The sequence below is a fragment of the Phalangium opilio genome, unplaced genomic scaffold, assembly GCF_054372755.1.
Source record: "Phalangium opilio isolate 3A_F unplaced genomic scaffold, DU_Popi_V2 ptg000002l_1, whole genome shotgun sequence".
Taxonomy (NCBI): domain Eukaryota; kingdom Metazoa; phylum Arthropoda; class Arachnida; order Opiliones; family Phalangiidae; genus Phalangium; species Phalangium opilio.
In genome coordinates this window covers 14,545,470-14,617,558 of record NW_028324144.1, presented here as the reverse complement: position 1 = coordinate 14,617,558, position 72,089 = coordinate 14,545,470, and the positions used below count along the sequence as shown (strand labels likewise).

The window sequence follows — 72,089 nt, the reverse complement described above, 5'->3', positions numbered from 1 at the left end:
TTGATACTAGGTTTTAGTTCAAATACTCCAATTTTTATATTTTATAATTGGAAATATTGCCAAGCAGAAAATTACAAAGGCCGTTTGACTGTGATGTAGTTATTAATGTTCAAAATATATTTTGGGACCAATACATCACGTTAATTTTGATACTTTTAAAACTTTCAAAATAACGACTACGATTTTCACACAGGTTTTTTTCAACCATTTTCTGAATATTTTATTCTCCTTATAGGACCGAATACTCAAAACTCATTGTAAATTTTTGGTATAAAACAAGTTGGGAAAACCAAAATATTACCTCTCCGAGTCTAGAGGAGGACTACTTACAAACTTATTTTCCCAGATATGGAAGTTAAAATTTATGAAATATTAAAGCAGTATACAAAGCATAGCAAATATACTGTAAATCAGACGACATTTTACATCCAATAAGGATATACTTGTACACATTAAAATCATCCGATGGGGGAAAAACGGGAAATGAAAAGATAAAACTTTGGAGGGATATTACCTTTACGTGTTTGTAAAGGCCAAATTTTCTACTCCTCAACTGTATACCCTCTATGTTCAAAGCCATATTCACAACAGGGTTGCCATGTAAACACTATGCTCTCGTTTCACCTCAACGATTTTCTTACTTTGTCAACATGACTTTTAACGTTACATAACACCAAAGCTAATTTGTGGCTACACACACTGAAGGTAAATGCGCACCATAAAAAGCATAAAAACACGAAGCTATAATCCGATTACGATCAGACCTTTCTCTGATCTGGGCTGCGTTCAGCAGAGCTCACCAAAAAAGACAGCGGATTTTGGAAAACGTTTACCTGTGAGCTCTGTCGTCATAGCTTTTCTCCGGTCATTGGTGTTTTAAGAATAACGCTAGCGCAATAAAGCGTGCAAGGTACCAAGGCTTAACAAAAATTGTATGATAACATATTTTAAGAGATAGATAACAACAACTTTTATAATTAAAATTAGAAACTAACATGTCTCTTAAACTTCTCGCGTGATCAACTTGTTTCATGCCAATTAAATAGCTATAGTCCCATCAGAATCAGCAAGAGCTATTTGTATTAATTCCTCCATGCTTTTTTCGCCAAGCTGAGAACTACGCGTTTTACGTCACGTTATCCAAAAACCCGACTATTTTCCTTGAAGTACGCGCTGGCTCAGCGCTGAGCACCGTGACGTCAAAATTCAATAACAAAATCCCGTTCTGTAGGTCACTGCTAACAGCGCTGCCTGTTGACAAACAAAAATTCATTTGACCAATATAGTTGCGTTCTTCTTGAAATCACTTTAGAAAGAATTATGCTATAAACAGATGTAGTATAGCTTAAGTAATATATAAACATCGATTTCAAATAATAATAATTAAAAATATTCTTGGGATATCAAAATGAAACAGAGCTTTATAGCTACAAAATCACTAAAGGCATCGAAATTACGAAAAATATTTCCAAATATTAATTACACATTATGAGAAAACCAAATTTTAAGGTTTTGTAGGATTTATTTCCACAAAACAAAGCGAACTGCTAACGCGGTGCACTAACGGACGGACACACACAGACTAAAACATAGGCTGCTTTTTAACTCTTTACGTTTTAATTTTGAGTTGAGAAACTAGATTATCTTAAATATTAAAATAAATATAATTAATATTAAATATTTTCTTCGTTAGTTGTTCGCCTTATTGAGCGTTCCATCGCGTTTATAAAGAACAATTAGACATTCTTGAGAGACTTGACTAATATTGGCGTTTGAAATGAAGCATACGCCGGTTGCATTACCTTACTCAAATAGGTAGTATATAAGGGTGTCGAACTACAGCTAAAAGCAAGAACAACCGCAATTGCGAAAACCTTTGGTAGACAACCCACCCTAGGGAGGCTAGACGTTTCTCGTAACCCTAGCTGATCGCCGCGAATGTCTTAAACCCAACGATGACGATGGAGTAGAAGCCAGGTGTACAGACTGGTGTCCAAGTGGAATGGACGAAGACCAGAAGATGGTGGTGATTAGAAGCCAGTATGTACAGACTGGTGTCCATGTGGGATGGACGAAGACCAAAAGATGGTGGTGATTAGAAGCCAGTATGTACAGACTGGTGTCCATGTGGGATGGACGAAGACCAAAAGATGGTGGTGATTAGAAGCCAGTATGTACAGACTGGTGTCCAAGTGGAATGGACGAAGACCAGAAGATGGTGGTGATTAGAAGCCAATGAATACAGACTGGTGTCCATGTGGGATGGACGAAGATCAAAAGATGGTGGTGATTAGAAGCCAGTAAGTACAGACTGGTGTCCAAGTGGGATGGACAAAGACGAGAAGATGGTGGTGTGAGAACTCAAGTAAAGGAGCCATTTCCGTGACTGTGAAAGCAGTTCGGAAATGGCGAACACGTTTGCTCCGATTTGGAAACTGCAAACGCGGTCACGTGGGTGTAACAACAGACACACACACACAGACACACCCCCACACCCACACCCCCACACACAGACACGGCCGTTACAGAACCTTTCCTGGACTACGTCACACGGAGAGGTAATAAAAGTCTTTTGAAGCCGTTTTCTTAATTTCCCTGCCTGACCTTGATTTAACATTTTCCTCCCCTATCCTATTTCTTGACATGGCATATGATAAAGGGGGCTTAAGGGCTTCTAGCGAGTGTACTACTACAATCTATGTCCTTCGTCTCGATTTAAAAATGTTTTTATGGGATTCATTTCTTTTGCTGTCTTTCAGCTTGTTTTTGGATTTTTGGACTACTTTTTTATCAGTTTTTTATTAGATTTTGGAACCCCGTAAAGCATGTAACGTAGATTTTGTCCACCCAGACCTCTTTTTCCCCTCTTCTCATTTCTTCCCCGAGTTGCTCCTCTAATCAAATCCGCCATTTTAGCGTGAACGAGTTTCCTCTGAAAAAAATCCTAAATTCGTCGAGCTGACTTAAGGTGAACATCTTTTCTATAGCTTCTGGAATTTCATTCATTGACAATTTTGTGAAACCGCGTTTTTAAATATTCCTCTTCTCTTATATATTTTGCTGTCTCTTTTGTGACAAAAAGATTGTTTATCATTATTCATAAACAAATGAAGACCTATTAACTTAAAGCATTTACATTAAAATAGTAATAATCATTTTTCTGGGGTAGGGTCATTTGACCAAAATCTCCATTGTTGCACAACCATTTCAATTATTCGCGAGACAATTGTGATTAAAGTTAAATGAGCAAGCCATTATTCATGGCGATTAATCATATTTATCACCGCTGGGAGGTCTTCAACTCATTTTTGACAATTTCTAATAGTGCTATTTTGTAACGCATGTGCTTTTCCGTTGTTTTTTGGTGAGTGGCTTTTTCTCTGCCTTTATCTTAAACAGTGCTCGCATACCTTTGAAATTTCCCCGCCAAATCTCTCCCATCACCGCACCTACAATTCGGTTTATGTTGTATAATCGATCAATTTTTTAGTGACGAAATTTAACCTTTTGGGCTTTATTTCTAATTTCTCGCTCGTACGGCGTTCTGCTCGCCAAAAATCTGTCCGCTTTATTTTGCTCATTCTTTACCAATTGGTCGATAGGGACCGTCCATAAACTACGTCACACTATTATGGGGGATGGGGTTTGTTAGTTTGTGACGGTCCGTGACAAGAGGGGAGGGAGGGGTTCATTTGATGCGTGACGTCACATTTAACGTTAATTTTATTACGAGACAAATTGGCTCTCTTTTGTTATTGGAGGAAAAGAACGTAAGTACACCCTCGGAACGATTTCTACAATAATTTAACCAAATATATTTCATCATCGCTTAAATAGTAGAAACTTTAAAGCAATGATATACTACTTACGTGTACGTGTAGCCAATTTAAAAAGCGCACTTAAAATAAACAGACCAGTACATTTCAGAACTAGTTTACACGTACAAGTAAGGACTGCTAAATACGCGTAGTGTCACCTTAAACTCCCTAATGCCACTTTTAAGTCACCACTAGCATAACCGAGGATGAATCGGATCCTCCTTCCGATTGAAATGGTTTCGCTTGTTTCGCACATTTTTAAAATCTGAATCCCAAGCTCGATTAGCCAAAGGTTTTCGTGTAACAATGTCGAAAACTATGAAATCTGCCCGTTATGGAAATATTTTGGAAGATTATAAAAAAGCACATCCAGACATTAAAGTTCTAAAGCCCAATCAGAGGCTAACGATATTTGCAAAAGCATAAAACGGGAAGTGAACTTTGAATTTCAAGCAGAGAGAAATATTTCTGAGTGGAACCCATATCACTCGAGAAGAAAGGGTCTCTTTTCAAATTAAATTTATAAATTAAGACAAATCGTAGTGCGTTTGGGGGGGCTAACAAATGTGAGTTGGTTTTTAGGGGAGGGGTCTGAGAAAACGTGACGAAGCGTGATCTGGGGGGACGGAAGGGTCAGAAAATGGCTTTTTTGCAGGACGTAGTTTATGGATTTTCCGGGATAGACTAATCTGCTGAATGTCTGAACGTCTGAACTGCTGAAAATAGTAGAATTCCTACTATAAAATTCTCCCATCCTACCAAACCGTAAACTGTCTGAACCTTTTTGACTATTTTGCTGAAATGCCGAATTCTGAACAGTGAACATTGAAATTAAAGTAAAAGAGATCGTCTGAACCTTTTTGACTATTTTGCTGAAATGCTGAATTCTGAACCGTGAATTTTAAAAATGGAGTAAAATTTAGACCGTCTGAACTTTTTTGACTATTTTGCTGAAATGCTGAATTCTGAACCGTGAATTTTGAAATTAATGTAAGATAGAGACCGTCTGAACTTTTTTGACTATTTTGCTGAAATGCCGAAATCTGAACCGAAATTAATGTAAGATAGAGACCGTCTGAACTTTTTTGACTATTTTGCTGAAATGCTGAATTCTGAACCGTGAATTTTGAAAATGAAGTAGAATGTAGACCGTCTGAACTTTTTTGACTATTTTACTGTAATGCCGAATTCTGAACCGAAATTAATGTAAGATAGAGACCGTCTGAACTTTTTTGACTATTTTGCTGAATAGCTGAATTCTGAACCGTGAATTTTGAAAATGAAGTAGAATGGAGACCGTCTGAACTTTTTTGACTATTTTGCTGAAATGCCGAATTCTGAACCATGAATTTTGAAAATGAAGTAGAATGGAGACCGTCTGAAATTTTTTGACTATTTTGCTGAAATGGTGAATTCTGAACCGTGAATTTTGAAAATGAAGTAGAATGGAGACCGTCTGAACTTTTTTGACTATTTTGCTGAAATGCCGAATTCTGAACCGAAATTAATGTAAGATAGAGACCGTCTGAACTTTTTTGACTATTTTGCTGAAATGCTGAATTCTGAACCGTGAATTTTGAAAATGAAGTAGAATGGAGACCGTCTGAACTTTTTTGACTATTTTGCTGAAATGCCGAATTCTGAACCGAAATTAATGTAAGATAGAGACCGTCTGAACGTTTTTGACTATTTTGCTGAAATGCCGAATTCTGAATCGAAATTAATGTAAGATAGAGACCGTCTGAACTTTTTTGACTATTTTGATGAAATGCCGAATTCTGAACCGAAATTAATGTAAGATAGAGACCGTCTGAACTTTTTTGACAATTTTGCTGAATAGCTGAATTCTGAACCGTGAATTTTGAAAATGAAGTAGAATATGTAGACCGTCTGAACTTTTTTGACTATTTTACTGAAATGCCGAATTCTGAACCGAAATTAATGTAAGATAGAGACCGTCTGAACGTTTTTGACTATTTTGCTGAAATGCTGAATTCTGAACCGTGAATTTTGAAAATGAAGTAGAATGGAGACCGTCTGAACTTTTTTGACTATTTTGCTGAAATGCCGAATTCTGAACCGAAATTAATGTAAGATAGAGACCGTCTGAACGTTTTTGACTATTTTGCTGAAATGCCGAATTCTGAATCGAAATTAATGTAAGATAGAGACCGTCTGAACTTTTTTGACTATTTTGCTGAAATGCCGAATTCTGAATCGAAATTAATGTAAGATAGAGACCGTCTGAACTTTTTTGACTATTTTGCTGAAATACCGAATTCTGAACCGAAATTAATGTAAGATAGAGACCGTCTGAACTTTTTTGACTATTTTGCTGAAATGCTGAATTCTGAACCGTGAACTTTGAAATTAATGTAAGATAGAGACCGTCTGAACTTTTTTTGACTATTTTGTTGAAATGCCGAATTCTGAACCGTGAATTTTGAAACTAATGTAAGACAGAGACCGTCTGAACTTTTTTGACTATTTTGCTGAAATGCTGAATTCTGAACCGTGAACTTTGAAATTAATGTAAGATAGAGACCGTCTGAACTTTTTTGACTATTTTGCTGAAATACCGAATTCTGAACCGTGAATTTAAAATTAATGTAAGATAGAGACCGTCTGAACGTTTTTGACTATTTTGCTGAAATGCTGAATTCTGAACCGTGAATTTTGAAAATGAAAGGTTATTTTATTTCGGAAGTAGATAATTCTAAACAGTATTTTTTTGGAAAAGGCATATTATAATTCGAGAAAGGTTATTTTGTAAACAGTAATTTTTTGGAAAAGGCAAATTATAATTCGAGAAAGGTTATTTTATTTTGGAAGTAGATATGTGTAAACAGTAAACAAACAATATTATTTTTTGGGAAGTCAATAAAGATAAACAACAATATTTTAGAAAAGGCGTAACATTGTTACACTATTTTCATGTTATTTTGTAAACAGTAATTTTTTGGAAAAGGCATATTATAATTCGAGAAAGGTTATTTTGTAAACAGTAATTTTTTGGAAAAGGCATATTATAATTCGAGAAAGGTTATTTTATTTTGGAAGTAGATATGTGTTAACAGTAAACAAACAATATTATTTTTTGGGAAGTCAATGAAGATAAACAACAATATTTTAGAAAAGGCGTAACATTGTTACACTATTTTCATTTTCATTTTCAAAATTCACGGTTCAGAATTCAGCATTTCAGCAAAATAGTCAAAGTTCAGACGGTCTCTATCTTACATTAATTTCGGTTCAGAATTTGGCATTTCAGCAAAATAGTCAAAAAAGTTCAGAGGGTCTCTATCTTACATTATTTTCGGTTCAGAATTCGGCATTTCAGCAAAATAGTCAAAAAAGTTCAGACGGTCTCTATCTTACATAATTTTCGGTTCAGAATTCGGCATTTCTGCAAAATAGTCAAAAAAGTTCAGACGGTCTCTATCTTACATTAATTTCAAAATTCACGGTTCAGAATTCCGCATTTCAGCAAAATAGTCAAAAAAGTTCAGACGGTCTCTATCTTACATTAGTTTCAAAATTCACGGTTCAGAATTCGGCATTTCAGCAAAATAGTCAAAAAAGTTCAGAGGTCTCTGTCTTACATTAGTTTCAAAATTCACGGTTCAGAATTCGGCATTTCGGCAAAATAGTCAAAAAAGTTCAGACGGTCTCTATCTTACATTAGTTTCAAAATTCACGGTTCAGAATTCGGCATTTCAGCAAAATAGTCAAAAAAGTTCAGACGGTCTCTGTCTTACATTAGTTTCAAAATTCACGGTTCAGAATTCGGCATTTCGGCAAAATAGTCAAAAAAGTTCAGACGGTCTCTATATTACATTAATTTCAAAATTCACGGTTCAGAATTCGGCATTTCAGCAAAATAGTCAAAAAAGTTCAGAGGTCTCTGTCTTACATTAGTTTCAAAATTCACGGTTCAGAATTCGGCATTTCGGCAAAATAGTCAAAAAAGTTCAGACGGTCTCTATCTTACATTAGTTTCAAAATTCACGGTTCAGAATTCGGCATTTCAGCAAAATAGTCAAAAAAGTTCAGACGGTCTCTATCTTACATAATTTTCGGTTCAGAATTCGGCATTTCTGCAAAATAGTCAAAAAAGTTCAGACGGTCTCTATCTTACATTAATTTCAAAATTCACGGTTCAGAATTCCGCATTTCAGCAAAATAGTCAAAAAAGTTCAGACGGTCTCTATCTTACATTAGTTTCAAAATTCACGGTTCAGAATTCGGCATTTCAGCAAAATAGTCAAAAAAGTTCAGAGGTCTCTGTCTTACATTAGTTTCAAAATTCACGGTTCAGAATTCGGCATTTCGGCAAAATAGTCAAAAAAGTTCAGACGGTCTCTATCTTACATTAGTTTCAAAATTCACGGTTCAGAATTCGGCATTTCAGCAAAATAGTCAAAAAAGTTCAGAGGTCTCTGTCTTACATTAGTTTCAAAATTCACGGTTCAGAATTCGGCATTTCGGCAAAATAGTCAAAAAAGTTCAGACGGTCTCTATATTACATTAATTTCAAAATTCACGGTTCAGAATTCGGCATTTCAGCAAAATAGTCAAAAAAGTTCAGACGGTCTCTATCTTACATTAATTTCAAAGTTCACGGTTCAGAATTCAGCATTTCAGCAAAATAGTCAAAAAAGTTCAGACGGTCTCTATCTTACATTAGTTTCAAAATTCACGGTTCAGAGTTCGGCATTTCAGCAAAATAGTCAAAAAGGTTCAGAGGTCTCTGTCTTACATTAGTTTCAAAATTCACGGTTCAGAATTCGGCATTTCGGCAAAATAGTCTAAAAAGTTCAGACAGTCTCTATCTTACATTAATTTTAAATTCACGGTTCAGAATTCGGCATTTCGGCAAAATAGTCAAAAAAGTTCAGACGGTCTCTATCTTACATTAATTTTAAATTCACGGTTCAGAATTCGGCATTTCAGCGAAATAGTCAAAAAAAGTTCAGACGGTTTCTATCTTACATTAATTTCAAAGTTCACGGTTCAGAATTCAGCATTTCAGCAAAATAGTCAAAAAAGTTCAGACGGTCTCTATCTTACATTAATTTTAAATTCACGGTTCAGAATTCGGCATTTCGGCAAAATAGTCAAAAAAGTTCAGACGGTTTCTATCTTACATTAATTTCAAAGTTCACGGTTCAGAATTCAGCATTTCAGCAAAATAGTCAAAAACGTTCAGACGGTCTCTATCTTACATTAATTTTAAATTCACGGTTCAGAATTCGGTATTTCAGCAAAATGGTCAAAAACGTTCAGACGGTCTCTATCTTACATTAATTTCAAAATTCACGGTTCAGAATTCGGCATTTCAGCAAAATAGTCAAAAACGTTCAGACGGTCTCTATCTTACATTAATTTCGGTTCAGAATTCAGCATTTCAGCAAAATAGTCAAAAACGTTCAGACGGTGTCTATCTTACATTAATTTCGGTTCAGAATTCGGCATTTCAGCGAAATAGTCAAAAAAGTTCAGACGGTTTCTATCTTACATTAATTTCAAAGTTCACGGTTCAGAATTCAGCATTTCAGCAAAATAGTCAAAAAAGTTCAGACGGTCTCTATCTTACATTAATTTTAAATTCACGGTTCAGAATTCGGCATTTCGGCAAAATAGTCAAAAAAGTTCAGACGGTCTCTATCTTACATTAATTTTAAATTCACGGTTCAGAATTCGGCATTTCAGCGAAATAGTCAAAAAAGTTCAGACGGTTTCTATCTTACATTAATTTCAAAGTTCACGGTTCAGAATTCAGCATTTCAGCAAAATAGTCAAAAAAGTTCAGACGGTCTCTATCTTACATTAATTTTAAATTCACGGTTCAGAATTCGGCATTTCGGCAAAATAGTCAAAAAAGTTCAGACGGTCTCTATCTTACATTAATTTTAAATTCACGGTTCAGAATTCGGCATTTCGGCAAAATAGTCAAAAAAGTTCAGACGGTCGTTATCTTACATTAATTTTAAATTCACGGTTCAGAATTCGGCATTTCAGCAAAATAGTCAAAAAAGTTCAGACGGTCTCTATCTTACATTAATTTCAAAATTCACGGTTCAGAATTCGGCATTTCAGCAAAATAGTCAAAAAAGTTCAGACGGTCTCTATCTTACATTAATTTCAAAGTTCACGGTTCAGAATTCAGCATTTCGGCAAAATAGTCTAAAAAGTTCAGACGGTCTCTATCTTACATTAATTTTAAATTCACGGTTCAGAATTCGGCATTTCGGCAAAATAGTCAAAAAAGTTCAGAGGTCTCTGTCTTACATTAGTTTCAAAATTCACGGTTCAGAATTCGGCATTTCGGCAAAATAGTCAAAAAAGTTCAGACGGTCTCTATCTTACATTAATTTTAAATTCACGGTTCAGAATTCGGCATTTCAGCGAAATAGTCAAAAAAAGTTCAGACGGTTTCTATCTTACATTAATTTCAAAGTTCACGGTTCAGAATTCAGCATTTCAGCAAAATAGTCAAAAAAGTTCAGACGGTCTCTATCTTACATTAATTTTAAATTCACGGTTCAGAATTCGGCATTTCGGCAAAATAGTCAAAAAAGTTCAGACGGTTTCTATCTTACATTAATTTCAAAGTTCACGGTTCAGAATTCAGCATTTCAGCAAAATAGTCAAAAACGTTCAGACGGTCTCTATCTTACATTAATTTTAAATTCACGGTTCAGAATTCGGTATTTCAGCAAAATGGTCAAAAACGTTCAGACGGTCTCTATCTTACATTAATTTCAAAATTCACGGTTCAGAATTCGGCATTTCAGCAAAATAGTCAAAAACGTTCAGACGGTCTCTATCTTACATTAATTTCGGTTCAGAATTCAGCATTTCAGCAAAATAGTCAAAAACGTTCAGACGGTGTCTATCTTACATTAATTTCGGTTCAGAATTCGGCATTTCAGCGAAATAGTCAAAAAAGTTCAGACGGTTTCTATCTTACATTAATTTCAAAGTTCACGGTTCAGAATTCAGCATTTCAGCAAAATAGTCAAAAAAGTTCAGACGGTCTCTATCTTACATTAATTTTAAATTCACGGTTCAGAATTCGGCATTTCGGCAAAATAGTCAAAAAAGTTCAGACGGTCTCTATCTTACATTAATTTTAAATTCACGGTTCAGAATTCGGCATTTCAGCGAAATAGTCAAAAAAGTTCAGACGGTTTCTATCTTACATTAATTTCAAAGTTCACGGTTCAGAATTCAGCATTTCAGCAAAATAGTCAAAAAAGTTCAGACGGTCTCTATCTTACATTAATTTTAAATTCACGGTTCAGAATTCGGCATTTCGGCAAAATAGTCAAAAAAGTTCAGACGGTCTCTATCTTACATTAATTTTAAATTCACGGTTCAGAATTCGGCATTTCGGCAAAATAGTCAAAAAAGTTCAGACGGTCGTTATCTTACATTAATTTTAAATTCACGGTTCAGAATTCGGCATTTCAGCAAAATAGTCAAAAAAGTTCAGACGGTCTCTATCTTACATTAATTTCAAAATTCACGGTTCAGAATTCGGCATTTCAGCAAAATAGTCAAAAAAGTTCAGACGGTCTCTATCTTACATTAATTTCAAAGTTCACGGTTCAGAATTCAGCATTTCGGCAAAATAGTCTAAAAAGTTCAGACGGTCTCTATCTTACATTAATTTTAAATTCACGGTTCAGAATTCGGCATTTCGGCAAAATAGTCAAAAAAGTTCAGAGGTCTCTGTCTTACATTAGTTTCAAAATTCACGGTTCAGAATTCGGCATTTCGGCAAAATAGTCAAAAAAGTTCAGACGGTCTCTATCTTACATTAATTTTAAATTCACGGTTCAGAATTCGGCATTTCAGCAAAATAGTCAAAAACGTTCAGACGGTCTCTATCTTACATTAATTTTAAATTCACGGTTCAGAATTCGGTATTTCAGCAAAATGGTCAAAAACGTTCAGACGGTCTCTATCTTAGATTAATTTTAAATTCACGGTTCAGAATTCGGTATTTCAGCAAAATAGTCAAAAAAGTTCAGACGGTCTCTATCTTACATTAATTTCAAAATTCACGGTTCAGAATTTGGCATTTCAGCAAAATAGTCAAAAACGTTCAGACGGTCTCTATCTTACATTAATTTCGGTTCAGAATTCAGCATTTCAGCAAAATAGTCAAAAACGTTCAGACGGTGTCTATCTTACATTAATTTCGGTTCAGAATTCGGCATTTCAGCGAAATAGTCAAAAAAGATCAGACGGTTTCTATCTTACATTAATTTCAAAGTTCACGGTTCAGAATTCAGCATTTCAGCAAAATAGTCAAAAAAGTTCAGACGGTCTCTATCTTACATTAATTTCAAAGTTCACGGTTCAGAATTCAGCATTTCAGCAAAATAGTCAAAAAAGTTCAGACAGTCTCTGTCTTACATTAGTTTCAAAATTCACGGTTCAGAATTCGGCATTTCAACAAAATAGTCAAAAAAGTTCAGACGGTCTCTATCTTACATTAATTTCAAAGTTCACGGTTCAGAATTCAGCATTTCAGCAAAATAGTCAAAAAATTTCAGACGGTTTCTATCGTACATTAATTTCAAAGTTCACGGTTCAGAATTCAGCATTTCAGCAAAATAGTCAAAAAAGTTCAGACGGTTTCTATCGTACATTAATTTCAAAGTTCACGGTTCAGAATTCGGCATTTCAGCAAAATAGTCAAAAAAGTTAAGAGGGTCTCTATCTTACATTAATTTCAAATTTCACGGTTCAGAATTCAGCATTTCAGCAAAATAGTCAAAAAAGTTCAGACAGTTTACGGTTTGGTAGGATGGGAGAATTTTATAGTAGGAATTCTACTATTTTCAGCAGTTCAGACGTTCAGACATTCAGCAGATTAGTCGATCCCGGATTTTCCTATATGCTTTTCTTTTGCCTTTATATCTATTAATCTCCAACCAAGCCACTGAAGCACGTTGAGACGTTCATTCCTGTATTCCTCTGTACACTTCATAACAGAATCCGGTCCGTTCACGCCATAAACTAATTCGTGAACCCATTTGTTCCATGAGAATAAAAAGGCCGAGTAACCTCCTCGGGCATCGTGTTCGTGTTTCGAAAACAGCAGATTATATTACGTAGCCATATCTTCAATTGTTTCTTTTAAACTTTCATTTAACTTCATAATATCACTTACAAACGCTACTTGGTGTAAATTTCCAACAACTGACCTATCATTAATAATTTAGCTCTCGTCACATATCTCATCTTCATAAAAAAGTCCCAGGCTGTAGACATCTATTGGATTTCCAAAATGTGTGGGAAACGTTTCAACCAGAAAATTGATATTTCCAACCTTAAATCCCGGAAACCTAAGACTTTTAGATATGATGACCTATATTACGAGTTTTACGACGCCATTAAACCGCGAGAAACAAACCGGATGTTTACAATAATTTCAAACTTAGAATTTTCTCAGCGCTTAACAGCGCACACAAACTAGGAAGAAATTCATCACTGATGACGTATAAGCTACATATTTCTTAAAGCCACCTCCTACTTTTTGTTATGGGCTATAGGGAGCTAGGTTTTCTTAGAGCAACGCCTGACACTTGTGCTATGGTGGCGGATGTTGGAAGTTTTTCACCAAAACCTAGTAAAATTCGTGCCATTTTTTTGCGAAGTTGAGCTCTCCAGTCACCGATTTGGGGAGAAAAATCTAAGTTATAAAAGTGAGTTGAATTTCTTTAGTTATTTATTTTAGTATCTCGTTAAAGATTCGTAAGCAGAGATGTGGGTCGGTAATTAACGTCCGGTAATATTAGTCTAGGTATAGCTATGGTCCCGTCGGCACTTCAATGTCCCTTCAGTTTCTCTTTTGGGTTTTTAAAAAGACCAACAGGGCTTGTAAAAAACATTGGTCACATGACCCAATTCAGGTAGGTAAGTCGGCCATCTTGGAAAATGGCCGCCAAATTGAAATATTTCATAATTCGTAAACTTATGAATCGATTTTAACGAACGAGGTGTCATTGTCATCTTTGGAATGATATTTATCTACATAAATTCTTAAAACTTAATTATTTGTTATAGGTCAAAGTTCAAAAGGAAAATTCCGCTACATCCCTTTAAAAAATCCCTCATATTTGTAATTTTCGCATATGTGATATATAATTGGAATTATCGGATGAATATGTTTGTGTTGCCCTTTTACTCAGCTGTAAAATTGAATTTAAAAAGTAGGAAACGCTTTACATGAACTGCAGATATTTATCTTTTCGTATGACCCCCAAATAAGAACAGGATGAAAAGCTTAAGATATGTAAACTTGAAATTATTATATTTTTTGCTGGAGCCTAGGTGGCATCGTGATCGAGATACGCTGAGCTAAGAATATCGTTTTATGGGCTAGAGGTTCTTTTACACAGAACAAACTGCAAGCACAAGCACCAGATGTTTTCATCTTGTGTCAGGTCTCAATGCGCTTGAACCCCATTTACTTCTTACGACAAAAACAGTAATGGTTATTTCAGCCATTTTATTTTCAAAATGGAGGAAGCTGTAAAATTAGTTTGTTCACCAGATAAAAGAAAACATGTTAGTTTGCGTGTAATATGACAAATTAGTAAAAACGTTAGTTGATTTGTGTCACTGAATTTGGCCGAGAGAAAATTAGAAATATCTCCAGAATCTTAAAGTACGGTGCTTATAACGAAACTGACTCTGAGACATCGGATAATAGCAACGTAAAATATCACATGTCATGCTACAGACGATATACATTGAAGACCACCTGAGCTTCCGAACATTTATCCGCAGATGCCTCAAGTACATCCGCAGATGATAAAAACCAAATCAGAGCTACTAAAACAACTAGAAGTTAAAGTACAGTGCGGGCTTTCTGTGCTTAATTTGAGACAAAAATCAAGCAAAAACAGACCCATACTGTATAGAATATCTGCAGTCACTACTTAAAGCAGCAAGACATTTTCAAGACGCCGTTTTTGATAAAATCAGTACTTTAGAAGATGCTTATAAATCTTTGCAACCGTGTGTCACAAGGGATGTATCAATGGCTACATAAAATAATATGAAAGAAGTGTAGAAATGGGAGAAGGTCCAACGAGGTAAATTGACCATACCGATGAGAAAAAACTGGAGTACTTCTTGTTAACAGTTAAAATGGTTATATTCTTTCCGATTTAAGAACAACTTTCAACATGATATACCTAAAGGACCATGGCGTGACAAACAAGCAACTCAAGCATATGTTAATTCAAAGCTTTGGTGAGAGTATTTCATTTGCATATATGGAGGGGAAAAAACCTTTCCCAGACAGTGTTTTCTTCTAAAATACAATTAGAGTGAACCGTTAGCATAATTGCATCAGTTAACCAAGTCCAGGAGTGCGCAAAAATGCTGAAAAAAGAATGTGAGGATTATGACTTCAAGCTTGAAGGGAAATTCTATCATAAGCAAGATTTTCTTGAAGCCACTGAAGAATATTAGAAAAACCGTCCAAGGCAATGGACCTGTTTCTTCCGAACGTTATTCCCATCATATAACAACTCACAATCAATTCAGAGAAAATGCGATATGATGTTCCAGTGCTTCTACAACCTAATACATAACGGCCAGAAGAAGACTCCATTGCACATTAGTAACGCTGAGATGATACATGAAACCTGCAGGTCAAAGATTTTGATTTTTCCCTTCAATCGACTTGGCCTGTGTACTAGTTATGACGATGTTCTCAGGGAAGACCAAGCGCTGGCTAATAGATCCATTCTACGAAGTTCATCGAGTTCCAATAACACCCGCTATTCTCCCTGGCCAATTTATTAGAGGTGCAATGGATAACTTTGACCACGAAGAGGTGATGCTATCGGGAATTGGTGGATCTCATGATATATTTTTAGTGCTCATTTAAGATAGATTAGCCGGTCCAATTAATGAGCCTCGTGCTTCAGAAAACATTGATAGCTACAACATCAATCCTAAACGAAGAAGTAAGTATACCGGGTCATGATATTGTTCCATGTAGGAAGTCATCTAAAAGAGGCTAAATACCAGAACATCAAGTTGGTGTCTTGGATCAACGATTGGAAGTAGATAGTGATGATGATTTAATTTGGCTCATGTGTCGTTTTCAATCTCGAAAAGAAGGAAACAGCCATATGCCCTCTTGGAGTGCATTTAATAGCTTAATTGTTCCAAAAAGTTGTCGAAAGACTCTTTCTGGCTTTACTCCTATTATACCGCATCCGGACACTGACTTTGATACAACAAATGCAGCAATTATTACCTCTCCGAGTGACGTATGTCTGCCTCTCTGTCAGACCCCACGTGACCGCGTCCGCAGTTTACAAATCGGAGCAAACAAATACCCGATTTCCGGAACGCGTTCGCGGTTCACGGAAATTTGGTCATTCATCTACCAACACCAGTCTTTACTAACTGGCTTCTAAGGACCACAATCTGCTAGTCTTTGTCCATCCCACATGGACACTAGTCTGTACTTGCTCGCTTCCAAGCACAACCATCTTCTGTTCCTCGTCAATTTCACCTTGACACCAGCTTCTATGCACCACCATCTTCTGTTCTTCGTCAATTCCACATTGACACCAGCTTCTATGCACCACCATCTTAGGGTCTTTGTCCATTCCACATGGACGCCAGTCAGTCCATTCTGGCTTCTTTTCCTTCGTCATCGTTTGGTTTCAAGATATACGCGGCGATCGGCTAGGGTTACGAGAAACGTCTAGCCTCCCAATGGCAGGGCTTCCACCATCGGTTCAAGCGAATGCGTTTTTATCTATTATTGGTTTCAAGATATACGTGGCGATCGGCTAGGGTTACGAGAAACGTCTAGCCTCCCAATGGCAGTGCTTCCACCATCGGTTCACGCGAATGCGTTTTTATCTATTATTATAATGGGATAGTCAGGCGGCATAGCCCAAAAAATTTAATTAATTGTGCGTTTTGTGATTAGAGTGTCACACTTTTAGAGGAGCTTGCACACATGAGGAGGATAAATTTTTTTATAGGAGGCTTTTTAAATTGTTGTTGTGAAGGCCGCCATCTTGAAAAAATGGCGGTAGACTGAATGATAGTTTTAAATGGCTATATCTCTGCAAGTTACCGTTAGATCATTTTCATTCTTGCAGAAAACGATTGCTTAAAATATAGGCATTATTGAAATGTTGGTTTTTCCATTATAATATTAATTAATCTTTAAATGATTACTAGTCAAATAATTATAGTTTTGCCAAAAAAAGGCAAGCTATTAATTTTCTCTAAAGGAAATTACCATGTTCATGTTCATTTTCTTTTTCAAGTTTTAAACTACATGATAAGTCAAAAACGCTTGGTAACAATGGATATTCCCTTTTTTAAACATAGGCGCGAAAACGTTTTGATTTCACTTAATAAAGGATTATTTCGACTGGTGTTGGATTTTTCGTAAACTGTAACTAAAAGCTATCTGTTTCTCTTTTTGAAAAAGAGACGAATAAAATAGAGTTCGCGTTGCACCGCGTGCGTTGGATTTGGTTTCACTGGCCTATATTAAAGGATTATTTCGACTGGTGTTCGATTTTTCGTAAACTGTAACTAAAAGCTATCTGTTTCTCTTTTTGAAAAAGAGACGCATAAAATAGAGTTCGCGTTCAACCGCGGATTATGAATTATGACAGGTTTTGTTTGAATATCAATAATATCAAGTTCTACTAAATGGTTTGCGAATAAAATATATGAAATTCATATTATGAATTTTATTTAACTTAGCCTATATATTCATTTTAAGCAATATGGCGGCACATTCATCTTGCAAAATAAATTGGGAACTATGTGTTCTCTGTCAATCCAATATTGTCAGCGAGAATTTAGTATGTCCTGATAAAGGACGAACCAAAAGTGCAGGCATGGGATATTTGTCACTGGCTGAACATCTAATGGCTTTCCATAAAATAAATCAGTTGCCGAAAACAATTAATATTGAAAACTTAGATGAGGGTGAAGGGATTGAAACGACGCTTAAGATTCATAACGCGAAGTGGCACAAATCTTGCCGTTTAAAGTATAACAACAAATCTCTGGAAAGAGCTAAAAAACTACTGATCTCAAATCGGATAATATGCTTAGCACAAGATCGCGTAAATCACTTTCACATAAAATTGGCGAAGCTCTGTGTTTCTTCTGCGGTAAAGAAGCCGGTCATGGTAACCCATTACATAGCGTAACTACTATTGAAATGGAAAAGCGCGTTCGGGAGAGCGCAGAACGTTTGCAAGATACTAATCTTTTAGGGAAACTGAGTTCTGGTGACATGGTAGCACTTGAAGCTCGGTATCATTCAAAATGCTTAGTTCAACTACATAACCGAGCTAGAGCTACTAAATCGCAAGATACAGAAGCTAATATAGAAGATCAGAGGAACATTTCTGGAATTGCTTTTGCCGAACTAGTTAGCTACATCGAAGATGCAAGAATAGAAAGTAGTGGCCCACATATATTTAAGCTATCAAAGCTCGCTGAACTCTACGATTCCCGAATGATTCAATTGGGAGCGGAGAAAACCACGAAAGTTCACACAACTAGATTGAAAGATAGACTCTTAGCAAATATTCCGAACATAGAGGCAGTGAAAGAAGGAAGGGATATTCTTCTGACATTTAGAGACGTGATCGCTGAAACACTGAAAAATTCCTTAGCAGAAAATCTCGACAGTGACGCCCTTTGCATCGCTCGCACCGCAAAAATTATTCGGAGACATTTATTTTCAAATACACGGCCATTCAACGGGTCATTCGGACAAAACTGTGAAAAAGAAAGCGTTCCGGATGTTTTGATAGCGCTTGTTAATATGATTCTCCAAGGACCAAATATCAAAAAACAAGCTCAAACAACTGTAACCAAGGCTACATTAACCATTGCGCAGTTACTGAAGTTCAACAGCACCAAGTATGAACGAATGAAGGCTGATTCCTCTGTTACGAAACACAGCATTGGAAATGAAACCCCTCTTGCTTTATATATTGGGTTATTATTACATGCAACTACCAGAAAACGACAGCTAATAGACAAATTATCACATTTTGGAATCTGTATTTCTTACGATAGGGTTTTGCGTCTTTCATCTCAGCTTGGAAACAGTGTATTGCATCATTACGAAACTGAAGGCGTTGTTTGCCCTCCAAGTCTACGTTCAAATGTCTTTACATCTGCCGCTGTGGACAATATAGATCACAATCCTAGTTCAACAACGTCAAAGGATTCCTTTCACGGAACCGCTATTTCATTAATTCAACATACGTCACATGTTGAAGAAGGAATAATCAGGAACATTGAAATACTTGTGGCAGATAACGAACAAAAGTCCATTAAAAACCTTCCATACGATTACACTACCTTTCAACCAGTTAATGTTTCCCTACGAAGTTCCAAGGTTCCGCCAACCAAATCAATATTGCCAAATGAATCAAATTGCGACACATATAAGAAGAAAGAGAAAAAATGGCTGGACATGGTAAGAGACACCGTCGAAGAGCCACCTAGTAACATATACAAAAATATATCATGGGCGGCTTATCATGCGAGTTTGCAATCCAATATAGATAAACCTGCACAATCTATTGTCTTGTTGCCCTTCTTTCACGATGCTGCACATTCGGTGGCAATGATTAAACATGCAATGGACGTTATCCAAAAAGCTACTGATTATTTGAACGCTGGTCAAGCACCGGTTATTACGTTCGATCAGCCGCTATATGCAATTGCCAAGCAGATTCAGTGGCAATGGCCTGATCGTTATGGTGAAGACAAGTTTGTTATATTTTTTGGTGGATTGCATATTGAGATGGCAGGTTTGAAGACAGTTGGTGATTGGCTCAGAGGAAGCGGATGGACTCAAGCCCTGGTAAAAGCAAATATTGCCAATTCTGGTACCGCTGATTCGTTCCTTCGAGCCAGCCACATATCGCGTACAAGAAGAGCTCACCAAATTACAGCTGCCGCTTTGCATACGCTCTTACATAGAGGTTACAGAAATTACGTATCTAAAACTGAAAATACGAAAGTTCTTGATTTTGATACTTGGACTAAAGAAAGGATGAAACACTCGCCGCATTTTCATTATTGGTCCATTGTTTTGTCACTTGAGCTTAACATCTTGATATATGTTCGCTCAATTAGAGAATCGAACTTTTCTATGTATCTTGATTCTCTTACAGAACTGGCTCCGTGGTTTTTTGCACTCGATCACACCAACTATGCTCGTTGGATAACCATCCATCTTAGAGATATGTCAGATCTTTCAATAAACTATCCAGATGTGGCATTGGCTTTCAAGAATGGAAAGTTTACAGTAAAGAAATCAAAACGCTCATTTTCTACCATTTCAATTGACCATGCTCACGAACAGATGAATGCATGTATAAAAGGAGACGGTGGCGCTGTCGGCTTAACCGAAAACCCATCAGCACTACGCAGATGGATGATAGCTGGTCCCGAAATCTCTCGCTTGATAAACGAGTTTGAAGATTCTCAAGAAGCGTCGAGCACATTTCAAAATTTTAAACATCATGAACAAACTTTCAGCATTCAAGATTCATTTGAAACGGACGTAAGATCTCTAACTGACGCCTTTGAAGAATTCGGAAACCCATTTGAAGAAGACAGTAAAGATTTGCTTGTACTAGATACTAAAGTAATTGCACCGGATTCAGTAGCGGAAACCATTCGCAATGCTGAACGAATAGGACAAGAACAATTTAAATCTTTTATTAAAGATCGACTTGTTGATAGAGTCAAACCTACTGACGATGTTTTGCCTCGAAACAAGCTCACTCTGTTTTCGACCCCTATTGCTAAAGGTCAGGGAAAAGTCAAGTCAAAACTAGCATAGATCAAAAGTGATTTAGGACTATTCTCGCGATTATACGTTGCTTGCCAATCTCGACAAGGAGATATTGAAGAGTTCTTCGCCCACGAAAACCAATCATATCCACCGTCAATATCGGAAAACGGGAGCTTGCGGCATGGAACAAAGTCGGATCTTTTATTATGCATGGAGGACTACTATACTTCTGGAGCAGGTCGTCCATTAAGCACATGCTCAATATTAGACGGGCCAGTGATTGTTCAGATGCTTCAACCAGGCGCTGCAAAAACATTTAAAGAGTATGCTAATTCTGTTTTTATACCATACCTGAAAGAGCAAGTTCAGAATGCTTGTCGTTTGGATATTGTATTTGACATATATTTACCTAAAAGTCTAAAAGCTTCAACTAGAGGAAAACGTGGCTCTGGAGTAAGAGCACGAGTTGCAGATTCTTCCCCAATACCACGAAACTGGCAAACATTTCTTCGGGTTGATGAAAACAAATCAGAACTTTTTAAATATTTGTCTAATTCTGCTTTAGAAGCATTTAAAATGGATGATAAAGAATTTGTGGTTACCAATGGTTCAGACATCTTCTCTGTTCCTTTTAGAGAAGATAAACTCTCACTAGAGCCTTGCAACCACGAAGAGGCAGATACACGTGTTTTGATTCATGCAGCTGATGCTTGTGAAAAGGGTCATCTCAATATTCAAATCCGAACAGTTGATACTGATGTTGTAGTTCTCTCAATTATGGCATTCACAAAGCTAAAGCTAGACGAGCTATGGATTGCATTTGGAACTGGAAAGGGATTTCGATACCTTCCTGTCCACGAAATATCGATATCTATAGGACCGCAAAAGTCGTTGGCTTTGCCACTGTTTCACGCGTTGACTGGATGCGACACAGTCTCATCATTTGCAAATCATGGAAAGAAAACTGCGTGGAAAATCTGGCGTTCATTTCCAGAATTAACGGAAGCGCTATACTAATAAACATATCACCAACGAATACCAATATCACAGACTTGCAAATGTCAATAATAGAAAGGTTTGTTATCCTAATGTATGACAGAACGAGTACATGCACCAACATTAACGAAGCCAGAAGGGTAATATTTTCAAGGCACTGCAATTCACTAGAAAATATCCCACCTACGAAAGCGGCTTTGGAACAGCACGTCAAGAGAGCAATTTACCAGGGTGCTATTTGCTGGGGACAGACGCTCAACCCAATAATGGATCTGCCACGTCCGGAAGATTGGGGATGGCGATTACTTGATAGCTCATACGAACCTTATTGGACATCATTACCAGAAGCATCAAAAATCTGCCATGAATTAATTCACTGTGGCTGTAAAAAAGGATGTGGCACTCTCAGATGTAAGTGCAGAGCTTCTGACTTATCATGTACAGCCTTATGCGAGTGTGATGGAAAATGTGATGGAAATTAAAATTCATTTTGTAAAACACACTTTCCATTAATTAATTACTATCGAATTAAAGCTTAATTAACTGAAACAATTTTTGATCCAATTTCATTATCATAATTTTGTCTCTCAACGATTTCGAAGTGGGCCTGAGAATAGAATAAGGGAAAATAATACCCTATATTAAATTTTGATTTGCTAATTTTCATAATTTAAATTATCATTCGAAACCGAAGAAACCGAGCTTTCTAATGCCTCATAAGTACGTTTTATATCTTAAACGGTCATTGTAATAATTTAAATATCGGTGTAAAATTTAAAAAAATTAAATATATAAATTTGATTAAGTTGATATGGGTATATTAAGTTAGATTACATTAAATACTTTCGTTTGCTTTAAAAATGAAGAATATCTAACGATAACTTTCAGAGATATAGCCAATTTAAACTATACGCACATTCATCGCCATTTTTTCAAGATGGCCGCCGTCTTAACAACAATTTAAAACGCCTCCTTTAAAAAAATAAGCCTTCGCCATGTGTATAAGCTACCCTGAAAGTTTAATACTTTAATCATAAAACGCATGATTTTATTGCTATGCCGCCTAACTAGGAACGAATCGTATATATACCCTAAAATTTGAAGAAAGCGGGCAGGAGGGGCACCCTTCACTTTAAACGTCAATATTAGCAAAGTTTCGAAAGATAATAGGAACAACTTTATTTTAAACGATTTAACTATTTTTAAAGTTATTTACTGGCGATTAAAATAATTAATATCATTTATATTTAATTAATTATTTAAGATTAACTTATTTCTACGTACTGACACAAGTGAGAGTTAATATAGAACGAGTAATGAAGATTGCATCTGAATCGAAACACTACACGCATATCAAAGTTAATATAAAGCGAGTAGGATGAAAAGATCTCTTACAAAACGATAGCATTTTCTTTTTGCAGAATATTAAATGGAAATACTTAAATATTTTTCGGCATTACGATTCATTTAGTAGTTGTGTAGGTATAAAGCTCTGTTTCATCTCAATATTCCAAGAACATCTTTTGATATTAACATTTAAAATTTGGTGTTTACTTTTTAATTCATCTTTACTACATTTATATATAGTGTAAACGTAACTTTTAGCTTCATTAAATAATAAGGATGTTAATACTTCATCTCTCCATACGTGTTGAAACGACTGGATTTATGAGATAAGAATTGACCTTGTTTCATGTCCTCTTATAGGAGGTCTTAACGGTTCAGAGTGAGCCGAAAGTTAAATACACATTTAAGTGATAAATATTAGGTCCTCATTAGAATTATTGAGGATACGCAAGAAATTATTAAACGCTTTAGACTTTACAAATGATCATGGCAATATCTCGCCGATTAGAACTATGTATTTCCGGTTTGTCTCATTGGCTGGCGGATCTGTGTTTGGAAAGTAAATTCGTCTTGGCTCGGAGAGGTTTATTTTGGTTTCCCAACTTGTCAATTTTTAAGATGCTATGATCCAACTTGGTCAAAGTGAAGGCTCCTTGTGGAGTGATGAATTCATCTACAGGCTCACGAGAGAGGTTCAGTTTTTCTTTCCGGATCGTGTTTCTAATGTATTTCTTGGCCTTGGTAGTTTCATATGGAGAAAGTCGTTATTCCTTTCATTGAAAACTAGATAAAAGGAAGCGGCATAGAAGAAATTTATGGTGAAACTGAAACCATGGGACCTCGCGTTATTGAAAATGCTCTAGCTGGTAATCATTACTCTCGAGGACTTAGATCCTTGTCTATGTTTTACGAGATAATGAACTCGTTACTTTGGGCAGGTTGACGACGCCACATTAGAAGTTCTCACTTATAGAATGAGTCTTGCGCCGAAGACGACGAAGATCGAGCGAAAGATCTTTTACGCGAAGTTAGACAGCTACTGCTTTCTTTAAGGGAAAAAGTTTTCTAAATCTGTTGAAAGTAAGGAAAAACCAATCAACGGTTCAAATATTAGAGCTATTTCGTATTACACATTTACCCAATAATGAGAAATTTATTTTGAGCCGACAGATAACGTAATTGGAAATTACATGTGTCAGCAATACGCGCTACTTTACATCTTTTTTCGCGTTTTGATCGATTAAACTATTGCAGTTGGGGCTCCGTATATTACCAAGACTGCTTTAGCCTTCCAGAAAAATTTCCAAACATTTTCGATGAATTTAGCAGGGGGTTTTTCACCGTGAAACACACGAGTCGAAACTTCAGCTCCGTGGCAATCGACCAAGCCTTTGAATAAGTAGAAGGAAAGACTCAGTTGTGAAGTATGACGTCATGAAACATGAAAAGCTCGACTTCGCCCAGTTCCATCGAGAATTTTGTGGTCAAGATTACCAAGACAATTACTCTTTACACCATGAATACTCTGACTATCCAAGATCAGACTAGCATAAAATAATTGATTGAATTTGTCAAGTACCACTCTAATTCCTTTCAGTCTGATTCAAAGCAAAGCGTAGATAACCTCATCACTGGAAAGGAATAAGACGAAAACAATTTGTAGTTAAAAGTACGCTATTAAGAAATTGAGATGAGAGTTATAGAGAGTTTGTTCGTGAACCATTTCAAGAAAAGACAAAGTCTATCTTTGACCCAATAAAAAAGCTACAACAAAAACCAAAAGGTCCGAAAGCTTAACAAATCAGTGTCGAAAAGCAAAGCAATAACGCCCTAAGGTTTATTGATATTGCAAGAACTCGGGGATATTCTATTTAGAGTTTATTTTGATTTGAAGTAACGTCTACATCATTGTTTTTGACTAAAGATGGCCTTCTCCGAAAACCAGATAAATCGCAACTTGTACTGTACGTGACCTCGAAAATACAACAGCTGAAATCTTGTCTAAGTCCCAAAAAAACAACGCTTAAGACCGCTGTGATAATTGATTTCATGTCGCAAGCAAGAAAAGTCAAAGTAAAAACTTCAAATCTCAAGTCGTAGGGGATTTAGCGTAGCACCTTTGGAGTAAATTTCTGTCGATCGCTCCAGAATGCCAAAGAATAGACGTCGTCTTTGATATTTACAAGTAAAACATTGTCACAGAGGTGTCGCCAGTGATTTTGATTCCCAGGGCGGTTGCGGCTGTTAATGCCCCCCCCGATCCAACACCCCTGGGTAGTCGATCAAATGGTGAATGAATGACACAAATTTTGTTTCAAAAAATTATTTATTCTTTGTTTATAAACAATTGCTAGTGTTATAGTGGTACAAGCATAATACAAAAAGCAATATTATTCTGCGGAATTAATCAGCTAAGTGGCATTCATATACACATAATTACTTCGGACAATGCGTTTGCAATTTAAAATCTCTGTTTTCGCACTTTGATTTTGGCAAATGTTTCGATAACGTCATAAAAATCAATTCTGCTCGCAATGTCTCTCTCTATTGACAAAAGTGCGAAACTACTGAGTCGCAAATGGGTCATACTTGACCGAGGTAATATTTAATTAACTTTAGCTTGGAAAAACAACTTTCGGCATGAAGCAATAGAAACACAAATAGTTAAGTAGAATTTTAGGGATAAAAATTCATTAGGTAACGAGTCGGATAGTTCAAAATCAACGATGAACTGAAGATATTGCAGAGCCGTCCACTTCTCACTCTCTTCGGGGGACGTCTGAGCCGATGCTAAGTAACGCCTGAGACGTATAACTTCTTTAACCAAGTCGTCCTTGCTCAGTTCGTCAAAGTGTTCCGACAAATTAGAGGCTAGGGTGTTTAAAGTTTCACTTGTGGCATGTAATATGTTCTGGACTTCACAAATGGCAAATTTGGAAACAACAAATTCCATGGATGATAAGCGCCGAGTCAGTTCTACACAGAAATGGCTCACACACTCGAGCATAGCTCTCCGAAGTTCCTGAGGTAGCTTAAGTCCCGCGTCCCTGGCGGTCTCACCAGGCATCATTTTCTTCCTTTTTCGCCTTCCTCTGCGTTCCATTGAGATGCCAATCTCTTGACACAAATCTGTTTTTTTATTTTATGGAGTTGTCAACTAACTCATCTCGACTATTTTTAAGAAAAGATAGTAAATACCGCAGCTTCATGACAATCTTTTCCAAACTTATTCTGGAAATTTGCAGATATTTCTGAGTTTGCATTTACCTCCTCCAAAACGTGATACCAAAAATACAAGTAACATAAAAAGGAAAAATCACAAACATTTGATAGCAATATTTGAGCTGCTCCATTTGTATCGATATTTTCGGTGTGATCGGTCAGAGCCTTATTAGCCTCAATTACCTTACCAAACAGTTTCATCACTGGCTTCAAAGCATCATAATGAGCACTCCATCTTGTCTTGGTCACGCGTTTAACCGTAATTTCAACGTGTCCTTTAAGCACATCCCAACAATGTGGAGATCCAGAAAAAAAGTGTAAATGGTTTCCAAAGTTCGTAGAAAACGTGTGCACCCCACAAAGGTTCAAAGAGTGATTTGCGCACAACACAAAAATGCTTTTGGGTTAATCTCCTTAATTCTCGCTTGAATACCTGTATGAACGCCGGACATTGTTGCCGCATTATCGTAACCTTGACTACGACACATATGAATATCAAGATCTTCTTTCTCAAGACTCTGCAAAATGTCATTCGTTAAAGCACCCGCATCTTTCATTGCGAGGGGAACATATCGTAAAAAAGACTCTTGGACTTCAACTTTCCCACTTTCAATGTGAACGTATCTTATTATTACTCACATTTGATCTACATGAGATACATCTGGTGTACTGTCCAGGGCCGGATTAACAATTTTTTGGGCCCTAGGCAAGGCTTTAGTTCCGGGCCCCAGCTCCCCACAGACCACAGTTTCAGAGAATCTAAGAGACATACTATTTTTCATATCTTTAATTGATTTAACACTTAACTGCATATTTAAATTTCTTTTTGAACTCAATAGTTAAATTTCTTTCTAACTCAAAACATTTATCTCTTCATAGTCTATGAAGTCGTTTAGTAAATCATTTTCAATATATATCAAAGATAAAGATCTTAATTTATCCTGGGCTAATATAGTTCCTAAGTAGTTTTTCACCCTTTTTAAAGTTGAAAAGTATCTTTCGCCACTTGCATTGCAAACACAAGTAAATTCTCAAAATAATTTCTAAGTGTGGAAAAGTTGAAATTATATTATTGTTACGAATGAAGGAATGAAAGAATTCTGGGTTTCTGCTTTCTTCATTCTTCAAGAAATGCATGAAATGTTCTTTTTCAAGCTCTTCAAAATTTAAATCATTGCAATACATTTCTGCCAATTCTTGGAAAGGTCCAGAGAAAGATTCATCGGGGGCATTAATGTTTAAAATAGGTATAAACTTTTCATCAGTGTCCTTGTTAACTTCAGATTGTTTTTAGTATTTGTCATTAGATTGTCACGTAAACCCCTTTTGTTTTAAAAGCGTCCCGTCCACTCAGTGTGGTATCATCGTTTTTAGCCACATCGTATGATGTACATCTACGATCAGACTCTTAGTTTGGCCTGCCCTGTTGTATTCGTACTAGTACTAGTACCAATAGACGTGAAAGAGTAGCGCGTTTGGCAGTATAGAATTTTTCTTTCGTAATTTAAGGGAGAGTGAATGGGAGTGAGGTGATTTTTACGTTCGTGCATTTTAAGAGGATGGGGATTATAATAGTAACTTTAAGCATTGCATTTAATTGTACCAGTAAGGTTAAGCATTTTGAATTGTGTTTTACGATTGCTCGACATATTTAAAGCGAGATAGAGGATTATGGTGTTACCTTAATTAAAATGGAAGGTTTAATACTCCCTTTAAAATTCCTGTCACCCGTCGACAATAAGGGTTTCACACTTTCGATCCCGCTCCCTTATTTCAAAATCCAAAGAAATCGAGGTGAATTTTTTAAAAGCAAAAGAAAGTACATTCTGACGTTATATTTTGAATGGTCTTGAGGAGATGTTTGTTATTAGAAGTTACGTGTATTTCTCCTCTAATCGAGAAGAATTTTAAAAGAAAGTACTATCTTGTTGCCCTGGATATTACAATTATAACGTAAGTAAATTTATTGAAGTAAGGATTAAGGGTTATTATTTATGTTAGGGCATCTAGGGGTTATTCACTCTCATTTTCTGTACTTCTTTTAATGGGCATATACGGGTATTTCTGTTAAAGGATGCTCATAGTGGGGATACTCACGTTTTCCGTTCGTGTCACACTATTATAATTATAACAGGAGTTATATAAGTGGGGTGGCGTAGCGGTTAGCGCTTTCGCCTCGCAGCAAGAGGATCCCGGGTTCGATCCCGGACTGGGGCACCGGGTGAAAATCTGGGAACAAATCCTTCTGCGTAGAGTTTGCAAGTTCTCTCCCCGCTTGTTAAAAGGAGTTTTCCTCCGCGGTCTAACCCGGTTTCTCCTTTCCATCAAAACTTGCAGAGGTTAATGGTAATAGTTAGTATAGGGCGCTGTAGGTTAGCTGTGGCATAGGGGCTAGCCACCACCCCTCTATGCGATGTAAAGGGACCCACCTGTAAACAAGCCACAGGCTTAGAGTGGAAATCCCTTCATAGACAAAGCTTAGATTATTATTATTGATTAAAAAATGAAGTAATCATTTTAAAACAGTTAAGGTAACGCATCAAGGGCTATTTACTCAAATTTCCTGTAGGCCTGTCAAGTACGGTACGATGCGGCTACTATTACGAGCCCAACCCTTGGGTCGCCTTGTTCTTTCCTGCGCCTTCATCAAAGAACCGTTTATGTATTTTTCCCCTTTCTTCGTTACTTTTGTAAAATATCTATTTTGTAGCTGAGCAATTATTTAAAATATTTCAAATTATGACGAACACCCTGAATAAAGCTTATCAAGGAATCATACAATGCAACTCCAGTGTTTAATGACGGTCAGTAACAAAACGAATTCAAAATGATGTTTCTTTCTCCGAGGATTGCGACTTCTGAAAATACATTTCCATTGAATTTTTATGTTTCTTTTAGTCTTTTTCTTTCTTTCTTTATAAATTGCCATAATGTTTTTGGGTAACGGGTTTTTCAACATTAGGCTGCCGTTACATCTCACCTGGCTTTTCCATGGTGTCAGTGACGTTATGTTTTGGTAGAGAATGAGGGGGAAATATATTTTTGGGTTTTTCATTTTCTCAATTTTTGAAAACTAGCTGATTACGGGCCCCTCAGATATCCGGGCCCTAGGCAATTGCCTAACTTGCCTAGTGGTTAATACGGCCCTGGTACTGTCTAACAAAATACCAAAATACTTGGCCGCCTTAATATCAATGAGAATTTTTTGTTTTACTGTTTCCCCCAAGAGGGAAATAAACTCATTTTGTATCTGCGGTGAGAGGTATGTAGTATACGCCTTTCTTCGGAAGATGCTATAGTTGGTAAATGCTCCTTTAAAACAGAGTCGTAGTTTGAGATAGTGGTCGGCATTTCGAGTGGATTATTTTAAATAATAGACATAGGAATTGCAAAAAAATTATGTGTAATGAGGTAAACATAATGACTTTATTGAAAATATAACTAGGTTTTTAACACTTGAGTTTTTTTTAAATAAATTTGTACTGTTCAGCACTGAGTCACTGACTAAAAACATTTATGTTGCGGCTTTGTGCGAGTTATGACTGAGATCCAATGTTTATCACATGTTATAGGAACCTATATACCAATTTTTTTATCATAAATGATATTTATATCACAAAGTAGCTTAATGTTAATAAGTTAATTGTTTTTCGAAGAAATTCTTAACTAATACTTGAGTTTTGTTAATGTTATCTTTGAATTTTAACTAGTGCTGCCAATAAAAATAAAGTAGATCAATTAACTTAAATAATTCCACCTCAAAGTAATTAAGTGTAGTAAACTTATATACGCGATCTAGTAATACCTCTGGTAATACTAGAGCATAAAAAATCAGTTCATAATCTTTTTCATTTTTTTGGATTTTTTACGACTATCATCATCGAAACATTTATCAGTGATTTTTTTAGTAGAATTGTGATACTTTATTCGAATGAATATTCTCAGCTTAACAAATGACTTAATTATTTCCAGAGGGTAGTTAGTATTTTGTTGTAAAATTAAGTTGGCTATATTTTTAACTATGTTACATTCATTAGAAAGTGATAAGTTAGGTAGATAATTCGTAAAAGTTTGTTCAAAGGATTTCACTGAGTTATTGAATGAATGAGAGGGCACTGACAAACCACCAAAGGACAAAAGCTTCGCCCATGATGGTATCTGATAGCTATGGTCATTGGGTGTATTTTTATCAATTAAATCTAGTTCTGGAAATTTTTTGCAATATTTTTTTGCTATCCATCCTGCATAGAGATCCATTCCATTTTCCTCCATTTTTGAAAATTCATTTTCACCAATCCCATCTTTATTTTCAGTAGATTTTAAAATTGAATTACTGTGTTGTAATTCATCTAGGTTATTAACTGGTTTTGGTTCATTTAGTAAGTTAACCAAGTCATTTTCATCAGAGGTTGATACATCAGGTGTAATGCAAGCTTTCATGTAAATATTAGCTAACAAATATTCATTCTTGTTTTCTGAAATTGTTTCCATTGGCCCATATCTTTCGTTAAATGTTAGAAGGTCACAAGATAAATACTCAGCGTGAGTCATATCAGTTGTATTACTATTTGTATTTACTACGCCAGGATTTTTGCCTAAAATAATCATTCGTATCCGGAATAAAGCGTTAAGTGGAGTTGGATGGTCATCTAAACCACCTCGTGAACGAACTTGAGAAAAAACGTTCTCGAGACAATCAGTAGTAGGGACTACCTAGATATGCAGACATCCAAGATGGCCGCCACCCCAAGATGGCTGCCCTCTCCTCATCCACCAAACTTGCAAACAAAGATTAAGCTAAACTCCTACCTGACCAAACCTACCTTCCAGCATGCTATGACTCTTTAGAGGGGTTTTACCCATTTTTCCCCCCAAAACAAGCTGTAGTTCTTTTAATAAACCAGTCTAGTTATTTTGTAAGATTCTTGTTTGAATTTCCCGCCATAAAACCTTTAAAGTATGTCTGAGAAACAAAGATAAACATATAAATAAAGATTTTTTAATAACAAATACCAAATAATATATACAATAAAATAGAGAATAACAAGAATATAAATAGAGAATAACAAGAATATAAATATAAACAAAAATTAAATTAAAACCAGAAATATTTACCGCTACTTTTACCGCTAATGTCTTTAAATCGAAATTTTGAAGGTAGTTGTTTTTATCTTTGGCGTAAAAAGCATCTTGCTCAAAGTGACATTTTGATTTTCAAAACTTGATATTTTAGTCGAAATCTTAACTGAAAGCCGCTCTTTAAATCGTAATTAGCGCCGCGTTTTATTAACAATTTCACGACATCAACGTGGCATTCACTCTAGCGGGGCGTCGGCCACTAGCTTTGTTCAGGCACTCTGGTGGTACATGCCTCCATTGATTCAGGAAGATCTTGGGCATTTCGGCTGTGAATCGTATCCACGTTGATCGAGCGAACAGCTGTTAAGTTTGAGAAGGACATCGAAGTCAAGGCCTCACTGAAGAGAACGTGCTCCATTTGGTGCAGGGTACGCAGAACCTTATGCACTGGCACGGCTTGTCGGGTTGTACGGGCCGATAAAATTCTTCGTTGACCCTTTACCTCCCGAAGGAAGTTACATCCGAGCCACTGCGGGGCTTGAAGCGACTTCACACAAATTTTACACAACGTTTAAGAGACCATAATAGAAATTTCTTTTCCATCCCGATCTATAACCGGGATGGAAAAGGCGCCAAATTAAGTCCTGGCCCAAACTGGTTCGGGATGGAAAAGGAGCCAACCAGTTGTTTGGGCCAGGACTTCCCCTTCATCGCGGTAGTCAGTTGTGTGGATGCAAATGACACTGCAATGAAGGGTGATTCATGGGCTAGAATATATGTATCTTTGAAGGATTTATACGAAAGTTGCATAAATCTAGCCCATGAATTAAAGTTGGTCTCTTTTCAGGCAATGCCCGAAAAAGACAGTTGGAAAAAATTAAAGTTGGTCCCTTTTCCGTTGGAAAATTGAGTTTGGTCTTTTCTCACCCAACAAAAGCGGCACGAGTTAAAGCAAGACATCTTTAGTTGGACTTTTAAGAGCATAGCTGAGCAACTGATAACTTTCTCCGCGAAACACAGAGCTTATATACTTTCTCCGCGAAACACAGAGCTTATATACTAAATGACCGAGAGCAGATTTAATATTAAACAAGTTCTCTAGATAAAAAAATTTATTTTTTAAGGACCACACCCTGTCGACCACACCCTGAAACGTACTATTAAAGCCCAACGTCTTACATAATAACTGCATCAAACAAGTTGAAAACCGGCTCGAACTAGTCAGGGCGTTGTCTTTTTTATCGGAATCGGGTAAGGTCAATTACCTAGCTACGTAGATTTTTCAAGGGTAACGACTTTAAAAGTTTAAGAATTTTTTAAAGTTTTTTTTGATGAAGATAAACGGCGTGTATTTTAAGATCGTCCATAGCTCAGTGGTTAAAGGCAGGGTCTACTAATGTAATACCTAAAAAGGTGGCGAGTTCAAATCCCGGCCAGTCTACCGAGCTATGGCCGATCTTTTTATGAAATTTATGTATAAAATAAGGTTTGTTTAAGAAGTTGGGGTTAGTTGATAAACAGGCGTTAGTCATGAATGACGACTTCTTTTTAACTTTAGCGTCTAATACGTGTTTAGATATATACCCAAACAATACCCAATCAAGTTTTAAAAATTATTTGCATCAACCTCTTAACTTGAGTAGCGATTATGAAGTTGGGTTGGCAGAAATCATATTTCCAAATCATTGGGTGAATATAAGCGAAGAGTTTAACAAGTTTGAAATTCAGGTTGTAAGTGACCCAAACCATGGCAACTATGCAGCTGTTAGAGAGCCTGTTGAATATCAAAAAATAGAGATACCTGTCAATCGTTATACCAAGACCAAAGAGTACGAACTACCCCAAAATTTTGTCGAGCTGTTAAATGATGATGTAAACAGTCATCCGTATTTAAAAGGCAAATTATCTTTTAAATTAGTGAATAAATATAAGGACGGGGCCCTGGGAAAACAGTTAGATACAAACTTTCCCGTTTACCTGCAAGTTTTAGGAGAGGAGAACATACGGTTCAAAATACCAGCTGATTCCCCCTTGACCACGCTATTTGAATTTAAAGAGAATAATTACGAAGATGTTCCATATATATCCAAATATCCTGTATCAAAGCATGCTAAAAATATAAGTTTAAATTACACTAATAATTACGTGGAAATCGAAATTGATAATGTTGGAGATAGTTTTAAAAAAAAATTTGACTACAAGTACATTCCTAAAGCTGCCATTAAACGTAAAACAAGCCACGAGGTTCCGTCGATAAGAAAAAAACCCCAGCCAGAATATAGACCTGTACCGCCATCTATACCTATTTTACCGCGAACTACGCCTTTTCTTCCGATACCTATTGCTACGACTGAACCCGTAGTATTTGTACAACCACAGTCATCCAAAATAACCCCTCCCCCGCCACCACCACCCAAAATAACGCTTCCGAAACAAACCTATCCAAAGCCTTATTATCCAACATATTCAGGGCCTAACCCCTCTAAAACGCTAGCTTCAGGTAAACAGTCACCTCCAAATTCGACTAAACCGATACCTCCAAGTTCAAATAAACCGATACCTCCAAGTTCGGATAAACTAATACCTCCGAGCTCAACTAATTCAGCCGCTACTACAACGATTAATTCAACATCTACAACAACAACTAAACCAACATCTACTACAACAACAACAACTAGGCCAACCCCGTCTACTTCAGATCCCTTAAAGATTCTGACTACAGAGCCACCAAAGGCTGAATTACCGAAGCCAAGGCCGGAGCCACCGAAGTCCGAACTACCAAAACCAAAGGCTGAATTACCGAAGCCAAAGCCGGAGCCACCAAAGTCCGAACTACCAAAACCAAAGGCTGAATTACCGAAGCCAAAGCCGGAGCCACCGAAGTCCGAACTACCAAAACCAAAGGCTGAATTACCGAAGCCAAAGCCGGAGCCAGATCCCCTGAAACTTCCGGATCCCCCCAAAATTCCAGCTCCGGACCCATATAAGCCTGATCTAACAAAACAAGAGGCCCCGAAACCCTCTACCTTCGAACCACTGACGCCGACCCCCTCGCCAACGGAGGTTGAGGAAATATATATATTTCCAGACCCCTCAAAACCTGACTTACCGAACCCTGACTTATCGAACCCCGACTTACCGAAACCCGACTTACCGAACCCCGACTTACCGAACCCCGACCTATCAAAACCCGACCTATCCAAGCCTGATCTCTCAAAATCTCCAGACTCTACAACATCCTCTACTTTTGAGCTACCCGTATTACCAACCCCCTCCCCACCACCGGTTAATGAAAAACCCTTGTTTCCGCAGCCAGTTGATCCGCCGAAAAAAAAGCCCGAACCAATTATCTCTGAAAAGCCTAAACAAATTAACCCCGAAGATTATGATAACTATAAGATATTGTTCTTACCGCAAACTTTTAGAGCCAGTAAAACGCCAGAGAAAAACGCCGAAGGGCTTTATCGAGCCGTAGCCAACACTTTAGAAAAATTAGTAATAAATAAAATTCAATTCACATATCACGCAGTAGATAATTGGGGCTATGCTATCGTGTATAATTTCAAAACACCTGAATGGGTGGAAATTAAATTTTCTCCCCAATTAGCTAAATTGCTCAACCTCGACCCCGATAAATATTATACCGGAAAGCAGCAATGCGGTCCCTTAAGCCTCACGATACAAGAATATACCATAAATGAAAACAATGCCTATCTAGAATATCGAGTCAATAGAACCATTAAGCATTATACCGCCTGGGAGGAACCATGGATTTATTTATTGTTCTCGGTGTCAGGCGAGTTTAAAGCGAAACAATCTTTGGAGGATGATTTTAAAATTTATTATGAAATCGCTGAAGAGCTCAAAATAAGCTCGAACAACCACGATACTTTAAGATTGCACAATGCTGAATTTAGCGTTATTAAGCAAGGAGCGGAGCATTATTTTAGAGTCCATTGTCCGGCAAAAATTGAAATGAAATTTTCGCCGGATTTGCAGGATATATTAAATTTAGAAAATGAATACGTTGGGGGGACGTTTCTATCCAAGAGGCCTCTAGAGCGTAATTTTACGCATTTTAAAACTACTAACAGTACAGGCGTATCATATCGCGTCCACTTTTCATTAATGTATCTTTTTACAAAGACGGAGACAACGAAAATCAAAATACCGGCGGGTGAATATACCTGTGATCTTACCCCGACCGGTGCGGTAATCCCCTTTTCGCTACATTTGAAAGTGATTAACAAATTATTGGAAGTTCAGCAATTTATGACTCGCCGTCATTTTAAAATCTTTATTCTCAAAACGGCGTCAGAAAATAGATACTACACGTGTCTCGAAATAGAGCGAGGTGTTCGCGTATCGGTAGCGGGACCGATGGCCAAGTTATTTAACATTCCCGAAGAGGGAGAAGTTTTGCAACATAGCCACTCGGGTGTATCGTTGGTGAACCCCCGATTGAGATCAATGACACTGACAGAGGCTAATAATTTTTGGACTAGCGAATACGATGTTGATAGATTTCCAGAAGATCCAAATATGGCTGACCAGCCGTCCCTACCCGGATATCAACAGGATAACCCTCAAGGCAAACGAGTCGACAATTACGCGTGCGAGATTCCTCCCGGGGTTTATTATCATATTAGCGATGTTTTAAGTGCTATGAGCGAAGCCATGTCGCCGATGCATAGAAAAAGTCTAAAATTCACGCAGAATGTAGACGGAACCGTGACGGTTTCAAAACTGAACGATACGGTCTCAATTTTGTTTCCCAAAACAACACCCGGACGAGGACTGGGACGATTGCTAGGTTTTAGTAGTAATCAGTTGGATCGGTATATCAATAACGAGACTTCGGAGTATCCCGCTGATATTATGAGAGGCGTCGATGCCATGTTTGTTTATACCAATATTATCCGTCAACAAGTAGTGGGTGGTGGTCAAGCCCCCTTGCTACGTTTTATAAAAATGCCGGCTTTTTCGCTGCTAGACGAGGAGAACCAGGAAATATTTAATAATATCGACTTTTATCCAATTTCAACTAGCGATATACAAGAAATTGAAATTGAATTGAAATCCGATTACGGGGAAAATATCCCGTTTAATTTGGGCAAAGTATATATTAAACTGTTTTTTAGGCGTCGACGTCAATAGATCTTGAGCGATGGTACCCAATAGATATACGCTGTATTTCCAAAGAGGATCGTCCCTTCCGGCTTTACACGCAAACGTTTTCCAATCGGGCGGTCGTTTTAGTGTTGGCGGCATCTTTAATTCTTTATTGCGCAAAATTACGCCCTTTATTAGGCCGGCCATTAGTACTTTAGCGTCCGAAGCTGTTGGGTTAACGAGTAGAGTAATTAGCGATGCACAAAACCCCGGAATATCACCTCGAGAATCGATTAAACGAAATGTCAAACAATCAATAAATTCCCTACTACATAAAGGCGTGGACCGGTTCGTCAACACTCAAAGCGGGACGGGCCGAAAACGAAAGAGGACTGCTAAAACAAGCCGGAGCAAACGTGTTAAGCAACGCACTAAACGCGATTTTCTAGACTAATCATGTCGACCTACGAAAGTGTTCTTTCCGACTTTGAAGTATTTGAAAAGCCAGTGGTGAATAATAATATTGTGGGGACTAAAACGACTGCTCATTATCCCATTGCTCCCCTAACTAATGCTAAATATGTAGAATTTATCATTCCTCCCTCTAACAATTATCATGATTTGACTAAAACTCTTTTGAGATTAAAATTTCGCGTTTTGCACGAGGACGGCACGGTCGTTCCAGATGCGGAAAAGAAAGTCTCGGTGACAAATTTAATAATTGCCTCGCTATTTTGTCAAGTAGAATTATTTCTTAATGGCGTCGCTGTCCAGCAACCGAATAATATGTACCCATATATGGCCTATTTTAAAATACTTTTAAATTATGGACAAACGGCGGCCAATTCCTGGTTAACTTCTATGTTATATTATTTGGATACCATTATTGATCCGGCGACGGCTTTAGCGGACGCCGATATCAACAAAGAAGATAATGGTATTGGTCGTCGCGCTAAACGCGTGGCCCAATCAAAGACGTGCGATGTAATTGGCGAATTATTTTTGGATATGTTCAAAACGCCCAAATTCTTACTAGATAATATCGAGGTGCGAATTAGACTTCATCGAAGCTCCGCGGATTTCGCTATTATTCACAATGAGCAGGGCAAAAAGTATAAGATTGATTTAACGGAATGCACCTTGTTTACGCGCGAAATTGAGGTTAATCCCGAACTGCAACTAGCGCACGCTCAGATGTTAAACTCGGGAATAAACGCTCGCTACGAAATAAACTCTATTGTTATGAAAAATTTCTTAATAACCACCGGAACGCAAGATTTTATTAGGGACAGCTTGTTTACGGGGCAATTACCCTCGCGAACTGTCGTGGCTTTCGTTACTAATAAAAAATTTGTAGGGGAAGCAACTTCTAACCCCCTGGATCTCCAACACTTCAAACTCGATTTCATGCAATTCTCTTTAAATTCGCAAAATTATCCCGATATCCCCTTTACGCCTAATTTTGCCGACGACCAGTACGTTAGATGTTACAATTCTTTATTCGAGGGTCTCGAGATATTAGGTCTTGACCGAGGAAATATAATTTCTTACGATTTATATAAGAAGGGCTTTTTTGTCGTTGTTTTTGATTTGAGTAGAGAACATCTCGCTTCGTTAGGTCTAAATTCCATGCCCCAGACTGGTAACTTGCGATTATCGTTAAGATTTAGCTCTCCGCTAACCGAAAACGTCACGTGCATTGTCATGGCCGAATTTCCAAACAACCAATTAATAATATCTAAAAACAGAGAAATTATTTATAATCACCCCAACGTATAAAAGACTAAAACTTTATAAATACAATATCAGTCGCGAGCCAAGATGCACCAAGTACACACCGTTACGCCAAAGCTCGACATTTGCGTCATTGAATCAATTGAACCTAAAATATTAATTCAAAGATCGGATACGCGTACAAAAACAATATTAAAACCTAACGCCTGGTACGCTTTGTTTCGGTTTCAAAATGAACTCACGTCCTTTTTTGACGGAAAAATACCTCGCTATCATATTTGGTTGCCCGTCAAAGAGCGCATCAAGCTGGAATGCTTCGTCAACTCGAAAGATGAACGTCTAATCGATCTTCGATACTATGAACGAGGCAGCGGCAGTCGTTATTTCCTCAACTTTAGCACCAGCGAAGGATTCAGCCTGAACAAAACAGGATGGCAGACATTGATCGACTTAAAGCCGTTGATTGACGAGGATCTCAAGGCTAAAGGGATAGCTGTCTGTCGCATGCGCGAATTAATTTTAAACGAGCTCACTACCACTTTGTTTGACGTCACTTCCACTTGCGCCAACGTCGAGTGTCGAAAACAAATATGCCACTCTCAAAGCTGCTCAGAATTTGACACAAATTTCAGCGATCGAGTCGAGCGTAATTTGCACGAAGCGCTGCCTCAACTGGATCGTGAGAAAATTTTGCATCAATTTGAGACCGACCATGGATGGATCGAGGATCAAGAGGATATTTACGCTTATTTTGTCAACAGTTTTGCCGATTTAAAGAATGCCTTGATTTATGGCTATTAAAATAAATGTACTAATATAGCGTATTTGTTAAACTGATATTGTTTTTATAAAATACCTTTGCGTGTATTAAATAAAGTTGTTTATTGGGAAACCATTTAGTCGTTATTTATACTTGTTAAGGCATGGACGCTAAAATTAGAAAAATTTATTACGACGTGGCAAATCCGGCCGCTTATGGGTCGCTAGCCAGGTTACAAAAGGCCTTACCGGACGTGCCAAAAGCCCAATTAGTCGCCTTTCTCGAGAAACAGCCCGCCTATACGAAACATCGATTTCGAAAATTCCGATTCAAAACCAACCAAGTGTACGCCTCGACTATCGATGACGTTTTTCAAGCTGATTTGTTGGATCTACCGAAATTAAAACGTTTTAATAAAAATGTTCGCTATGTTTTGTGCGTCATTGACGTCTTAAGCCGCTACGGATGGACAGTACCTCTTAGAAACAAAACATCTGGCGAGGTTATCGAAGCTTTTAAAAAAATATTTCGAGAGAGGATCCCTTTAAAAATATACACGGACTAAGGGGGTGAATTTAGTTCGCGCAACTTTGCCTCCTTCTTGAAACGAAACAATGTGCAAATACATTTTGCCAGGAGTCAGCATAAGGCTAGTTTAGCGGAACGCTTTATTAGAACAATTAAGGAACAAATTGCCCGGGTTATTACGGCCACGGGGAATAAAAATTACGTTAAATATTTACCTTTAATTACTCAAGCCTATAATGAACGGGTTCATTCAACTACTGGAATTGCACCGGCTCATGTTAATATAGATAACGAATCAATCATTTGGAATAAACTGTACGGGAAATCAAACGGCATTACTCGATACGCACCGAGGCTTAAAGTTGGCGACTACGTGCGTCTCTCTATAGCTAGTAGAGTATTTAGAAAAACCAGCTCGGGAGGCACCTTTACTGACGAAATATTTCGCGTTGTTGACGTCATACCCAGGTCACCACCCGTCTATAGCGTAGCGGATTTAAAGGGGGAACAAATTCTGGGTGTTTTCTACAGCGCCGAATTACAAAAAGTCTCGTTACCCGAGACGGGCCTTGTCAAGAATAAATTATGAACACTTCGCAAATAAACGCTCTTTTAACTTGCGACAAAAGAACGCGACCCTACTATTTAGGATGCTTCCCAGTAGACAGACTCCCAGAACGGCCAAAAAGGTCCAAATTTTGCTTTATATTCAATAATGAAGCAGCTGGAGAGGCTGGAGAACATTGGATAGCGTGCTTTTCTAACAATGACACGGTGGAAATGTTTTGCACTTACGGAAAGTCGCCGCGATACTATAAAGTTAATTTAAACCGATACGGGAAACGAGTTGTTTACAATAAACAACAAATTCAACATCCATTCTTTCAACTGTGTGGCGTCCATTGTTGTCTGTACCTAGCACTCCGCTGTAAGGGCGTAGCTAGAAAGACGATATTAGACGCCATCTATGACCAGAATCTTAAACTTAACGACTATGTCGCTTTATTATATTTATCTTTACATTTAAAAAAACATGTACACAGATATTGTTCGCAATAAAACAATTTTTTATTTGTCTAAATATTACATTTTTTTTTATTAATCAATATCGCGCCATTTATTATGCCTCTTTCTCCTCTCGTTAGATGGAACCAGCGGTCCTAAGTTTTGAAGCTCGTCTTTCTTTTTCCGAGGTTTTTTCTTTTTTTTCTTGTTCTTCTGTTTAGCGGAGGCCGTCTCAAACAGGTTTTCCAAGTCCGTTAAATTGTCCCCGTTTTCCTCCGCTAAATTCTCTTGTTCATCGGCAATTTCCTCTTGTAAATCGTCGTCACGATTTGCATAACCGACAGCTCCTTCTTCTAGCTCTCTTTTTGGCGTGAAAAATGTGTTTTGCAAATGATTTGCAAGAACTTCGGCTTGCCGTTTCACCATATCTCCAACATAGGTCGGCCCAAATTGTTGGTAAAAATCTTCTGGTGTTGGTGTCCCCGCAGCCGTTTCGCTTTTGAAAACCTTTTGCCGAGGCTCAGCTCGTTTAGGCGTAGTAAAAGAACTGCCCGAAGCGCTTGTTGTCGGTGATGACGTGGCATAGCTCGGCCATGACAATTGTTTTTTTCGCGGGGGCATTTTAGGGGTGACCGGTAATGGCGGCGTGGGGACATTAGACATTGCCTGTGTTACGACCTCAAATTTAGGTAAAGGAATTTGTTTCTCAATACTTAAATATTTCTTAAAAGCGTCTAAATATTTATATAATTTATCGTAGGCATTCAATGGCGATTTTAAAATATCCTCAATCTCTCGGTCCAAAGCAGAGTGCTCTTGGGCAGCTGTTGAAGTTACTGCGCTAGCGGGCACAAGAACCATTTGTTTCATAGTTTAGCAGCTATGGCTTGGACAATCGAAGGCAAGATTGCGGCAAGCAACGTCGTAAGAAAACCACCTGATTGCTGCAACAACAGCTTTTTTTTGCTTTTCTGCGACAAGGTACTTGATCCGAGTTGTCTAATAATTTTCTTATACTTTGCTAGCTTTTTCTTGCGGTCTTTACTCAAATAAATACCCCCGCCCTTTAAATTCTTACAAATTGTCTGAATGCTCTTTAATTGAGGCGCGCTACTATTGTTTAAGAGGGTTCGCCGTTGTTTACAGCTAGTTTGACGCAAACTCTGTAAATAAGGGACAAATTTGGCAAACTTGGTCGAGGGACGCGCTACGACGAGCCGGGAGCGTTTTGCTGATCGACGTTTAACGCGTGGGGCCATTATTCAAATGACAATTAAATTTAATCGACATAGACATACATAGGTGATTCGTGAGGTAGAACTCGCGACCTTAATCGTAAATTTTCCGGAGTTTCTTGTTTTAAATCAATTAACAAATAGCTATAGGGTTCTCTAGTGGCTAGTCTGTACGCCTCCGTAATACGCTTCGGGTTATCTGGACTTATTTGTTGCGCCAAATATCTAATAGAGGCGACATCTCGAGGATTTTTCATTATTATAAAATAGGAAGAGTTTTGAGAAATTATCCGCGATTGGCTACCCTTGGGAAACAGTTGTTGAGTAATAATAATAACCGTATACCCTAAATGATGCGACGTCACGCACACTAAATCGGCAATATGAGCTTGTTTAAATAATTGGCTAGCTAAGTCGTCTAGTATCAAGTAGGAGTCGCGATTCATTTCCCAAAAGTCCGGATCCGCCGTTGGCAAGCCTTGAATAAATTGAATTCCCGGAATCAATTGTTTCAATTTTTCGTAGTTTGGCTGCCAGGCGGCGTAGCAATAAATAACCTTTTTATGCGGTGGGTCAAACATAAGCTGATGATTTTGCAATAAGTTACTTAAAAGAAAACTTTTCCCCGCTTGCGTTGGCCCCACGATTAGAAACTGGGCGGGTGTTTGGAACTTTAAAGAATGCGAGACTGACTCGGTTGGATTCATCTTGATTAATAAACATTTTTATTTTAATTAACAGTTTATATATATATATATATATATATATATATATATATATATAATCAAAAATACAATTAACCCAAAACCCAAAGACCCTTAATAAACACAAATTATATATATATATATAATCAAAAATACAATTAACCCAAAACCCAAAGACCCTTAATAAACACAAATTAGAAAATATTTTAAACAATATAAACGAAACCCTTTTACCCAAAAAAAATATCCCCTATGAAGTAATTGTTTTTTTAAAAAGTTTCTCTTCTAATTCCAGACAACGCTGGCGGAAGCGTTGGGCGTTGAGGAGGTTAAAGTTGACGCGAGACTCGGAGGGTAGCTGGTACACACGCACTACAGAAGAAAACACGACGGATTTATGCGCACGCGCACTTTTTCGTTTCCCGACCGCTCGTTGTTGGTGGCTGGGCATGTTTGGATTAGAGGCTCGCAAACATCCTCGCCCTCGCTGGTCGGGAAGTCGGGAAACCCCTGACGCAGTGGTTTATTGTTGCACGGTTTTTTGGAAACCATCGGACACGATGGGCTGTGTTTCCGATGTTCCCTCGATGGATGGTCCGTGCAACGCCACTGGTACAAGGCGATGCCGCAAAAGGCGCAGCGCGTCGTCTGTGTTTCTACATCTGCAAGATAGAAACCGTCTTTGGCCAGGGCTTCGATAGGAACGCAAGATTCCCACAAGCCCTCAAAAGTATGTCTTCGCCTAGCCTCGTAATTCATGCGAAAGAGATGTTGAAGCGGGTGTTGCCTCTTTGAAACCGTAGGGTCGACTGGTTGTCAAATCGGCGTTCAACAATCTCTTATTCGAGGTTTGGCGAAATCTTTTGGTGATTTTAACGGCCTCTAGCTGCAGCTTGTATTTATCCCGTTTAAAATTAAAAGGGACATTGACTGTAACTTCCTTTTCCGGATTCATCGCTACACTTTCAAAGGTTTCAAAGTCAAGTTTTTCAAGATTTTCTCGATTTAACGTCAACCCTTTAATTTTCTTGACTTCTTTTCCTTTGCTAGTGCGAAACGAGTAACTTTTGGCACCGGTACTACAAAAGGAAGTTATATAATCACCGCCGAGTTCGTCCGCCCAGCAACCAATATGATTGCCAGTTGGAATGTCAAACTTTCCCGGTAGATGGCGGTAGATTATCGAGTCGGTGTCACAATACAAGGCTGCGCGGTCTAATTGAAGCAACATCTTGTTCAATTCGAGTCGCCCGTAGCACGAGACGAAGCTCCCCACAATGGCCGACCCCAGTTTGTAGTCCGAAACGTAATCGCTTTTGGCTTTGTACGATAAGAGAGCGATCGACTCCGTAACTGGCCGTAAGTCGACTAATTCCAGAGTGTAATCGCTCGCGTATCGTATCAATTCGTAATAATTGTTGATAAAGATGCTGCGAATCTTTCCCGTATTTAACGCCATGCGACCCCAAAGAGAATTTAAATTAATTTTAGCGATATTACGCAGAGAAGGATTTGATTGAATATCCGCCACGGTCAGAGAAAGCTTTTCATTCTTGTTTATGTCAGCGATATACGCCTCTTTTTGCAGAGGCGTTTGCGCGTGAGCTGGAAATCCGGAATTCTTCACTTTCAAGGCGATAAAATCAGTCATGTACTGGGCGAAGAAATATTCCGTTTTTGGATAATGGTAAACCTCGAATATATCAAGGAGTTTATATCCATGCTCCATAGCGGCATAGACTTCAACCGTTGGCCAGACTGATTCGAAAGCCCGTTCATTGACAGTGTGTTCGCAGATTTCCGCTCGCAATTCTAGACACGTGCGACAGAGGGCGTAGGCTAATTTACCACCACTGCGAAAGGGAATTAAGGGGATGTGGAGATCTTGAGGGGGCAGCAAACGACAACTCATAACGCCAAAATACCACCCTGGCGATTTGTCAAAATCTCTGTTATAGATTATGGGGTGGCCGCTAGGGTACGGACAATCGCGACAAACTTTCGGGTACAAAGAAATAATATCCTTGTAGAAAATTTTCTCCTCACCTTGCACGTGGCAGTTAAGAACAAAATTTTCCGTTCGTCCCCCATAGAGAGCGCTACGGGCTGATATTTGAGGTCGAAAAGTTAAACTTTTGCAGAAAGCCTTTGCTTCGGCGTTTTCTTTTAAAAGCTTAGCAAATTGACACTCAAAAATCGAGGTATATTCATACCCGACCATCTTCTCTTTAATAAACAGCTCTCTATCTAGCGTTCGCTCGTACAGAAATCTGTTGCTGGCTTTGAGTTGGGTATTGTAGGCATTGAGTTTTTGGCATGGACAACCGTGAAAGTAGCAACCGTGGAAATCGAAGATTTTGGGCGGCGTTTCACTATAGCCGTCGAGTAAATAGCGACCCACCCGATATTCACCCCCATAGCTTAAAGCCGTTCGCAATTTTATATTTTCCGTTTTCTCCACCCAAGCGAGATATTTTAAGCTAATCTGACTGTGATTAAATTTTGCGTTATAGCTGTTAGAAGGAACAATACCCATGCTGTAAGGTTTATAGTAATTGTTAAGATAAATAGTGGTTAAAGCACCCGCCAAAGTAATATTTTTTAAGCAAAAAGGGTCTAATTTGGTTAGGTCTACGTAAATTTTTCTAAAAGCTTCGACGCCTTGTCTTAAAACTCGAACGTCTTGAATGCAATATTTAATAAGCTCCTCTTTGATGTTGTAAATAGATCCTTCCATTGACGCGTACCAAGTTTGAAAATCTCGATAATCATTGGCTTTCATTTGAGCTACGTTAAAGTACGAAGCTTCAGGGATGACGCCAATGTAATTAAGATTTTCTTCGGTATGAAAATCAAATGGAAAGAATCCTTTCGCTACATCGCCGAGGCTAAACATGCTGGTGAAATTACGCAGAGGTTGACTAATGTAATTAAAGCTATCGAGGAATCTAATTTGCGGTCCCTCAAGATGAATCATTAAAATTTTACTGCCGTCAAAAATAACGGCAGGGGTAACATGTCTATGAACTAAAGCGTTAAGAATTAAGAAGTTATCAAAAGCTTTCGCGTAATGAGCTACGACTTGAGTGTTAGTAAAGCGCGGTTGGTACGTTTTACGTTTCTGTCCAGTCAAAACTACCTGCTCTACGCTAAATAAATAATTTAAAAATTGCTCAACGCAATTGGCGCCGTAAAAAATTTTGGTTTCAAAGCCGGCTTCAGTCTCTACATCGCAAACTAATAAAATGGGGACGTGGATATTATTTCTAAGAATAGTCTCAATGTCGTAATAAATAAACCGTGAGGCTTTCATTTTGGTTTCCAAAGGCATAACAAAATGTTCACCTGGCGGATGGACTATTTTACATTGAGAGCATTCGGGATTGCAGTCGTGGTCGTCACCCATCAGTCGCCCACATTCTAAACATCGTTTTTGGCTCGCGCAGGTGCCATTAAGTAAATGAGTTTCGTAGCAGGGGCCCGGGAAAAAGTAGCGGTGGCATTCGTCGCAACGTTTTAAAACATCCTCGTTGGTTAAATGAAAAGCTTCTCCTTGACACCGAAAACATATATAGGGTTTTGTATCCTCGGGGCATTTATGCTCTTTTAGCAATTCACGTTTGTAAAACGATTTCAAGCATAAATCGCAAGAGGTAACACCGCCCATCATGCCATGCCAAGTTTTCGCGGGGTGGATATGGTCGCCAATTTTTAATAAATAGATAAATTTAGGAGCTTGGGGTCCTTTGAAAAATATGGTAAAATTATTCGCAGCATCAACGATTACGATTCGATAATGGGGAGCTAAATAATTTTGAAATTTTTGAATATCTTCTAGAGTAACAAAACCTTCGGGGACTCCCGCTTTTCTGTGCAAGATTTTCGCAATATTACCTTGAAGAGTGCTATTGCGTCTCAGTTTGTTAAAATTGTCCTGGTTAAAGGGCGGACCTTGCTTATTTTGTTGATAAAAGTTGCGATCGGCCATCTCTTTACCCAGAACTAAACTTCGAGCAAAACAGAGATTATCATTATTCTCCATAAAAATAAATTGGTTATTTTGTTTAACGAAATAATCCAAATTAACCAAAGTTCTATTTTTTATAGATTTATAATAAGTTCCTATATTTGCATCGAGGTTTAGAAAAATTATATCAAACTGAAAATCTTCGCCATTAAAGACAAAGTCCCGACTAGATTGCGTTACTCTATAGATGGTGCGCATAATTCGCTTACTGGTGAATTTGTCAATTTTTATAAATTTAATATTAACGGGGGTCGTCAATCCGGGGGAGCTTAAAACAAATCGAACCCGATTATACCCGGGATTCTCGGTTACTAATTTGCGTATAACTTCGTCGAGAATTTTTCGAAAAATTCGAAAAAAATCTCGCGTTGGAATGTCTTCCAGATTTTTGAAAGCTATACGCAAATCGATTTGTTTACAATGCCACTTGCGACTCGTTTTGTCAATCTGTCGCTCAATTGTGTAGAACCGGTTTACCTGTGCGTGTTCTTCTCCCTCACTACCCTCCGAGTCACTCCCGCTGCTGCCGCTGCTCGAACTCATTTTTTGAATCTCTATCAGAAATAAAAAAAATTGGAACAAAATTTTGGTTTGTAAATTTATTGTTAATAAGATACTTACTTTGCTTGGCGGCTGCTGCGTGGCCTGCGCGTCACCCTTTATGTCTTCCACCAACCGGTGGAAGGCGTTGAGGAGCTTGACCGCCTCTTTATCTTTCCCGTCAACGACTCGTTTCAGCCGCTTGTGGCTGCACTCCCAAAGCTTGTCGGCTTGGGAGTCCTTTATATCTTTAAATTTGTAGACACTTATGTCTACAAAATAGTCCCCTTTTCGCGGGGGGACTCGCGTCTCGAAGTATTGACCGTCGCTCCTCAGACGGTAAGACCCTTCAATGCCGTGAATGCCCACGACGTGTTTTTGTAGTACGTCTTGGACGAACGTCTCGTCGTCCGAGTCGATTAACACCTCGACAGGGTCGGGCTTCAAAAATTGATTTATGGTCCGCTTACCGCTGCTGGTTCCGGCTCGATCCCCAGGAGAAGACGGTGGAGAGTCAAACATAGACTGTGATTCTTGAGGATATTTGCTACTCATGGCTGGATTGATTGTAAAAACCCTATGCCCATGCTCGAGCTTTTATACCCAAAATCTCAGGCCCAGACATGGTTTTTTTTTTTATAACACAACCTTATTCTATTCATATTAAGAGTTTCAAAAAATATAATTATGTCTGATACGCTATTTTTTAATTTAACCTAAAATACATTTTTCATTGCGGAGTTGATACTAAAGATTAAAGAGGACATTAATATATCTATCTATATAAAAAATAACCTCTTTAGTTTAATATTAATATACATTTATTTAGATTTAAATCATGTTAAAAAACAATTTCCGTCCCTCCCAAAGTAATTAGTTTTAACCTTCACTAATAAATTGTTTTTCTTATATAAAGCGATCTCGTAAGAATTATTCAAATTATTCGAAACACGCCTAAACAAGCTTTTGCATACGAATAATATTTATCCCCTTAGGCATTTATCAAAGTAACTTCTTTTTAACCTTCGATAAAGGGTTTTTTTTTATATAACACGATCTCGTTTGAATTATTTAAAACACACCTAGACAACTTTTTTACATACGAAAAAAAATTAGACCTCGAAGAGATTTTGTAATTTTATGCCTATATATCTAATTAACTTTTTGCTATTTATTGAATTTTAAGAATCTTGAAAGTATTGCCTAGACACTATTAGATTTGACCTCGCTAATTTTGTATATAAGCCCCAAGTTTCAAAATGAAAGTTATCAGTTGTTTAACTTCTGTTTCTGAAACACTATCCCAAAAACTTTAAGATGTCTTTTTCGACCGCTCCTCGTTTGCCCTGCCTGCCCGTGATCAAAATCCATCCGGCAGCGCTTACTCCCCGTCGTGCCACCCCCCAGTCGGCCGGACTGGACTTATTTTGTCCAGTGGATACCGTAATCGACCCTCACGGTATCAAAATCGTGTCGACTGGGTTAGGTGTGATGCTGCCCGAGAACAGCTACGGCCGCCTTGTTGGTCGTAGTAGCTTAACGGCCCAAGGGCTGTTTGTCGCCGAGGGGACGATAGGTATGTTTATTAGTTATTTTATAGTGCGTAAAAGTATAATAATTCTTAACAATAATAGACGCCGACTATCGGGGACCCATAAAAGTCGTCGTCGCAAATGTCGGGGAAACCCCCTACGTTGTCAACCGGGGTGATCGTTTCGCCCAATTGATCGTGACGCCGGTTATATTGCTAAGACCGGTGGAAACGGCGGTAAATATTTTTATTTTTTTAATTTAGGTTTTAACATGTGACACATTTTTATGTTGTTTCTAGACTTTGACCCCTACGTCACGCGGCAGTGGGGGGTTTGGGTCAACCGGTGTTTAATCTTTTTAAATGGTGGTGGGTTTTTTCATATAAATATTTGTTATTGTATATATTATATTGTTTGTTATTAAAAATTTTTATTTCTATATTTGTTATTCTTGTCAGACTTATAATTATAGGCTTATTTTCTAACTCCACCTTAATTAACCTATCCAATGATATTATCTCTTTACTTACGCTCCGCCTAATGTGACAAATAGGATCCAATTAAAACTGCCACTTAAATCTCTAGTATGTTACATATAGCACGTACTAGCAATTTAAATATCATTTGCTATCATAGCCCTCGCAATATGTTGTGCCTCATTTTCTTTTTTGTTTACGGGTTAATAGTCAACATTTTGTTAACTCTTTACGAAATTGAACGGCGAAGCAGAAAACAATTAGAAAATAAACCCAAACGTCCCTCCGCCGATTGCACTTCCGAGTCAAATAACGATACAGGGTCAACGTGAAAAATGAACTCTTTAAAACATGTTTGTTTATCCTTGTTGGTTGTTGATTATTTTGTAATATATATTCTATATTTATTTATCACCCATATCTGTACATCTTATAAAAAGTAAATATTTGATGTCTTAAAATCTGTGTTTTTATTAACTTTAGGCTTACAGAGAAAAAAGGGTAACACCCAATGTTAGCAAGCCAGGGATGACGTCAAGGTTGACTATAGTTTTAGTTTTAGTTTAAGTTAAGAAGATGATGTCATGGGGGATGAAACTAACAGCTAGGGCTAGTCCAGACTTGTCTGAAAAGTTTGGTTTGAGTCTGGTGGATGAGGAGAGGGCGGCCATCTTGGGGTGGCGGCCATCTTGGATGTCTGCATATCTAGGTAGTCCCTACTACTACAATCTTGGTTGAGACGATGAGTTAAGAGATATTTTATACCATACTTATTTTTCATATTAAAAAATAAATCCTTGAGAGATTTAATGGAAATAATTAAACCTTTCTGAAATATTTGCAAACATTTTGTACCCTTGCACCTCATGTCATTTACAAGCTCACTCATTTCATCCAATACTTCTAATTGTTCTCGTAGATTTACGCCAAAAGCACACTTAATTTTAATGGAGTCTTTTCAGTGTACGTGTTAAAAACTTGGAACCAAGCATTAATCTTTTCTATAAAAGTAGAAGTTTCTCTAATATCTTCTAAATCTTCATCTTTGCTTTTATCGTTTTGTTTCGAGATGTAGAGAGAATGTAAAGCTTTAGCAACATTATTTGATAGAAGTTGGGCAGCTAATTTAACATTTTGTCTAGTCGGTCCTCTACAATCCAGATGAGTAGGTTTCAGTTTTTGACACATTTTTATTTCATGGTGATCAAGTTTGCATAAATCATCGATGGGTTTTCTATTAACGAATACGTCACCATCTTCTAATAAAAATCCTTTATCTAGCAGCCAATTCCTAATTAATTTTAAAGCGTGGGGTGCGTCAGCAAAGCAGTATATTAACTGATCTTCATCATCTGGATGTAAAAACCAATTCCTATTTATGTTAATTCCAAGCTCCCTCCACAGCCCCATATTTCCTCCCCCATATCACAAACGGTAGCGACTACAAGGTAGCCAGCTTCATAAACTTTAGATATGATTTCTAAAAGCACTTTCATTAGGAACTGCTGATTCTTTTAACATCTTTCTTCTTGGAAGGCCCAGGAGCTCCGCTTTTAGATCGCGTTCAAAATTATCCTCGGTAAAATGTTCAGAACAAATGCGGCTAGTTGCAGGGTTCCAATTATCATCCCTCCGACACTTGTTAATCCATATTGTTCTCCTTTGCTGATCAGTGGGAAATAAATGATAACGAATATGTTGCTTTGTTGGATCAATTTTTGATTTAGCTAAACTGTTGCTGCAAACAGCAACTGCGCATCTTGTTCCTGGCATTTCGGATAATTTTAACCTAAACTGAAGTATTCCAGTTAGAATTCTGAAATTAACAAAACAGCTTCATTGAAATGAAAGTCCCTAAGCCTAGGTTCTAAAAGCTGAGTTTTGGTTTTTTTAAAACGTATTGAAAAGAAAAATATTTCAGTCCGAGCCTACAATATTAAAGGTTTTTTGTTCACTGGCATAATACCTTGACACATTTAAATTAACTCTTAAATTTAAATTTAAACTTACGTTAAATATGCAGCCAGCTATCTCCGACTGTTTCCGCCACAGCCCTACGGCCGCCTAAATGGAATATCGTCTGCTTCCAAATGCCTCGGGTCTTTCTCTGACGTCATTTAAGACGACCAATAGCATGGCTTAAAATCTTGGTGAGAATTTGCCCGGAATCAGCAAACCTTATATAGCGATTTTGTATACTAACCTTGGAAAGTACTGTTCCCTACCCTACCTACGAATCTATACAGATCAAAGGAAGCTCCGGAAACAACCCCGACCTGTTTATTTTAAGGCGCCAACCCATATCTATCTTCTCCATCATCGCCAGTACGACGTCACGCAAGTGGGGGGGGGGACTTGTAACGGGAACTTTAGGAAAGGTCCCTTCGTAACCTAATGATTCACGCCAAAAACTCTCTGCCAACCATCGGCAGACCCTGATGCTAGAGATAGGTTAAACACTTTAGAAAAGGTCCCTCCGTAACGTAATGATTCACGCCAAAAACTCTCTGCCAACCACCGGACAGAATGGTGAAATACTAAGAAAGTTTTAGCTACTTCCTTGGTTATAGGCCTATTCGCGTCCCTTTCATTCTTCATAAAACTTTCAATCCCTTTTCTCCCCCCTCCCACTTACGACATTCCTTTCCTTTTCATTCTGCATTTTTACAAACTTGAAAAAACATTTAAGCGATGGACGTTTATTTTTTTGCTGCATATTTTGTTTACGTGTTACATTATTAATTTTTTTAATATTATTACTTGCTTCAGTATTATTATATCATTATTATTTATTTTTACCTCTCCGAGTGACGTATGTCACGGAGAGGTTCTGTAACGATCGTGTGTGTCTGTGTGTGCGTGTCTGTTGTTACACCCACGTGACCGCGTTCGCAGTTTCCAAATCGGAGCAAACGTGTTCGCCATTTCCGAACTGCTTTCACAGTCACGGAAATGGCTCCTCTACCACCATCTTCTGGTCTTTGTCCATCGCACACGGACACCAGTCTGTACTTACTGGCTTCTAATCACCACCATCTTTTGGTCTTCGTCCATCCGACATGGACACCAGTCTGTACATAATGGCTTCTAATCACCACCACCTTCTGGTCTTTGTCCATCCTACTTGACCACCAGTCTGTACATACTGGCTTCTAAACACCACCATCTACTGGTCTTCCGTCTATTCCACATAGACCCAATCTGTCTCATTGGCTTCTAACTCCATCGTCATCGTTTGGTTTAAGACATTCGCGGCGATCAGCTATGGTTACGAGAAACGTCTAGCCTCCCTAGGGTGGGTTGTCCACCAAAGGTTTTCGCAATTGCAGTTGTTCTTGCTTTTAACTGTAGTTCGACACCCTTATATACTACCTATTTGAGTAAGGCGAAGCAACCGGCGTATGCTTCATTTCAAACGCCAATATTAGTCAAGTCTCTAAAGAATGTTTAATTGTTATTAATCAAAACGATGTAACGCTCAATAAGGCGAACAACTAACGAAGAAAATATTTAATATTCATTATATTTATTCTAATATTTAAGATAATCTTGTTTCTCAACTCAAAATTAATACGGAAAAAGTTAAAAAGCAGTCTATGTTTTTGTCTGTGTGTGTCCGTCCATTGTTACACTAGTGCGTCACATTAGCAGTTAGCCTTGTGTTGATGTGTTAAGAAAACATACAGAACCTTAATTTCCCTTTTTCCGTAATATAAAGTGAAAATGTGGAAGTATTTTTCGTAATTACGATGCCTTTAGTAGTTTTGTAGCTTGAAAGCTCTGTTTCATTTCGATATTCCAAGGACATTTTTTAATATTATTATTTGAAATTGAAATGGCTGTTTATATATTACTTAAGCTATACTATATCTGTATATAGAATAATCCATGCTTTTATTATTACAAGATGAACGCTAAGGTTTACACTCTGTCGGTTAAATCAAGTATTAACCGTAATAGGCCTAGTAAACAAAAGAGTGTATAATTGAGGCCAAAGGTGTAGTAAACTATGGGTTTTGATTTTCGTGTCTGTATTGAAGAGACATTAACGATTCAGAGTGAGCCGAAAGTTAAATACACGTTTAAACAATCAGGGTTAGATATTATAATAGAAGAAAAGATCATGGTGGCAATTAGACCAGTGAAAGAGTTAATGTTAAACGGGTAGTAGCTACGGAGTGTTCAATCTTTTTATGGTGCGCAAGACTTTCAGTGCGTCTAACCACAAATCAGCTTTGGTGTTATTTAACCTTAACACGCATATTGGCAAACTAAGAACATGAAGGTTTTATCTCTCCAAAATTTATCCACTTCATTTCCTGTTCTTTTCCCCATTGACTGATTTCCATTTGTCCAAGATTTATTCTTATTTGATGTAAAATGTCGTCTGCTTTACTGTATATTCGCAATGCTTGGAATACTGCTTCAATAATATGTAAATTTTTACTTCAAAAATAGAGAAATAATTCCATATCTAGGTAAATAAGTTTGTAGTAGTTTTGACTCGGAGAGGTAATATTTTGGTTTTCCCAACTTGTTCTATTTAATTACCCTTGTCTACTAGGGAGCCCCGGGTACCCAAGAAAATTGGGCTTTGGGGGGGGGGTCGGGAGCCCTGCTGGCTCCCGATGAAATTCTCACTATTTACAAGTCTGGTCTTGGGTCATTTTTCTTTAGGGTTTTCTAAAGCCTTTTCTGAGGAATTTTAATCGAAATTTTGTAGAGGTTACTCTGTATATATTCTTTAGAAACTTTACAGGATGTTTTCAGAAAAACAAGGTTTACTTTTTATAGACTGTCTTTAGAAATCGTTTAGGTTTCTACAAAAAATCGCTAGATATTTTGTAGAATACCTTTAGAGATGTCATAAAATAGCTCTAGAAAATAAAAGAATATCTTTGGAGATTTTGTAGAATATCTTTAGAGGTTTTGTAGAATATCTTTAGAGGTTTTGTAGAATATCTTTAGAGGTTTTGTAGAATATCTTTAGAGGTTTTGTAAAATATCATTAGAGGTTTTGTAAAATATCTTTAGAGGTTTTGTAAAATATCTTTAGAGGTTTTTTAAAATATCTTTAGAGGTTTTTTAAAATATCTTTAGAGGTTTTTTAAAATATCTTTAGAGGTTTTTTAAAATATCTTTAGAGGTTTTGTAAAATATCTTTAGAGGTTTTGTAAAATATCTTTAGAGGTTTTTTAAAATATCTTTAGAGGTTTTGTAAAATATCTTTAGAGGTTTTGTAAAATATCTTTAGAGGTTTTGAAGAATATCTTTAGAGGTTTTGTAGAATATCTTTAGAGGTTTTGTAAAATATCTTTAGAGGTTTTGTTAAATATCTTTAGAGGTTTTGTAAAATATCTTTAGAGGTTTTGTAAAATATCTTTAGAGGTTTTGTAAAATATCTTTAGAGGTTTTGTAAAATATCTTTAGAGGTTTTGTAAAATATCTTTAGAGGTTTTGTAAAATATCTTTAGAGGTTTTGTAAAATATCTTTAGAGGTTTTGTAAAATATCTTTAGAGGTTTTGTAAAATATCTTTAGAGGTTTTGTAAAATATCTTTAGAGGTTTTGTAAAATATCTTTAGAGGTTTTGTAAAATATCTTTAGAGGTTTTGTAAAATATCTTTAGAGGTTTTGTAAAATATCTATAGAGGTTTTGTAAAATATCTTTAGAGGTTTTGTAAAATATCTTTAGAGGTTTTTTAAAATATCTTTAGAGGTTTTTTAAAATATCTTTAGAGGTTTTTTAAAATATCTTTAGAGGTTTTTTAAAATATCTTTAGAGGTTTTTTAAAATATCTTTAGAGGTTTTTTAAAATATCTTTAGAGGTTTTTTAAAATATCTTTAGAGGTTTTTTAAAATATCTTTAGAGGTTTTTTAAAATATCTTTAGAGGTTTTTTAAAATATCTTTAGAGGTTTTTTAAAATATCTTTAGAGGTTTTGTAAAATATCTTTAGACGTTTTGTAAAATATCTTTGGAGATTTTATAAAATAATATTTGCAGTTTTCTAATCTATCATAGGCCTGAGCTCTGAGAGCGAGAGATATGTTCCAGCTAGTAGCTATTAAAATTTATATTTATTACACTAAAATTTACATATTCATGGTTCAACAGTTTTTCTGTATTGCATATTAATTTCTTTTATTTTGTTCGCCAGAGAGTCACGTACTTCTCTTTTTGTAGAAGTTTTAAATTTTTTCAACGTGTATGCTGAAAGTAGTACATTAATCATCGTCAAACAATTTTAATATCAGTTTTGAATATAGTTAGTAATAACATACAGATTACTGCATTCACACGGGAGCTATCTAAACAACGCTTTGGTGTTGAAGTTTTGTGTGCATTACCGGATCTTCCAGTTAGGGAAGATCCAATGAGCTCTTCGGTGCTGAAAACCGATACCAATAAGGCTCGAGCAAATTTCGTTCCTGTTGGGGAAATTCGTAGCATAGTGGCTAGAGTCCCTTTATCAATAAACACTTCAGGAGCTATCTCATATTTCTATGATTGTGGATTGAGTGTTGGCATATATTAGTACACTTATGTAGTTGAGTAAAGATTTGAAAGATTAACCTATGCTGTCAAATTCTTTGAAATTCTTAACTATCGAAGAAAAGATTAAAAATGACGCGCAAACCATTGGTGAGCAATTATTATATAAAAATCATCTATTACTTTTATGTAATGATGTTTCATCAGCACAAAGCAGCTCACTCATGCACACTTGTCTAAAAGTATTGGTTGATATAAAATTATATTTCTTACTTGTTCTTTAGCTAATTGAGGCTCTTCTGAACTGGAGCCACTGTTAGTTGAGGGAGACACGTCACTATTGAAATTAACCCAGCTTCGTTTTGATCGCTCTAACTCTCCTACCAAGTCCCTCAGTTGATTCATCACGGATTTTTCATCTGCATAAAAACAATATTATAATAGCGAGTAAAAATATTGGGTACCTATGTTTATGTATGACATCTTACCCTTGTTTTTCATTTTCAGCTTTAGTTTTTTTCATTTCAGATTTCTGTTTGTCATATTTTTCTCTTAAACGAGTATATTTTTCTTTGCTAATTCCACTAGCTAACTCTGAAGAAGATTCAGAAGTTAACTGTTCCTTACTATTGGCATTGTTAATCAAATTCAATAATGAGTTTTGTTGCTGGCTTTTATAACTCCTAAGCTAAAATTGGTAAATCTAATAAACGCTACAACATTGAAAATAGTTTGGCTCTGCGACCACTTTCGTCACTTGGCCCGGAAACAATACTAATTCCACTATTATTTAGAGTATTATCTGGAATTTCATCCCCAATCTGGTCATAGTGCTTCTCAATTAAATTACTTCTTTTATCCTCCATCTCCTTGGATGTTCCTAATTTAAAATATATGACAACGTTCTACTTGTTAAAAGCAAATTATATCAAAGTGTTTAATAAGTACTTCCCAATTCCAAGTAATACACCTGGGGAAGTTCCTTCTGATACAATCCAACTAAACTCTAATTGTTGTCCAAAGTAAGATTCCGGAGAGCCACAAATATTCTCGCCCAGGTCAGCGTCATGCTGAAATGCTATTTTTACTTTTATCACATCCCATATAGCCTGATTTAGCTAATTTACTAATACGTAATTAGAATTGTTCTTTTTTCTGGACATAATATAACAAAATCGTAATTATATTATTATTAAACGTATATTGGGAAAATAAAATAAAAATAAAAAAAAATGTTTGCTATAATTTTCACAATTATTCAATATTTAATAGTAATTACCTGTACTATCCATTTATTCTTTAGTGCATTTGCCAGTTAAAAGCGGTCGAAAAATAGGGCCATTTAGTATAAAAAAATACCAGGTCTTCTCAAACATGCGCCGCTTCCCCAGTGGTCTAAAGCTCCCTAATGTCTATCGCTCCCACCATTCTCCCATTTCCAAACAACCAATGAATCCCCTTAGTGAAGTCACTACGGGGAAAACAAGTTAGGCGGTATTTCGCGGCTGGTTTGAATTTCAAAATATCTAACGTACTTTTCTTAATTTTAAACGTTTTAATTTGATTTTTCTATACACATAATTTAAGGCACATTTTTTTACCTAAAACTGCCCTCATCTTGTACTAGTCGGAAAACATTGATAGAATTCCTTTAACTTGGAGACTAAGCCTGTGCTTACAATAGAATAATTCCCAATAACTGCACGCGGCATGCCACCCCGTGTTGTCCGCACAACTACGCCTAACCCAAGAAGACTGCCATTACCTTTCTTACCTAAATTAAGCCAAAAATAAATAAAATAAATATAAATTTATTCTTGCTTAAGCCTTTGCTCACAATAGACTACTTCTCACGTGCTACCCCGCGTGTTACCCGCCTTTAGAATTTAATACAGCTAGCCTAGGAGGACTCTTTCTTACCTTATTTCGTTAAAACTAATAATAATAATAATAATGTTTATTAAACGGGATAAGATGGAAGCTTATTGTGTCCCGAATCAGGTACAAAGTAAGACAAACCAAATGAACAAGAAAAACAATTACAACAAAAATGAGATAAAAAAGATAAATTAACTAATCTCAATTATGTTATGCCAGTTCTTAATAAATTCACCAGTAAACTAAACAAACATTTTATTAAGACAAAGCTTACCGTATTTCCACTTCGTTTTCTTCCAAAAGTTTAGCGTATAGCTCAACAGGTTTGAATCGCTCTTGTTGCAACGAGTCTCCGCTCGCGTCGAAAAAATAAACTTTCCGTAAAGGAGTACAATCCTCGAGAGTGACGGTGGGATAATGCTAATATGGTAAAACCAGATACTTCACCAGTCGACCCTCGTTCATCGTTGAATGTTCAATTTAAGTCAGACTAACTTGACTAAACCGAGATGGAATTTTAGTTCGTACGTAACCGACGCAGCTCTTCTACTCAGAGACTGCACCAACTACAAACATCTCTTGCCTATGCTCTAGAGTGGGATATAGACCGAGTGGGGAAAGTTAAATCCCCGCCCATTGACATGCGCGGTAACCACTGGATGTTTTACTTCCAACAGCAACACGTAGATGGCGGGAAATTCTACACTTTGGCGCGAAATTTAAAATGCTTCGTTTTACAACATTGGTGTAGATATAAATAATGTTAGTTCAAATCTTAATAAAAAGTTGAATATTTGTGTTAAAATATAGATTTTAAAATGTATTTCCCACCATGTTTTAAACACAACATACAAATTGTTTATTACAAAACAATAAAATTAAAAATATGTTAAAGTTCATGAGTTTTGCAATATTAAATGTATAATTATGGGAGTAGTTTGTCTTTATGATTTAAATTTATTATTTTTTAAATAAATATGGGTTGTGAATTCCCATTTTCGAGTTTCAGAAACACAGAAGTGAATGTATATTTCGGTTATTTTCAAAATAATCCCAACGTTATGAAATTTATCAGTGGAATGAGCAATGATGGCTTAAAATGAAAGTACCGGCACTTCCGTCTTTGCATGGTAATGTCTTGTTTTATCAATGAAAGAATAATAGTTTTCTAATAACCAATTCGTTTGAATGTTACTGAACTCCTACTTAATTGACTCCAAACCCATCCGCACAGCAACTCAAACTAAAGATTTGAGTACTATATTCGACGCTAAGTTACATTTTTGTAGGCACGTCACCAAGACTATTAGCTTATGTCGTCGCTCCTTAAAGATTTCGCTTAATTTTTGTCGTCAGTTGAAATCTCTTCGTCATTTCCGCATCTTATATTTAAGTTTAGTTCGTTCCAGGTTGCTGTTTGGTTGGGTTGCCTGTAGCCAATTTCTCCTAAAAAAAGTAGAGCAGTACAGCGTAGTTTTATAGAGTTCGGGGCATAAATACTTTTTACCTAAAGCTATACATATAAATATGGACTATTATTGACAATCCTTGATCTTTTCAAAATTAACGACTGAATCATATTACTTTTATTCACAAGTTAGTTCATAACATTCTCCAGCCCTCAACTCTATTAAATGCTCTTAATTTTTCTGTTCCTAAACATTTGCGCAGCCCAAAATACATTTTACAATAGCAGTATTACAATTAGGATGCAAATGCAATTCCTTAACTAGCGTTTTTGATCTTTTTTCGAACAACGTATCTGATGTACATAAAATAATTCGACTTCAACTTAATGAAGGTTACTGAATGTTAAAAGAAGAGAGGGAGAAAAAAATCACTGATTTACTACTTTCTTTTTTCCAATTTAAATTTGTACGCGTGACTATTTCATTTATGCGTAATTCTCTTGATATTTTGCATTGAAAATGTGTATCAAGTGTATAATATCGTGAGTTGTTTTACAACTTTTTTTACACACAATAAACATTCAATTGTAATTTTTCTCTAAATTTCTTTGGTAGAAATAATAAAGTAACTCCCAAATGCAGATCAATTGAAGCCCCTATGATGAATAAAAGAATGAACAGCGGAAATGTATAATAAAATTAGATTTAATAACATATCTTGCTTGCTTGTTATCAGGGTTGTTTTTGTGATTTATTGAGGTTAATTCCGGGATGAGGAGAAAAGTCTTTATAAAGTACGGCGCTTGAAGTTACTTGAATTGGCCAAAAATGTAAATAATCACGATTATGAAATAGAATGAATGTATGTTAAACTTGTTTTGCTTCGGCTATATTAATGCAAAGTTAAGACAATAACAAAACAAGTTTAACATACATTCAGTCTGTTTCATTATCGTCATTATTAACGTTTTTGGTAACTAAATTGACTTTAAACACCGCACTTTACAAAACTACTCTCTTCATCCTGGAATTAACTGCAAAAAGTCAGAGAAAAATGATCCTTGAAACAAAAGAGCTATTAGAAACCTATTATGTCTTTCATCGAAAAAACAAGGCATGATCTTGCAAAGAAGCAAGTACAGGTATTTTCCAATTTAGGCATCATCACTCGGTCAACAAATAATTTTAACCATTTTTCCTAACGTTGGGATTAATAATATTACATGTAAATCCTTTATTGTTTAGCAATAAACAATGTGTATGTTGTGTTTAAAACATGGTGGAAAATATATTTTAAAATCTAAATTTTAACACAAATATTCACCTTTTTATTAAGATTTGAACTAACATTATCTATATCAACACCAATGTTGTAAAACGAAGCATTTTAAATTTCGCGCCAAAGTGTAGATTTTCCCGCCATCTACGTTTGCTGTTGGAAGTAAAACATCCAGTGGTTACCGCGCATGTCAATGGGCGGGGCTTCACCTTTCCCCACTCGGTCTATATCCCACTCTAATTTACAGAACTGTGGAGATGAAAAGCATAGACCTAAGCGATAACACTTCATAGTTCTTAAAAAGTACCCAGCTTTTACTCCTTGGTTTATACTCCCTTTTTGTTTTCACCAAGGTTGGTTTGGCATGTTAAAAACTATAACAAAACCATAATATTTTTTTTTGTTATATATTAAATGAAAATGTGGTAACTAAGTATTTCAGCATTTCGATATTCCAAGAAAATCTTTAGATATTAGTATTTCGGAAGGAGTTCTTACGTTTTAATTTAGCTATACTCCATTTATAGATAGCTTAAACGGTGATTTTACCATGGCTAGATTTAATTAAAGGCAGGAGTCCATCACACTTGGAATACAAAAATAAAGCTTTCCCCCTTACCCTCTTTAGGGCTTAATTCACCCAAACGCCGTGACGCTAGCACCACCACTCAAATTCTCGTCTCTGAGAGAGCCGTTGCGATAGTGGTGGTCACAAGAGAAAAAAATTGTCTATAAAGTGGTGTTTCTTTTTGCATTTGAATTTTCCGAACATAAGGGAGCCTATAAGAACAGAGGGTGTGTCTGAGAGGTTGTAAAACGTGACAACCGAAATTCCTCAGACGGCAACGCGGCGCAGAGTATAGCGAAGATATTAGGGACCCGGTAGTTTTTTTTCAAAAAAATTCAAAAAAAAACTTTTTTCTTTTTAGTTCTCGTTAAGATCATGGAATTTTATGAAAAATATTATTAAACGAAGTTAATTTAGTCATCGGAATATGAGCAATATATTAAAAAATCGAGTGGTAACATTAACCGAAAACTGGTTCAAATCCAAAATTTAAGATTTTACGTACGTGACACTTTTTGCTCAAGCCAAGATTAATAATATTAACATTGTCGTTGTGACGTGTCCTCTGTAAAGAGATCTTAACAGTTCAGAGTGGGCCGAAAGTCAAATACATGTTTAAATGAATAATTTTATATCCTTTAATGGAACTGTTAAACCAAACGCGTGTTCTTTATTTGAGAGGTTAAGGATAATCTATCATTAGTATGAACAAACGTTAGCATTTATGCTGGATAACTTAAAATATTGATTTGTAACGAGAGGGTAGTGTTTACAGGCCGATTAAGTTGCCATTTGAACTTTTAATAACGCTTGAATAATTTACAAATTAAAATGATTAAGCTTGTAGTTCCTTATCGGTAATAGATCACTTCGATGTAACTAAAAGGGAATGACATTGGGGTAAATCTTTGCCATCCATCTCGTTTTCTGGCGCCTGCGCTTTAGTCCCTTTGTATCATGAGATTGCGCGCAGACAGCAATGTATCAACCCCTTTGTATGTTCCGATACTGAGGAAAGGTCTATTAGCGATAGTTGTATATTCATGTAATTAAATCCTCGTCTCTACTCGGAGAAGTAATAATTGTTTTCCCAACTTGTTTTACAGCCTGGAACCGATTTTTGCTTTCACTGTCTATAGACTGCGGAAGCATTGCAATTACCCCTTACGGCTGGGCGCCTTCTCCCCCCTTTCTGCCCCCCCCCAATTTTTCATGTGACCTGGGAGAATCCATCATAAATAAAGTTACTTTCATTTCAAACTTCCCGCTAGAAATACGAACTTCAGCGACATCTATACGAAGTCCCGTAAATAAATCACTATTAATTAATTAGAATTAATTTTTTGGCACGGGGGGGATTTGAACCCGCCATGTCTGTATCCACACAGGCACCAGAGTACAACGCCTTACAGACTGAGCTATTGAGGCTTAGTACCTATCAGCGATTTTCAAAAACAGTATCTCACTCTTCCCTCGACGGGCTAGCTATTTTTTTTGCCAGAGAGAAAGAGAAAGAGAGAGGAGGGGGACCACGTGACTCTCGTTACTAGAGCGGCGGGCGCGTTACTCTCGCCTCTCGTTAAGTTGGGGGTGGGCCGTTTCCATGGTAGCGCGCGTATTCGCAGCGCCTCTGAATTGTAAACTCTTGGCGGGAAATTCGCGAATGGTAGATAGGCAGTAAAATATGTCGCGTTTTTAGCCACATCGTATGATGAACATCTACGATGAGGGTCTTAGTTTAACCTGGCCTGTTGGTGGTGGTGGTGGTGGCGTGAAAGAGAACTGCCTTAGACAGTATAAAATTTTTCGATCGTCATTGAAGGGAGAGTGAATGGGAGAGAATTGTGGTGAGGTGATATTTTTCGTTCGTGTATTTTAAAAGGAAGGAAATTATGATAGTTAGGTTAAGCCATATACCCTCCCTTAAAAATTCCTCTTACCCGTCGACAATAAGAGTTTCACGCTCCCCTCTTTCAACATTCAAAGAAATGGAGGGAAATTTTGAAAGCAAAAGCAAGTATTTACTGACGTTCTTTTTAGAATGGTCTTAAGGCACCGGGATATTACAATTATTGGGTGTTTTACCGAATTCTTTCTCTTTCAAACTCTTCTGACCATAATTTCATGTTAGAAATTTATAAGAAGCGATAAGTGTGCATCGGCATAAGTCTATGTTGTAAACTCATCGAGAGGATAATCACTAAAACTACCTGTTCTTCGATTCGCCGGAATATTACAATTACGGCATAAGTAAATTAATACGGGTAATAATTCTATCACCGTTTAGGGTAGGGCATCGAGGGGCTATTCACTCTGGTTTTATGCACGGTAATTTATTTAAGCATTGTAAAAGATATCGCTATTCACTCTTTAGGGTAAAGTATAGAGGGGTTATCCACTCATTAGGGTAGGGTATAGAGGGGCTATTCACTCGTACGATGTGGCTACTATTACGAGCCCTTGGGTCGCCTTGTTAGCATTAGAAGGTTTACAAAATTATTTTATGGATACTAATCGTCGAAAAGTCTAAAATCTAATAATAACTAAACACATTTTTAACGTAAGAGATATTTGATTTGTAAACCAAACGAAGTTTATACCGTAGTCTCTAGAGAGTGTATCGGGGTAACTTCTGTAACTAAGCAAGTTTATGATATTACCATCTATGTAAGTGTTTATATTTTAAGTTACTTAAATTAACTTGCAAGTGCTTCCAGATAGACACATTTTTGGGGTTAACCATACCTGCACATTCTATTTGGGAATTTGGGTGTTGGGATTAGATAAGCTATAGCCTGAAAACTTTCTTTTTCTCTTTAAGCACGTTACAGTTTTGGACAAACAAAATTGATAATTTGATGTTTAATTTTAAGTATTGGCATTCGCAATAAAATATTACTATTAAAGTTAAATTACTCAAATAATAGTAACAATAGATTTTACCAAGCACAAGCACTTTCTAAGGTTCTTTTCACATTTCAGTAACAAGTTCGGACAAAGAAAAATTATCATTTCAAGGTTAAATTTGCCTATAAATGTTAATGATATTTTATTTAATTAACTCTTAATTTTAATAACTAATAAGAGTAATCAATTAACATTCATCACTAATCTTAAGAAAAAAGTTCAATATTATAATTATAAATAATCTTATCTCAATAAAAAATAAGCATTGGTAATATATTAATTACGCCGTTGCGTCATCTACGTACGTACACTACTATTTTAGCAATAATTTCGAAGCAATAATTATTAATTGTTAAGTCTATATTAAATTTAGTTTTTTTTAATTGTAAATTTTATGTATGAGCAAAAAAGTTTAAATTAACATTGCCATATGCATTTAAAATTAGGCCGACATGATGGCGCTAAATATAGCCTAGATCTGACGTAGACTACCCGCCTTTATTTCCGAGTATTCCACCCCCATTTTTGCTTATTACTATTCCCCCATCACCCATGTCGTTTTGAGCTTGCACACAGCCATAGCCCACTCGATCACGCGCATTACGACGGAAGTTGCTCGCGCTATAGAAGCCCGTTAATAGAAATTATTTTAAATAATACCATAATTTTAATAATTTTAAATAAGCTGCTAGCGCATCGCGCTATAGCCTGCAGTCGCTTGATCCATAAGGCTATGCTTGAATCGAGCAGAGAGAGGCCCACGCCACTCGACCACGATGATCACGTCAAGATTTATTTTTCGACTTCGCAGATGTAACTGGAACTTAACGGTAGTGTCTGGCGTGATAAATTGGTATGGATCCCGCAAACATGTAAGCAACTTGATAAAGTTGTTATTTCTTAATGTCCTTGAGAATGTACTAGAAGACCCAGATTTCCTAAAAACAGATACCATTTTTATTGCTCCATAGAAGCGCCCTGCGAGGACAATGGAGTAGCATAGCCCACTCGATCACGCGCAACACGACGCAGCTTCCGTGAGCACGGACCGAGTGGGCTATGGGAGTTGGTACATCCCTTTATTGAACCTGGGTGAGATTGATTGGAAATGATGATGTTCGACCTGCGCCACCGTAAATCTCCCATTGTACCTCGCGCACGCGGCACGCCCTACACGGGCCAGGGGTGGGAGGTCGCTGGCCTAATGTCCAGTTTAAAAAATTTCCTTATTTCCCATCCTGGCCCGGGGAGTCCTTTACGAAGAAACATCTTACTTACTTCTCTGAACTGGGATGTACTTTTTCAAAAATAAAAACAAGTTGGTAAAACCAAATATTACCTCTCCGTGTCGGGAAGATTATATAAACTTAAGTATCCAAATAAAAAATATTTTTTGTGGAACAAAAATGATAATTTAAGCTTCAAATTTTTTGTTTTTGCTTTTGCGCTTCGAGTTGCAAAAGCATTTGTCTGACCCTTGCTGGCTGGGTGCCTTTTCCCCTTTTTATTCGCGTGCGGAATCGCATTGAAATTCATAAATAGTACCTAGAACCATACCTAGGTGGCTTTGCAACCTCCACTGTATTTTAGTTATTTTAGAAACAATTAAGATTAGTGATGACTAGTAATTGATTACTCTTATTATAAGTTAAAATTAAGAGGTAAACCAATTATTTTTATCGTTTTAGTCAAAAATTGCAGCTGAAAATAATCTTAAAAAGTGCTTGGTAAAATTTGTTATCATGGGTTATTTGAGTAATAAAACGAGAATAGAAATATTTTATAGCGTATACTTATAATTATCTTTTTGTTTATCCAAAAATGTAACTGAAAATAATCTTGGAAAGTGTTTGGTCAAAATTATCAATATGTTTTTCAAACGGCAATATAATATAATGCGAATATAAAAACAAATAACTGTACTTAATTAGTTTTCATAAATCATTTGTTTTAAAAACAAAGTTATCATTAATGTTTATGTGAAAACAAAATCACACTAAATTAATTTCATTCATAATCGAAAGGATATTTAATAAATAAGAAAAGAATAACGCAAAATAAAATTTCCGGGGTCGAATCAGTTTTAGCCGCTAGAGGGCGCAGCGAAAGCGTAATCTGGCCGGAGCCATCTTGTTGAAACGAAAGTTTTTAAGTATATGGAGTTTGAAAAGTATCACGTATTTGAACAGATTAAGTTCCTTTCTTTTTGCTCTTCATGATGTTGTCAGGATCAATTGTCATTTTCATAACCAAAATATTCTTCAACCTATTTGCTTAAACGCTCCAAATTTAGCAAGTTATCACACGAAATTGAATTTTGCGAAACCACAATGCACATCTTAGCTTTCAAAATGTAATATAAACGTGAAATGGACTGTATAGATGCCATTGGCTTGTGGTCAAAAATTATTTGAAATACGTCACAGGCACCACATGATGTCAAGAACTAAAGACTCGACAAAGAGTTTCACTTAAAACCTAGTCCATATTTTCGCGAGATTTCAGTGCTAATTCCCTAAAGTGATAGTTTTCGAAATAAAACGAAGTAAGCTTCTTTGAATGACGCCTTTCTTAGTAACCTGCCTCTGACGTATTTCAAATTATTTTCACTCACCCGTTGATGCCTGCTTTACAAACCCTTTAAGTCATTTTAAATCTATCCTAAAATATATAGGGTTTTTACGCGCATTAACTAAAACTGGCAAATATATACAGTAGTGGTTTTTTAGTACGGCAGTTATATAGACTAAATTTCATTCTCTTAGAAGTGGTCGATACAAGGGAAATTGGCATAGTCAAATCTGAAGTTTTATTGTTAATAAAATTAGTCTTTTATAATAAGTACGCCAGTTAAACTAACTATTCATTAAAAACAAAGATAATATTTCACATTAGTGTAGTTATTAAATTAATTTAAGTTCAGAGATTAGAAAAGTAGCAAAGTCTAAAATGTATTAATAAAAAAGTCTTAGTGGACGACTTGAAAAAGTAAATGATACGAAAACAAAATGGCATGACCGAATTGCAGATATTAAAATATTTCAGTTTAAAACATGATTATAAAACATCAATTATTTTAAAAAAATGCTTATCTTCGTTTTTTCCTCCAAAGTTACATCTGCCCAAAATTTTGTATCGTGAAATTTTCCAGTCTTTTCAAAATGGTTAGAGTCAAAGCTTTACTATATAACAAATACATGCGACATCGTTTATATTTACCGTTACATTTCTAACATAGTCAATGAAAGAAACCGTTTCTCGTTAGTGATATTTAAACGGATTGTCGCGTTTAATTTGAACTACAATACGTTTTAATACTGGAAAGCCAAATAGTGAAATAAATACCAGCCCACCATTTGTTGGTGTCCATGTACGTCTTTCGACATTTACGTTTGCTCTACAATGTGTTTCTCGTAACACAGCAAGTCGACGTCATACCAAAAAATGGAGCCAATAAAATTATGGCCAAATTATTCTAATACTTTTCACGCGAAAACTGTTAATACCAAAAAGTAATAAAGAATGAATAATCTGTCTTTTGAAAACAATACAAATATAATTTTGGTGAAAAAGTCGATGATTAGCATTTTTTAAAATAATTGATGTTTTAAAATCATGTCTTTCAACTGAAATATTTTAATATATGTTCCTTCGGTCATTCCATTTTGCTCTTTTATCATTTACTTTTTCTTGTCTTTGTCCACTAAGACTTTTAGGGCCACATCGTAGTAAACGATGAGGCTCTTAGTTTGACCCGCGCCGTAGTAGTAGTAGTGGCCGGGGTAGTCGCTTTCGTTATCGATAGATTTTAGCTTAAAAGGAACTCGATGGTAACTCAAAAACCATGGATATGGGCAGCTAAGCTCGGTTAGAGATTTCATATTAATTTAAATGTTTTCCGGGTCACATCCGGGACGCTCGCGCAGTAGTAAGACACTCTGCCACTTTACTATAGAGACTCGATAGAAGCTTCTAGTTTTTATCGTTTAGTTTATCTCTATAGTGTCGGTGTTGTTCTCTCTTTATCTGTGGGGTCGGATACTTCTGCATTTGTATTTTTGGTTTCTGAATTTGTATCTTTGGGGTTTCTGAATTTGTATCTTTGGGGTTTCTGAATTTGTATCTTTGGGGTTCGGATACATCTAAATTTGTGTCTTTCGGGTCGCATACTTCTGAATTTATATCTTTCGGGTCGGATACTTCTGAATTTGTACATTTGGGGTCGGATACGTCTGATACTCTACGCACTTAGAGTGAATAGGGATAAATTGTGTTAAGATTGTAGTATACGGACGCGAAAATAGCTTTGGGAGAGCCGAGTTCATGCAGTAGTCAGTCGATCGTGTTAGCGGACTGAAACACTATCGCGATTAAAAATGTTGGAAAGTTCGACGACTCACATATAAATTTATTTTACGCGTTGACACGTTTTTCACTCGCTAAATAAGAAGGCGGTTGTTTGTGGAATTAATATAGAAACAAAAAAATTACTTTATTTTTACTTCAAAAAATTGTTACTAATTATGACTCGCACTTAAAAATTACTTTTGTGGCGCATGTTGCCTCTCTTAAAAATTAAATTTTGTTCTTGTTCCCGCGCTTTGGGTCTCACATAAAAGGTTTATTCCCATTTTACTCGCGCTTTGAATAGCTCTTATTCTTATTTTTCCCGTTGCTGGTCTCTAAACGCACGGATAGACCATCTCGTTTCAAAAAATCTAAAGGGAGTCTCTACTGTGTCTTGGTCAAGCGCTGTTTTTATTGTAAATATTGCGTGCTTGAAACGCTCAAATTGTGACCAATGATCGTTCTGGCTTTTTAGGGTAAAGGTCCTAACCTTAGCCAATGATAATCCTTTTTCCGCTTTAATGTTCAAAAATATACCTTTTACTCCCTGGTTTGTTTGCTTCTAAGAAATAGCCATGCGAGGAGTTCATCAACAACAGAATAGAAAAAAAAACTAATGCGTGACTAACCAAGAAAATACCTTTAAAAAAAACAGGTGTGGAAACCCAAAACAATAAGGTGGTTTACCAAAAGTTCTACATACAAAATAAAATTAACAAAACAATTTTACAAATTTAAATTTAACAATTTACAAAAAATATAACTCGATTAATTAATTGATTATGAATTTAAAACTAAAAATTAACATTTAAAAATTTACTTTTTAAAGGGAATTGTAGTTTTTTTATTACTTTAAGTCATATTTATCACGTTATCAGCAAATTAATAGGAGAATATATTGGAAAAGGTGGCAGCTAACTATTTGGAGAATATTTTGGAAAATGTGGCAGCTAATTAATAGGATAATATTTTGGAAAACGTAGCAGCTAACTATTAGGAGAATATTTTAGAAAAGGTGGCAGCTAATTAATAGGAGAATATTTTGAAAAGTTGGCAGCTAATTAATAGCAGCATATTTTGGAAAAGGTGGCAGCTAATTAATAGGAAAATGTTTAGGAAAAGGTGGCAACTAATTAATAGGAGAATATTTTGGAAAAGGTGGCAACGAATTATTGGAACCATTGTTTTGGAAAAGGTGGCAGCTAACTATTAGGAGTATATTTTGGAAAAGGTGGCAGCTAACTATTAGGAGAATATTTTAGAAAAGGTGGAAGCTAATTAATAGGAGAATATTTTGGAAAAGGTGGCAGCTAACTATTTGGAGAATATTTTGGAAAAGGTGGCAGCTAATTAGAAGGAGAATATTTTGGAAAAAGTGGCAGCTAATTTATAGGAGAATATTTTGGAAAAGGTGGCAACTAATTAATAGCAGAATATTTTGGAAAAGGTTGCAGCTCATTAATAGGAAAATATTTAGGAAAAGGTGGCAGCTAACTATTAGGAGAATATTTTGGAAAAGGTGGTAGCTAATTAGTAGGAGAATGTTTTGGAAAAGGTGGTAGCTAATTAATAGGAAAATAACCTAACCGAACCGAACCTAACCTACCCGAAACCAAAATATTAAAATTTTAATTTAAAACTTAAAAATTGATGGAACTACCATTAAGATTATACTTCATTTTAAGCACTATTTGTTTATTAATTCTAAATATCTCTTGCCTTGAAAGGAATGAAAGTGAGCATTTTAATTAGTATCACGAAACATTTAATTTATATATTTTAAAACTACACCACCGAATCGCTGACGGCTATCGTGTTTCAAGTTATATTGATGTATTTTTAGAGCATATTCGGACGATTGGGATTTCGGTCCATCGGGAATATAGCCATTGGGCTAGATTTTGAAATTCTAGCCAAACATTTTCTGTCGAATGCAATTCTGTCCATTGAGATTCGGTTGAATGAGAACCCTCCGTTCCTTCAGTCTTCATTTTAATTAAGATTGTTAAGAAACTGTTGCATTTTTAAAATCTGCACTAAGCAGAAAAAAAATAAAGTGGAGCGTTTAATATTGTTAGTTAGTTACTAATGCTTTCAGTTACCAGTTAATCAGTTATCACCAACGAGATTAATTTCGGTTTTCGTTGTAACAGTTGAACTGAGACAAGGTTTCTGCCTGCCATCATAGCCCACTCGATCGGCGCTCAAGGACGAAAGCTGCTCTCGCTATAAAGCTTGCTTCGTTGAGCTCGGGATCATGTGGGCCATGCTTCCAGTCATTAATTAACACACTTAGTATCCCTTTAATTTGTAATTTCGCCCATATGATAAATTTAGTAATCTTATATTTTGACATGAATACATACTAGTAATCTAGGAAAAAACTAGGTAACTTTAGAATATGCACTAAAATGAGCATTATATAAATAATTAACAAGATGGCCCCGGCCATATTAACGTTTTTCCTTGGCTAGCTAAATTTATTGTAAGGTGACCCCGGCCTATATACTTTATGGTTATTTTTTTTCTTTTAAATATCAAATATCGTTCCAAGTATGAATAAAAATAATCTAGCTTGATTTTGGGTTATAGATTATGAAACAAGTAGATAACCAACTTCTGTTTAATGAACTGGAACAATTTTCTTGATATTTTTGTTGCAAACCTAATATTTGTGGGATAATTGATGCGTTTGGGTACTAAAATTATTCATTGATTGCACTTTATAGCAATATGCAACAAGCGCTTAGAATTAGCCCCGAGTTATGTTCTCTTGAAACTTGAAGCAATAGAAATGAAGTAAATTGCATAAGCCCTAAAGAACAACGCTAGACGGGACACGGAAACGGATGGTGTAGATAAAGAACAAAGAAAATCGTACTGAATAGAAGGCAGGCCCGATATATATTACCCCCAAAAACAACCTCATTCCTTTTTGTTTATGATGTACTAAGCGTTAATTAATCAGAGAAGCTGGAACCGAAAAAAAAACTTACAAGAATCTCATAATATTTGTGCCAAAAAAGTTATTTTAAAAACAATTTTATATATTTTAATTTAGTATAAAACAATTTTAGAACTAAAAATGGGGTTGAAGGGACGCCCAGCCTGCCAGCCAGGGTCGGACCAATACTTTTCCGAACCTCTAAAACTCGCGAAAGTAAAAACTTAGTGAGGAAATTTTTCTCAGATTCCGCGCCTAGAACGAAAAGTTTCACTAGTGCCACCGTCCGGAGAAAACGCGAAGCTTGATCTAGGGGAAAAAATGGCAGGCCTGAGCACCTGTAGCATCAGCGGCAGTGTATGTGACGTTTAAACTTATAATTCAGTGCCAAATGAAAATTAGTACTCGAAATTTCTTGCAATGAATGTACCACAATTTTCAGAAGAGAATATTTTCAAAAATGGTAAGTGTTGAAAACCTAATCACCCTAATATTAACCAGATTAGTTATGTAAACTCTTAAGCCTTGGTCATAACATGAGTATAAAAATTGGTAATACTGTTTTCGTTTTGTTTAGTACCTGTTGCTCTCTCTCTCTTGTCAAAATTGCTACGAGTATTACACATATTTTCCAAAAGATCCTACTGAAAAAATTCAAAAAGCTCTTCAGTCAAACTTTAAGGGAAATGAATTCACACAGTATGGAATTACAAACGAAGAAAACACTTGTTTCTTTAAAAAATGTCTAATTTTAAAGTAACGAAGATTGGTTTTGAAGTCAACCCTTCTTATCCATTCTTGGGGTGTTCCCCTGACGGTCTTGTCAACGATAATTTGGTCGAAATGAAATTGGTGAAAAAGGAAACTTAGAAACAGTCCTCAAGAAAACTCCTTACGTAATCCAGAAGGATGGAACATTTTCTTTGAAACCCAAACAAATGTATTATGGGCAAGTGCAACTTAGTTTGGCCCTTTTAGGACTTCAAAGTTGTCATTATGTAATTTATTCTAAACTGGAAGATGATTGTTTTGTTATTGATATGCCTAAAGACCAAACATTTATTAACAATCTTTTACCAAGATTACAAATTACTTATTTTAATTACTACATTCCAAATTATTTGAAATGGAAAAAAAGGACGGAATGTAATGGCGCAAATAAGGCTGAAGTGATATTTTTAAGTTCCTTAAAATGTGATAGAATCTTACAAATTTATTAAATAAAATTGTTTTACAAAATTTCAGGAGTCTTGGGTTCATTATTTATTTGCATTTTTTTTCACGGGTTTTAGCAAGCTTGGG

General features: G+C 36.6%; 2 protein-coding genes and 2 long non-coding RNA genes across 5 annotated transcripts; 1 reads left to right on the top strand and 3 right to left on the bottom strand.

Moving 5' to 3' along the window:
• Positions 1–25,543: 25,543 nt before the first annotated feature.
• Positions 25,544–26,964, bottom strand: LOC149720121 (uncharacterized). The gene is made up of 2 exons (XM_089859392.1): positions 26,206–26,964; positions 25,544–26,136 (listed from the first exon to the last, which is right to left on the bottom strand). Exon 2 carries the CDS (start codon positions 26,108–26,110, stop codon positions 25,613–25,615), a length of 498 nt encoding a protein of 165 aa, XP_089715518.1. The 5' UTR covers positions 26,111–26,136; positions 26,206–26,964; the 3' UTR covers positions 25,544–25,612.
• Positions 26,965–40,977: 14,013 nt separating this feature from the next.
• On the top strand, positions 40,978–43,903 carry LOC149720120 (uncharacterized). 2 transcript variants are annotated; one of them, XR_016376644.1, is made up of 5 exons: positions 40,978–41,136; positions 41,208–41,428; positions 42,682–43,116; positions 43,190–43,357; positions 43,437–43,903. It is a non-coding gene; the product is annotated as an uncharacterized LOC149720120 (long non-coding RNA). The 2 variants fall into 2 exon arrangements; XR_016376634.1 differs by having other exon boundaries at positions 42,682–43,357.
• On the bottom strand, positions 42,911–47,170 carry LOC149720119 (uncharacterized). The gene is made up of 3 exons (XR_016376669.1): positions 47,035–47,170; positions 46,891–46,967; positions 42,911–43,048 (listed from the first exon to the last, which is right to left on the bottom strand). It is a non-coding gene; the product is annotated as an uncharacterized LOC149720119 (long non-coding RNA).
• Positions 47,171–55,034: 7,864 nt separating this feature from the next.
• On the bottom strand, positions 55,035–56,541 carry LOC149720118 (uncharacterized). The gene is made up of 4 exons (XM_089865041.1): positions 55,944–56,541; positions 55,729–55,874; positions 55,245–55,464; positions 55,035–55,173 (listed from the first exon to the last, which is right to left on the bottom strand). Exons 1-4 carry the CDS (start codon positions 55,954–55,956, stop codon positions 55,064–55,066), a joined length of 489 nt encoding a protein of 162 aa, XP_089721167.1. The 5' UTR covers positions 55,957–56,541; the 3' UTR covers positions 55,035–55,063.
• Between the last annotated feature and the right edge of the window lie 15,548 nt (positions 56,542–72,089).

Excerpts from the sequence above, each read along its gene's own strand:
- LOC149720121 (XM_089859392.1), bottom strand. The coding sequence starts at position 26,110 with ATGGAACGCAGAGGAAGGCGAAAAAGGAAGAAAATGATGCCTGGTGAG.
- LOC149720118 (XM_089865041.1), bottom strand. Across the intron at positions 55,465-55,728 it reads CTCAATTAGCTAAAGAACAA|AAATATGAGATAGCTCCTGA; the intron begins GTAAGAAATATA and ends CCACAATCATAG. Across the intron at positions 55,174-55,244 it reads CCGTGTGAATGCAGTAATCT|CATACACGTTGAAAAAATTT; the intron begins GTATGTTATTAC and ends TACTACTTTCAG.